Source organism: Syzygium oleosum, unplaced genomic scaffold (assembly GCF_021117445.2).
Source record: "Syzygium oleosum isolate NSW1041296 unplaced genomic scaffold, Sole_v2.1 Sole_v2.19, whole genome shotgun sequence".
NCBI classification, from domain to species: domain Eukaryota; kingdom Viridiplantae; phylum Streptophyta; class Magnoliopsida; order Myrtales; family Myrtaceae; genus Syzygium; species Syzygium oleosum.
In genome coordinates, this window is record NW_026607503.1 from 3542965 (window position 1) to 3604737 (window position 61773).

Consider the following 61773-nt stretch of genomic DNA (forward strand, 5'->3'; position numbering starts at 1 on the left):
GCTCGGCCAAGGTCGGCGAGCTCGCGGCTCGCCTGTGGCCATCGTTGGGCAAGCCTTGAGCTTGCCAGTGGCCGTCGCCGGCCGGTCACGGCGGAGGCAAAAGAAAAAGAAAGAAAAGAAAAAAAGAAAAGAGAAAAATAATATAAAATTTCCAATTTTTTCAAAAAAAGAAAAGAAAAATAAAAATGAGAAATACAAATGTTAAAAAATATTAAAAAATCGATTTTTTAATTGCTTGAAATAAAATCATAAGATTGAAATCATTTTCCAATGATATTCAAACATCAGAAAACGATTTTCATCGTGTATCACCAAACAAAGGAAAACTAAGTGTTTTCCTGAAAAATAATTTTTCGGAAAATATTTTCCTTTATCATTAAGTTTTCCGCGAAACAAATGCACCCTAAATTAGCAAATCGATGACTAAATTGACAATTCGTCAAACATGTTTAAAATTAAATTGACACAATCGAAAGGTTCATGACTACAAAGTTATCAAAAGATTTATGATTAAAATTTACACATTTGAAAGTTTTAGAACTGAATTAGTTGCCGCACAATACATTAAGAATTTTTTGGACAATTTTTTCTCGGAACACAGGGAAGCCAAATCATCTACCCATCTACAGTGGCAATAAGGCATTGTCCATTGCACGACAGGGGAGCTTAAAGCTGAGAGATTCAGTAGCTTCTTCCTACAAAGAGAATGGGCACAGAATAGAACTAGGGGTGAGCGGTTCTCGGTCCGGTTCGATCCAATTCAAGAACTGGGGACTGGACCAGCTAGTCTTAGGACCGTGAATCGGACCGGACCGATGGTCCGGTCCGATTCCAATAAGATCAATATTAAATATTATTTGTGAACCAGGAAGTGATTGCTCCGTTCTTTTCTTTGCAGTTCTGATTTAATCCCATAAAGACATGGAAAAAATTGGAAATATATATAATATATGAAAAATTTGAACGATCGTTCCAATGGGACCAATATTAAATATTTTTCATAAATATATTAAATATTATATATATGAAAAAATTAGAAATATATATATTTATCGGTCCGGTCCAGTTCCCACCTTAAAACCGGTAACCGGACCGCCCGAAACCGGTTCCACTTTGAGGAACTAGGAACTGGATTGATATTTTCGAGAACCGAACTAAACCGGTTGGTCCGGTTCGGTCTCAATTTTGGCGGTCCATCTTGCTCACCCCTACACAAAACAAGCACATAAAGAGATCCTTGTGCATCGAGCCCCCCCGATACACGACGACAGTCGCCCATGCTTTGAAAGCCTAAACCTTTCGTATTGAACTGTGATTTAATTCATGGCGCTCGCTACCATAACCAAAAAAGAAAGGAGAAAAGGGACACCGACTGACTGAGTGACTTGGAGAGTATGCAAAAGACATTTGTCGTGTCGTTCCAAGTGGGGAACTGACTTTTTTTTTTATGTCGTGCATCAGGTCTTGGGAATGCGTGTCTGAGAGCTTTCTCGAGAATTGAGGTTATAAAAAAAGGAGGAGGAAGAACAGTGGCCAAATTGGCTGAAGCATAAGCCAACTGGTTGGTTTTCTGCTGCGGCGGCGGTGCCAGGAGGAGGGCATCAGAACAGAATTTAAGACACAACCCCCCTCCCCGCCGGCTGGAGGTCCGAGGTGTTTATGTTGTACGCGGCAAATTTAGGATTTTTATTGACACGAAAAAAAAGTTAGAAAGTATTCATATCGCAGTTAATATAGTTTTGAGTTTTTTTTTGTAATATCACAGTTGGTATTTGAAGAACGGTATAGCATATAAGAACGACGATTTAAGCCGAAGCTATTGCTCCATACATATAGCTACGATCTAGAGCAGTTTTTGAGCGATCGTGGATATATGACTTTCGAATTCTGAGCCGAAAATTCGATGACTCCCCATCCACTCGCCCCTAACTCTAAGAGGATACCCACACACACATACGCACACTCCCTCTCTACTTTGATTAATGTTTCTGTGGTAAGCTCTTGGGCGAAAAATAGCCGTTTTCATGGCTCCAATATGAATGTCGTGTCGGATTTTTCCTAATGACAAACTCGCCCCGAAACTTAGAATAGATGGATTATTCTTGGTGCACAATGAAACCTTATCCCGGCTTGAGACCATCAATGCTTGCCCACTTTTAGGGGCCTTAGTGGTGCGCGCGTTTCGGCCTATTTTAGACGAGCCAATCATATTTGATGGGGCTTCTAAATTAGGCTAATCTCACATGCAACTCATTAATTATGTCAATGTCACGACCTACCCCAATCCTACTTATCGCCTTCCAAATTTGTAGTGGGGCGCCCACGAGGGATATGATAATCGAAAATCTTTGAAATCAATATGTATATCACATGCCGTAAAAGATGACAACAACCTCGACGAATCATCTACATAAAACAAAATTAAAAGACGATCCAACCAATTTGCTCTTGAACTTGAATATCGGTAATTTTCAAGACATTAGGAGGGAAAAAAAGAAACGCGACATCGATCGACAATAATATCGATTTCGAAAGATATTCAAAATTCACACAATGGTCTAGGTGGAATTAAAATCGAATATTACCCGGACAACAAATAAAAAAACATAAACCCAAATCAATACCGGCTCCAATAATAACAACCCTTAACCAGCTCCATAATAATTCTCTATTTAACTCTCTTTCAAAATTCGGCTTCAACTACCCATCGTAACGTCAATTTAATGGAGGAGGTACCGATGGAATAACAAAATAGAAAATCTAGCTCCCCCACCCCCCCCTCTCCCAAAAAAATAAAAAATAAAAAATAGGATTAATAGTTTAATACCGTGAAAATCCCAAACTGGAATATTTATGATAAATTTCACGAAAAACTCCAAACCGGTACACTCGTGACGAATTTTCCCTCCGTTAAATTGGATTAATACCACGAAAAATCACAAACGGGTAAATTTGTGACAAATAAAAGAGGGGTAAAGCCTTAAACTGGTAGACCTGTTAACTGCCATATGTCATCAAACTTAGCAATTTGATGATATAATTTAACGGAAACTAATGGAGGGTAAATTTGTTACAGGTATATCGGTTTAAGGTTTTTTTGTGGTATTAACTCTAAATAATAATAATAATAAGGCAAAATGACACAAACAGTCCCTGAATTTTGACTCAATGTGCAATTTGGTCCATGAAATTTTAATTTGTTCAATGTAATCCCAGAACTTTAATCCAATGTGTATTGTGGTCCTCAAACTTTTATTTTGTTCAATGTTATTCCTGAACTTTCGGTACATGTTTAATTCAGTCCCTGAACTATATGAAAATGTTCAATGCAATCCTTTCCATTAATTCAAGTTCAGGGACTATATTGAACATTTTCATATAGTTCAGGGACTGAATTGAACACGTACTAAAAGTTCAGAGAAGACATTGAACAAAAAAAAAGTTTGGGGATCACATTGAATATTAGCCTAAAGTTCAGAGATTATATTGAATAAATTAAAAGTTTAGGGATCAAATTGCATATTGAGTCAAAATTTAGAAACCGTTTATGTCATTGCCTCTAATAATAATGATAATAATAATCGTAAGAAAAAGGAAGGGGATTCCAATAGAATCGTAACGGCACCTGAATCTGCGGTCGCATCAAAGATTTCCGGAAGCGCGCCCGAGTCGGGCTCGGTCCCGCGATATTTATTTTCCCTTGGGACTCAGTGAGTGTGAGTCCATCTCCCACCGCGCCCCCGCAACTCGGTTAAAAGAAAAAACAAACGGAAAGAGAGAAAAAATAAAATCAAAATCACCGCCCGCTCACGGCGCGCCACGTCATCCGGGTGGACCCCACCTCGGCTGCTTACGGGAGCGAGCAGGGGGAAAGCCAAAGAGCTGTTAATCCGGGGCTGATTAGGCAAGATAATTAAGGGGTTAAATACCAGCCAGATAAGACAAAATAATACGTTAATTTAAGTAGCTTTCGAATAAATTAAATATGGAATATTATCTAATTAAATGGCGGGCATCGCATATATTCCTCCACTTTCCCACGCAGGATTACTCCCTACGCGACTCCTCCATTGTTTCTTCCTTCCTTCCTTCTTCTTCTTCTTCTTCCTTCGTCGTCGTCGTGCGTCGTCGTCGTCGTCGTCTTCGCCACCCAGGACGGCGGAGCGGAGAAAGGTTACGTGCGCTCGCCGACGATTCCTCCCCGCACGCGACGCGTGCGGAGGGGGGGGGGGATTCCTCCGCCATTCTCTTTCTTTCTGGTTCTGGTTCCGGTTCCGGGCCTTTAGCGCTTCTTCTGCTCCGTTTTCCTTGGTGGGTTTTTCTTTTCCTTTCCTTTCTCTTGGAGGGGAGGGGAGGTGAGGGGGGCGGGCGGGAGGGAGTTAAAAAAGAAGAAGTCTCGTCGCGGGATGGCAGCGCAGTTCCACAACGCGATGGGGGCGTACGAGCGGGTGCGGACGGAGGACGCCAATGGCGACGTCGAGAAGGCTTCTCCCGATCCCAAGGCGGGGCTCCCGCGCGCCGGCGTCGGCTTCGTCGTCGGCGTCGGCGACGTCGAGGCGGCGGGGCGGGTTCCCGGCTCGAGATCGGCCTCTCGCCGCGGCGGCAGGGAATCCGAGCGGCGGCAGCAGCGGCTTGTTTCTCTGGACGTGTTTCGCGGCCTCTCCGTCGTGGTAAATGTCGCCCTCAGCCTTTTTTTTCATCTTGTTAGGAAAGCGACGCGAGTCAACCGTTAAGATATTGGTAGAACTAGGAAACTTTTTGGGGTTGCCCCACAATGCTCATTCTCAGTGGGCATTTGCCGGAATCCCAGGATCGGCGCACCGGAAAGTTGCCGTCGGTTCAACAGATTTATTGCTGTTGGATTGATAAAGTTTGATATTGACGGGGATGTGAAACCTTTTTTAGGAGTAGCGACTATCTTTAATCCGGCATGGTAGAATCGGCACCGGAAGTGTTGAATTTGAGTGCCCGGAGGTCGTGGCCGGTCGGACGTATCTACTATTGTCCAGATAATAGTGGTAGACGCACTGTTATCCTCAGAAACATACGAAAGCTTTATCTTAATTATGGACAAGGTGTTGGTTAATTATCTTAATCATAGTCATTGATAATGCAATTGTTTTGCCTCCTTACTGTAGCTTGGGGAAATGAGCAATGGATTAGGTACTGTTTTCTTCTCATGCAATTCTCCTTAGTTTTGAGGCTTTGGCCGGCTATCAACCTCTCCATTTCTTGTGAACCTGAGAAACAGAGGAAAGAGAAATTATTGGAGAAGGTATTTTTAGTTTTATAACATTTTTATGTTAATAACCTTTGATGAAGCATCTAAGACCCACACCTGGCCCCATCGCATGGACCCTGCATGCCATGGATATTGTTGCTTCTTCTTTACTTAGAGCAAAAGTCAAGACAGAGGAATCTATTATTTATTCTTTGCGTATAAAGTTGCTTTCCATCCTACTCACATTAAGGGAAGAAAGGAGCTTTCTTCTTATTGCCACATTCTGAAGATATAATAATACGGAAAAAAGAACGAGTGTTCTTCCTAGTGCTACACTGTGAAGAAATAATTGTAACCCGGCATACGGTTTTCCTGCAATAGGGGAGGTTTTGGAATGATATGCTTTCAGGTGATGTCACTAGCTCCGGAGAGTCTAGACATGTCGAACTTCACTCCAAAACAGATAGGGCAAAAACTCCCACCCTAATGATGCATTAGTCAAAAGTTCATTTAACTTGGTAAAACTCATTCTGGGAGTGCTCGGGCATGAAATCTGTCCCCGTCAGTTTCCAAATGTATCGGAAGTGAATTACTCCTTTTTAAATATGTTGTAGGGAATTATTAGGTGCGCTAAATGAAGTCTATTTTAGCTCTGCGAGAAATGCAATAGGATGCATTGGCTCTTATCTGGCCATTAATTGCTATAGTTTTGTTGAAGGCAGGGACATTGTGGCTGAATTACGGTGGTAGTTCATATACCATGTTGTCAATATTTCTCTACGTAGAACTTTTACAATCTTGACTGATGTTATGATTCCCTGGATATGAAGTGGTAAGAAAGAAATGAGTTTCAATTCCAGTATTTATGCAACTTTCTCAAGTCAGATTGTTCATGTTTGCTCTGGAGTGGGATTTTTCCTGTTAGTTAAATGATCAATAATTAGCCCATGTACTTGGGAAGCTTTCAATCGTAAAAGGCATGAGAAACATATGATGTAATATTTCAGCCACATGCGATCTTGGAAAAGGTATATTAACGAACCATGAATCACTTAGTGACTGTATCCCTCAGCTTGCAGATTCTTTGATATATTTTTCTGGGTTCTGAAATTGACTTTTACTCTACCTGCTCTTAATTTGCTCTATTCAGCTAATGATTGTGGTGGATCATGCGGGTGGAATCTTCCCTGCCATCAACCATTCACCATGGGATGGTTTAACTCTGGCAGATTATGTAATGCCATTTTTCCTGTTTATTGTTGGTGTCTCACTGGGACTTGGGTACAAGGTACTTGTTGCTGATTTCTTTCTTTACATCTTCAAGCACTCAGTCTGATCTAATATGCTATGCTTTTTTAATCTTGAACCTCAAATCCTAAATCGTAGAGCTAGGTGCCTCCTATGTATGTTGCCTCTTTCTTCTTGACTTCTATTGAGGGAGTTACTTTAATGAACTCAATGATTTGACAGATTTCTTTTGCTTGTAGAAAATGCCGTGCAGAGCTTCTGCAACTCGGAAAGTCCTTCTTCGGGCGCTTAAGCTTTTGCTTTTAGGTCTTTTCCTCCAAGGTACTGTACGTAGTTCTTGGTTATATGTGACAGCCGTAACGTACTCTTTGCAGATTTTGTTGTTTACTTGCTGAATGAGGTTTACGTCACCTTTTCTTTCATCTACGACTGGATTTTTTTTTTTCTGGTCTGTATCATACTAGGATCTTATGCCTTCTTTCTGCCATTTCTTTCCCTTCAGGTGGTTATTTTCATGGCGTTGGTAGTCTTGATTATGGAGTGGACATGGAACAAATGAGATTTATGGGAATACTGCAAGTATGTGCTTTTATAAAGCTCTTCTTTTAGTTGTTTTTTCTTATTGAAGTTTCATATGCTGTCTAATTACTTGGTAAACACCTTTCTGCCCCTCCAGAGAATAGCTATAGCATTTATGGTTGCGGCACTATGTGAGATTTGGCTGAAGGGAGATGATGATGTTAAGTCAGCATTTTCTCTGCTGAAGAAATACCGAAGTCATTGGTATGGTAATTAGATTAAATAGAGTACCTATTCTCACTATTGAATTGTTTTGATTTCCAGAGGCTGGACAAGCCAGTCCCAATGTTTCCAAAACTGGAAATACTGTGAATATCATTGCTCTGCTAGGCCATGCTAGTTGAGTGATTTTCTTCCATATTTAGGGCAAGAAGCCGGCTAGATTTCTCAGCTTGCTCTACAGGGAATTTTAGCGATTGACAAAATAATTACTCAGATAATGACGGTAATAGTTAATGTGGTGGTAGTGTTAATTAAAGAAGGTTTAAAACCACTTCCACTTGAATGGGACTTGTGCGTCTTCATTGATGGGAAGAATTTCGCTCGAGTATTATCAAGTAACTAAAGCAACAAATTTCTGCCTCATTCCCGTGTCTGTGAAAAAACCTCTGGATATCCGACATTCTCTACAAGACATACATGTTTTTTTTTTTCCTAGGGTAATGAATGGCCTTTGACTCAATAACTCTTCAGGGTTGTCAATTTAAAAGTTTTTCGCCTTGGTTGACCACATTTGTGATGATATTCCCTGAGACTGCATTATTCTTGTACCATGTTGACTTCCTTAGCTGATGCCATGTCCATGTCTTCTTCCAGGGCCGTGGTACTTGTGCTTACCACTGTATATATTTCATTATTATATGGCCTGTATGTGCCCGACTGGGAGTATCGGATTCCAACTGAATCTCCCTCCCTTTCACAAGAAAGAATTTTGGTGAACTTTTCTATTCATTGCTCAATCTTTTCCTGGATTGATCACATTGATAGATTTATGATTAACTAGGTGCTAAAAATTGTCCATTTAAAGGTGAAATGTGGAGTGCGAGGAAATACTGGACCAGCTTGTAATGCTGTTGCAATGATTGATCGTGAGGTGTTGGGAATTAGACATTTATACAGAAAGCCAGCATATGCACGGACAAAGGTCTCTTCATCATATTTGCCTTCTATGTCTATGGTTCTCCTATCTCAGATTTGTTTACTTCTTGTTCTGATAATTCATTCTCTTTCACAGCAATGCAGTATTCATTCTCCAGAGTCTGGTCCTTTGCCTGCTAATGCTCCATCATGGTGCCAGGCCCCCTTTGATCCTGAAGGCCTTTTAAGGTGATTTTTGAGAACTACTCATCAGGGAATGGGGGAGGGACTAGGATGGAAGAGTGGAAGGTGGTAAGATAAAGAGAAGAGATGGGTTTTGAAGGGGGGGGGGGGGGGGGTGAAGTTGCAGATTTTGCTATATTAGGTGCTATATCAAAAGTGGTTCTTTCTGTAAAAAGGCCAAAGGCATGTTGTATATTCATTATCTTTCTTGTTTCTGTGTTTAGGTTAGTGATTTAATTACCCAACTTGCCATCAATGATATATGTGGTTGCCTTCTTTGTGGAGAAGGACAATTGTTGATTTTTTACTGATTTCATGTATTCCAACAATGTGTATGCTTTACGTATGCAGTTCAGTGATGGCCGTGGTTACATGCTTGGTTGGCTTGCACTTTGGACATGTGATTGTCCATTTTAAGGTGAGGGAATAGTCTGTTGCCGAGATTTTATCTTACCCAATGGAGATTACCTTTTTGACCTCTTTCTTCTTTTGGCATTTTGCTTCCAGGATCATGGGGATAGAACTTTCCACTGGATGGTCTCATCTTCTTTTCTTGTGGCTCTAGGCCTGGCATTAGATCTTTTTGGTGATTTACTTTCGATCTTGATTATTTATCACAATCAACTATCAGTTCTGAGGACAGTCTTATTAATTATTTATCATTTGCTTTGTCGTTACAGGCATGCATGTGAATAAGGCTCTCTACACATGTAGCTACATGGCTGTCACTGCTGGTGTAGCTGGCATTCTCTTCACCTTAATATACCTGATGGTAATGCATTGTCGATTTCCTCGGTCATGTATTAACTCGTTAACATTTTACACTATAGTGAGGATCTTGTCCTTCTCAAGTCTTATCTTATGTTCCACACATTCTGGTTTTTTCTAATGTGCTTTTTCTCAACAGGTTGATTTCGGTGGACTTAGGCATACTACCACAGTTTTGGAGTGGATAGGGAAGAACGCAATGACTATTTATGTCCTTGCTGCAACAAATGTCTTGCCTGTTTTCCTCCAGGGCTTCTACTGGAGGCGTCCTGAGAATAACATTGTATGTTTGCTTCTCCTTCTATTATTCTATTTCAACTACAAAACATTACTCATTTGTCTGACAATGTCTCAAAATTGATAACTCTTCTTATGGCAGCTGAGTTTAATCGGAATTGGAAGATGATAGGAAGCTTGATATCGATCTCCAACTCTGAAAGGACACTCGATCGCGGAATATTTATTGAAGCAACTAGCCACATTTATTATATTGCGGTTTGTTGCAATTCATACAGAAAATATATGCTCTGTTCAGTGAGGTTAGAGAACTGCAGTTTTCTCCACATTTATGGGCTTTCTGTACATAATTAGCAATTCGCTGTCACTTTATTCGGTATAGTATTTTATAATGGCGTTCTCTAACATTGAATCTCTTTTATAATTTTGTTGACGAAGGATATTGGAAATTTCAATATGATTGATTGCTTGGCGATTGGGATATACATGACTTTGAATTTTGAGGCCAATGGGGATTAGAGATTTTACTTTGAAAGCCATATTTGTTTGTCACTTGAATTCGCTGCAAACTTAACAAGCTTAATCATGAAGAAGATGGTGGTGCAGTGGAAGATTTCATTTGCCTAAAACTTGATCATCCTTCACACTACCTATCCAAATTGGACCAAACATGATGAAGACTGAAACAAGGGAATCTGTCTTTTGTAATTGATAGATTAAAAGCCGAATGTCCGTCATTTGAAGCATTTAAAGAGGGAAAATGAACGTGACTGAAAACAGGAGGAAAATCATTCATAACGACAGTCAACAATAGCGTCAGTCATCAGGAGAAAAATGTATAGAGGCAGGGGGAGCGCTAGCTAGGGCTATTGTTGTAGCTGAACACGGTATATACAGTCTGTATTATAGTGAGCCCGAAGACTGAGAGGAAGATGGAGGCAACGGGAGACGATAAAAGGATTCCTGAAGTGGGTCTGGATGAGATTAGCCCTCCACATGTTCCAGGGCTTCTTGCAGTACTTGTTGACCTTGCACACGGTGTTGAGGCTGCTGTCAGGTTTGAGAGTCACGTCCTTGGACAGCGAGTTGAACAGCTTGGCAACCACCTTGTTGCTCCCGAGGGAATTCTGGATGATGCCCCGGTCATGGAGCAGCGCGACATCCCATCCCTTGTTGATGATGTTGTCTGTGAAGAAGATGTAGGATGTGACCTCGTTCCCGGCCTCGCTGTGGAATCGCTCGAAGGCCATGACGTTGAGGTGCATGAACTGGGTGGTGTCGTCCACCTCGATCACAGGGAGCCTCAGGACCCCGCTGGTAAAGGAGATGTCCTTGCAGCTGGTGATCTTGCTCTTCTTGAACCGGATCCCTGACCTCGTCGAGCTCGGTGACCGACTGGATTATGTCATCGCCGCGCTCATGGCCCATGTCTTTGTCGCGACCTCCCCGAACTGGCCCAGCCGCCTAAGGGGTTTGGCTAATGGATTACTAAGTTAAACCTAGCTCGAGCTCTCCCAAGCCCATACCAATTCGCGACTTAGGTTTAAGTTGTTAACATGCAAATCAGTTTCATCTAGGAGTCGCCACTAATCGATTCTTGGTGGGTCGATTAGACACCCAAGTAAAGCACGGGAGAAATACTTTACTCCTACGAACCAGAGATTCAATGGGTACGGGGACTTGATTACACTAATTGACTAATTAGTGCCCCTTCGGTACCTAATCTTGCTCAATTCACCACCTGACATGTTCACACTAATTGGGAGTCTCAAAAATTCATTCCTAACCAAGCTAGGGGGAACGACGATCACTACATGAACCTAACATGCATAATCGACCACATGCGAGGTTGAATTAAACGCACCGTTCAAAGTGTGTGAACCAAGCAACATGCAATCAAAAATGACATTAATCATGCAAGAGGGGCAAGAAAAGCTAATTCCAAAGTCCAAATAAATTTTCTGGTTTTTCAAATTTTTTTCGAATTTTTTTTAAAAATAATAATAATAATAATAATAAAATAATAAAATAAAAAACAAAAATAAATAAAAATAAGTAAACGAAAAAAAAAAAAAAAATTTCGATTTTTTAAAATAAAATAAAATAAAAAAACACAAAACAGACCGGGTCGGGTCTCCACATCCGACCCGGAAATTCTCTTTTTAATTTTTTTTTTTTAAAAAATAATATATTTTTTTTTCGATTTTTTAAAATAAAAAAAAAAAAAAAAAGCACAAAACAGACCGGGTCGAGTCTCCACATCCGACCCGGAAATTCTCTTTTTAAATTTTTTTTTTAAAAAATAATATTAAAATAATACGAAATGGATCCGGGTCGAATCTCCACATCCGACCCGGATCGGGACTGACCCGGGCGCGCCGGCCCGGGTCCATGAACGGACCGGGTTCATTTATTGAACCCGGTCTGGTGAGTTGAAAGAAAGAAAAAGGGCTCAGCCCGAAATTTTTTCATTAAAAAAAAATAAAGGCCCAAGGCCCACTAAATATGAAAAGGCCAAAAAAAAGACAATTAAGCCCAAACCCTAATACAAACCAATTCGATTTCGACCCACGAACCCGAATCACCGAAACCCTACCCGATTCGCCCGCGCGTCCGACCCGGTTCGCGACCCGACTCGCGGCCGCCTTCGCACGCGTCACCCAGTCGCGCTAGCCCCGCGGCGCGAACGCCGGCGCCTTCGAGCCTCGGCCTTCATGGCCGAGGTCACGCTCAACCAACGCTCACCGCCGCGTCCGTTGCCACCGCCCGACGTGACTCGCCTTCGCCGGCCATTCGAGACGCCGGCTTCTCCGAGCCCCAGCCTTCGTGACTGGGGTTCCCGGTCCGGCGGCCGAGCCCGTGCTCGGCCGTCGGACGACACGCCCCGACCTCCGCGGTCGGGGCTTTTCGACCGTGCGACCGAGCCCTTGCTCGGCCGCCGCTCAGCTCGCGACTGCGTCGCCGCCCCAGCGAGGGGCCGCGGCGTCCTCCGCTCGGGTCACCGCCGTGGCGACCGGCGGCACACCGGGACCGTCCGGCACTCACGCACAAAACAACAAAAAAACACAGCAGAGCAGAGGCAAATCCAACAAGCTTAGTTCAGGCATAACATCAAACAGTTGGCGTGCGTTACAAAGACGAGGGATTTCCGGCACAATCGAGGCTCAAATGCATCCGAAATTCACACACAACAACACGCAGAGTAATAGGACCGAGCCCGAGGTGTCACTGGCCGGGACTCGCTCAAGCCGAACGGCCGCGAGCTCCGGCCAGTGACCCCCCAGAAAAACAGAGTACAAAGGAAAAAACAGGAGCGGCGGCCACAGTCCCTACCCGACTAGGCGGTGGCGAATGGAAGGCGACCGCGGTAGATCGGGCTACGCCCGCGCGCCTTGCACACCCACGAGCCGGGGTCCTCGGGAGACCGACCCCGAATCGAACCAAACCAAAACGAACCCGGCGAGTGCTCGGGACCGGACCTACCGTGAAAGGGGACTCGTCGGCCGCGGCTGAGGCGCGACGGTCACCGACCGGGGACCGTTCGCCTTCGATCTCGCACTCCGGACTCTCTCTCTTGCTAGCTCTCTCTCTCTCGGCTCTCCCCTCTCTCCGGTCCCCCTCTCTCGGCTCTCCCTCTCTCCGGTCCCTCCGTCGATTTCTCTCTCTCTCTCTCGGCTTTAAGGGCGACCGGGGCGCGGAGCCGGCAGGCGCGCATGGCCCCTGCCACCGCCAGCCCGCACTGCCGGCCTGGCCCCGACCCGCGGATCACGCCGGGTGATCGCCTGGACTCCCCCTCCCGCGCCCCTGCTCTGCCTCTGCTTCTCTGTTCCTCTGCCCTGTTCCTCCCCCGTACCCTCTGAAACGTTGACTGGGGAGGGGGAGAATGAACAGACGCGGGCCGGGCCGAAGGAAAGAGGGCCGGCCCACGTGGGAAAATGAAACAGGAGGAAAAGATAAAAAAAGGGCCGCGTAAAAAAGACGAGGAAGAATGGGCCGATTGTAATTTTTTTTTTTTATATGTCCTAATAGACCATATTAATGCAAATGCGCCTAATGTCTATATGCCATGCAATTTAATGAAAATGTTTTTTGTTTAGTGGTTTAAAAATTAAACCCTAAAATTTTTATAGGATAAAACCCTGAATAATTTAAGCAAAATTTAGGTGTCAACGGTCTTCCAACTGTGACGGACCTTCTTGGGCTTCTTCTCATGGGACAGCAGGCTCTTCCTGAAGACGTCCAGGACGTGGATGCATTTGCCCATCGTCGTGAACCCCGTGTCGGGAGAGCAGAACTTGAGGATGAGCCTGTTGATGAATTTGTCCTCCTGCGTTGTTGGAGCAAAGTCAGTGCATTGAATACCAGATTGCTGTCGTATTGATAGTACCTGCGTAAAAGGAAAAGGAAGAATTTCCGGTAGCGGTGATAGATTTGATAACGAAGTTGTCTGTTGATCTCCAATCGGGAATCCAACATTTTTGGAGCATTAGATTTCATTGATCCCAGGTAGGGTCCATTCGAGATCAATTAGCCGAACATGGTACGCAGTTTGCGTGCTTGCAATAACATCTCTTACGGCGGAACGAAATCTCGCTCTCGACGTCGACCAGCTGATCCAACACTAACATCGGCAGCTGATTCTCCAGCATCAGCTTGTCCCACCTTACGTACTGCATTATGTGGAGCTTCCCGTGTTTGCGGAAGATGTGGTCGTTGGGCACGTAGTCGTCCACCTGCGCAGAGGATCTTGAGCATGAAGCGGCCGTCAGTGATCATCAGCTCCAGGAACCGGCTTGCCATGCCATTGCCGTCGCCCTCCTTCCACTTTGGTTCCAGCGTGTCATAGCTCTCCTTGAGTTCTATCGCCACCTCTCTCAGGGACTCGATGGAGGGCTCGAGGGGCTTCCCAGACCGCCTGAGGAAGTGGATGAGTGTGGGGTGCTTGTGGTCGTCCATGGGGCGGAAGTGGTCCTCGCCGTGGTGATAGGGGCTGAAGGAGACAGCCTGTGGCCGGTCCGCTTTGCAGCTGAGGTCAGTCACGCAGGCGGGGAGCCTCTAGATGGACCGCTTCTTCCAGTACTGTTGCTCGCCGGAGGGCATGAGCTTGACGCTCTCGTCGACCTGGACGATCCAATTCGTCTTGGTCGGGTCCGACGGTGGCGGCAAAGGAGCCATGATTTTCCAAGCTCAGAACCACCTTCCGATTAATTATAACTTCTCATTAATTAATTTCGCATGGCACACAAGATCGGTTGTAATCATCTCGTGTGAAATTGATAAGCTTCCATTAGTTTCGTATGGAGAAAATTTAATCCGAGCAAAAATATATATCAGAACTCAAGTCAAAGTCAAACTATACCTGCATAGTCATGTTTCAATCAAACGAACTTGGATCCATTATAACTACTTCTGAGCTCCAACTAAGTACTTGGACTCATTATAATTGCTTTAATTAGTAAACAGTAAACACAAATTTTGCTTGAAAAATGTCGATTTAATTCGAAAGCGACTAATTCCATAAACCAATCAAATCAATACATCATTTCGTGAATTAATTTTCAATATCAGTGATAGTATCCGTGACACGACTTTTATGTCGTACTATTATTTAAGATGCCTTGATTCTTATGTTCTGCAACTTTTTACATCAGCCAACTCTTTGAATTCCCTCCTTTTTAAGATAAATTACACGACATGCATCTTAAGCCCTAAGTTCTAATTAGCTATTGACGATCCCATTTGGGGGCACTTTTGCCCCGTACGACACATGCAATTTTCAATCCCAAGAAAACCACTGTAGAAAATTCCTTTCTTGCTGAAAGAGTATGTGCCTCGGTTTCTCTTTCGAAAACTAATAAACTGATTAAAGGCTCCAATGGAAGAAAAGAGAAGAAGCTGATTAGAGGCTGTTCACTGCTTTTGCTCTTAGAAGAATCCTTGTGAAGCTGGGATGGTATAAGGTTTAAATTAAATTCATCAGCACGAGGGCGCACATATTGTAAGAAAAGCAAGAAAATAAATAAAACAAACGAGGGAACATGGTGGTTTGGATAAAGAAACCATAGCCAATTATCACGATAACCTTCAATTATCAAGTCAATTTTAATTCCGGCGATGGGGCGGCGGCCATGGCGGAGGGAAGAGAGAGAAGAAAATAAACAAAAGGAAAAAAAATAGAGAAAGGAAAAGAGACAAAAATGCCTATGGGCCAAAATATTGTGGGGTAAATATGTCACAAGTGACATAGTTTGGAGTTATCGTGTCACAAAAAAAAGTTCAGCATAAATTTGTCACAAGTGGCATAGTTTGAGGTTTTTCGTGTCACAAAAAAAATTCAAGGTAAATTTGTCACAAGTGACATAATTTGGAGTTTTTGGTGGTATTTTCCCTAATAATTTTGAAGAAACTAATAGCGCTTTTTGACGCGTGGATAAATTTGAAACTAGAGTAAAAATTGGACTTTTTTTTTTAGACAAAAGAATGTTCCGAGCAGAATTGGAATTGAACATAAAATTAGGAGTTTTTAAGAGTAATAGGCCTTCTTCAATTGTCGGTACTATATCAAGACATTGTACACTAAAAAGAAGCGGCACAGATTTTAAGTGACAGATACTGCCTTTTCACTTTTTACCATGGAAACCAAAATTAGCCTCAAATGATGAGCATAGGCGATCTAAGAAAGAAGAGCGATCGTGTGCTAATCCACAAACGGTTTCCATCTTCTGATACTAAAGATGCGGAGGGGTTCTAGGCTCATGTATCTTCGCCTGTCAAACTCTTGACAAGCAACTTCTTCCCCGCAACATTAGGCTGGATTCATCTAAACATATCCTTGTCAAGAATCGTAACCGTGGACCGAATGCAATCACAGCGGTTGATCATGTGAAATACGTATGTGGACACCGTGTGGGAGCCAATTTTCTTCCTTCATTTCTTCATTTGGATTTTGGTTCATGTCTCGGGCATCTCTTTTCTCGCCCTTTCGATTTCTTTCCCTTTTCTTGGAGGGAAGGGTGACCGGTCGGGGTGGGGATAAGCTTGCGAAAGAGAAAGAACTGTGTTGCGGATGGCCCCATGGTTCCACAGTGCGATGGCGTTGTACGAGCGGGTGAAGACGGAGGAGAGAAGGCTTCTCCGGATCCTAAGACGAGGTTTCTATGTGCTGATGATGCCCATGTTATTGGCAATGACGACATTGAGGCGGATTTCCGACTGGAGATCGGCCTAGCCGCCACAATATAGCGGCTAGAGTCGTCAAATGGATGGGTCGAGTAGAAAATGATCTGATTCAAATTGACCTATTTATATATAATACAAACTTGGTGACACATACCCAATCCGACCCATATTACTAAAACATATTTATATTTAACCAAACTTATGAAAACCTCTACATGCTAATTTATATTCCATTAAAACCCATATTTACGATGCGTATACATTCTTAGCTACGTTTTTTTTCCTTATATTTGCTTTACTCTTTCTAATGTTCTATGCAATATGATATTTGTCTTCTTGAAATTAGGAAAAAAAAAATAAAGCTTACACAGTCAAAGTAAATCTAATTTCTATTGTGGCTAGATTATGATTATTTTTCAAAATATAAATCTCAGGAATACCAGGATTATGGTCATCGCATACACACACAGTGGCAATCTCACCAATGGATTCTTTTTTGGCTATAATTTCATGAAGCAATATATCAAGAGCATAGTTCGCAAGCCCATCTTTAATCTCTCGCCCTCTTAAACCATCAAATCCTCCATTTGAGTACCGGAAGGTCGTGGCCAGTGGGGATTAGAGTGACTGTAAAGGTTAAATTCGCTGCAGCTTCTTAGCAAATTTGATCAAGAAGAAAAGGGTGCAACGGAAGATTTCAGTTGCCTATAACTCGATCATCTGTCTACCCAAATTGGACCAACGTGAATTAGACTGAAACAAGAGAATCATCATTTGATAATGATATATAAAAAAGCCAAATGTCCATCATCCAAAACATTCAAAGAGGGAGAATGAACAAGACTGAAAACAAGAGGAAAATCATTCAGAACAAACAATCGACAACCGATCAAGAGATAATGATCGAGCATCAGCGCATCCGGAGAAAAACCCAAAACTGCAAAAAATATATTGCACAGAGGCAAGGGTAGGTTCAACCCTTGTAGCTGATCACCATATATACCGTCTGAATTATGGTGAGCCCGAAGAGGAAGATGGCGGCGATGAGAGCCGATCTAGCCCAAGGATTCCTGAAGTGGGTGTGGATGAGCTTAGCCCTCCACGCGTTCCAGGGCTTCTTGCAGTACCTGCTGACCTCCTTGTGCACGGCGTCGAGGCTGCTCTCGGGATCAAGCGTCACATCCTTGGACAGCGAGTTGAACAGCTTGGCAACCGCCTTGTCGCTTCCGATGGCATTCTGGATGATGCCTCGGGCGTGGAGCAGTGCTACGTCCCGCTCGCTGTCGATGATGTTGTCCATGAAGAAGATGTAGGAAGTGACCTCGTTGCCGGCCCCAACTTGGAAGCGCTCAAACGCTATGAGGTTGAGGAACATGGACTCGGTGGCGTCGTCCACCACGATCACGGGGAGCCTAAGGACCCCGCTGGAAAAGGAGATGTCCTTGAGGCTCTCGTTCTCGCTCTTCTTGAATCGGATCCCGGCCTCGTCGAGCTCGGTGGCCGACCGGATAATCTCCTCACCGCCATCGTGCCCCATCTTGTCCAGCTCAGGCTGGGCCGTCTTGGGCTCCATCAGCATGCTCTTCCTGAAGACGTCCAGGACGTGCAGGCATTTGCCCATCTTTTCGTAGCGCGTGCAGGGGCGGCAGAACTTGAGGATTAGCTTGTTGACGAATTCGCCGTCCTGTGTTGTTGGAGTAAAGTCAGTACATTGAATCCTAGATTGTGATCGTACCGATACTATTTGCGTAAAAGGGGAAAACATGAAGTTTCCGATGGCCGTGAAAGATTTAAGAAAGATATTGTCGGTTGATCTTGAACCAGCATCCAATGCGTTTGGAGCATTAGATTCGGAGGATCCCTCGAAGGGTTCATGTGAGATCATCAAGATGTACTGTTAGGTGCACATAGCAGAGCGGTTAGTGTACATGAAATAGCCTCTTTTACAACGGACCGAAATCTAAGAAGGTAACCTTCTCGACACCGACCAGCCGATCCAGCACTAGCATCGGAAGCTGATTCTCCAGCATCAGCATATCCCGCTTAATGTACGGCATTATGTTGAGCTTCCCGTGTTTGCTGAAGATGGGGTCGTTGGACGCGTAGTCGTTCGATGTCTCTGTCGCGGACTTCAGGATCTCGAGCATGAAGCAGCCGTCAGTGATCATCAGCTGCAGGAATCGGCCCGCCGCGCCCTCGCCGCCACACTCCTTCCACTCCGGGCCCAGCGCGTCATAGCTCTCCTCGAGTTCCTGCGCCACCGCCGTCAGGGACTCGAGGAAGCACTCGAGGGGCTTCCCGGACCGCTTGAGGAAGTGGAGGAGCGCGCGCTGCTTGTGTTCCTCCATGGGGAAGAGGTGTTTTTGGCCGTAGTGGTAGGGGCCAAAGGAGACAGCCTGCGGCTGGTAGGCCTTGCGGTTGAGGTCGGTGACGCAGGCCGGGAGCCTGTAGACACACCGCGTCTTCCAGTTCTGTTGCTCGTCGATGGGCATTTGCTTGAGTTTCTCGTTGATGTAGACGGTCCAGTCGGTCGGGTTCCGGTCCAGCAGTGACGGCAGATCAGGAGCCATGGTTCCGCAAGTTCCACAGGTTCCAAAAGTGTATGCTCTGGAGTGTCTTGTGCTCTCTCTCTCTCTCTCTCTCTTTTTATTTTATGCTGTAAGGAGTGGGAGAAGAGGTGAATTTATGAAGATATGGAGACAGAGAGATGGGAAGAGTGTCGGGGGGATAAAGTTTGAGATTGTCCGAGCCCCAATGCTTCAAGCTGAAGAGGTATTACTGGACAAGCCATGAGGGTGGGACTCACGCGTGCGCACAGTGGTAAAGAGAAAATGTGCCTAGCGTTCCATGGAAGCCGTGGGAATCGTTGCATTTAGGTACCATCTTTGTATATTCGATGTGGCACTAAATTTAAAATAGTATCTCTTTTTGCTTCATTTGGTAACAATTTTTTTATATAGTAGGTTTGGGGTACTCCGGATTTCTTACTTGAGTTCTCATTTTTCGGTGGTTGACGCCCTTCTTCAATGCACACGTCGCATCTATTGCATTCCGATATTACGTGTGCATGGTCAGCTCATGACAATCATATAACTTATCGTTAAATTGACTTCAGATGGCACGCAAGACAAGTTGTAATCATCTTGTACGAAATTCAAACTCTACCATTGGTTTCGTGGGGAGAAAAATTAATTCTAAGGACAAAGATATGTTACAACTCAAATAGAAGTCGAACTATATTAGCAAAGTCAAGTTTCTAAGTTAAACTAAATATAAGTGAGGGTTTTTTTCTTCTTTTGGTTTCAAATCAATAGTGTAATTAGCCACGAGCAATAATGAGCTCCAATGGAGAAGAACTTGGATTCATTATAACTGGACAATCAGTCATAAACCCTATTATACGGATATGAATTCAGTCCCGAACTTTCCAATTTCACTAATTGAATCCTAAACATTTGTGCAACATTCAATGTAATCTTTCCGGTCAATTTTCGTCGAAAATCGCTGACGTAGCGGTCCAGTCATCGCTGGCCATCTCACATGGCACACCGTAAAGGTTTAGGATTCAACTAACAAAATCATCAAAGGGACTGAATTGGCATCCGTAGGATAGGTTTGGGATGCATTAGACGATTTCCCCCATTATAATTGTTTATGTGCTCCAATCGAGAAGTACTCGGAGCCATATCAGTTTTTGCATCCAAACATGACTTTTTACTCCATACTCACTTCTTATATCGTGCAATTCTTTTAATTCACTCTTTCGGGATAAATTACAGCACATACATCTCAGGCCTTTAGCTCTAATTAAGAATATTGATGACCCATTTTGGGTCCCATCTGTCCGTACAACATTTTCAATTTTTAGTCCCGAATGAACCAACTGTAGAACATTCCTTTCTTGCTCCCAGAGAAAAGTGCCCTCGGTTTCTCTTGCAGAAACTGATTAAAGGCTGTTCCCTGCTTTTGCTCTTAGAAGAAAGAATCCTTGTGAACACGGTGGTTTGGATAGAAGAAACCCTCGCCCATTATCATGTATTGTAGATGACTCTATCCGCCAAGTCATTCTTCAAAGAAGAGGCGGACTTTAATAATGGATACACATAGGGCATGTACCATTATACTTTCTAACTTAAAAGCCAAACTAAACCTCAAAATGATTAGTATTGGCTCGCTAAGAAAGAGGAGCGATTATGTACTAATCCACAAAAGTTTTTCATCTTCTGATACCAAGGATACTGAGGAGTTCTAGGCCTCCCGAGCTTAACCTGTCAAACTCTTGACACGGAACTTTCCAACCACGTTAGACCAGGTTAACAATTAATTTACCCACCACTCCCGGCAAAAAATATCCTTGCCTAGAACCGTATCTATTGTCACGCCCCAAACCTCACGAAGCTAAACATCCCACGCAAAGGTCGAATTTGGTGCGACGTCCCAGGATGCGTCGCCGACCCAACGTCCAAGACAAAGATCATTGCACATGCGAAAGCAACGTATATAAATATATATACACCCGTACAATAACAACATAACCAAGGATAGCACATAACGGGAATCCACCAGATAAAAACATATACATTTCATTACTACAAAAATATTTACAACATCCATTTACAAGGAGAACATACAACAGACTCGAAAACTGGTCAACGGCCACTACGGTCAAAAAGGGACAGTGGCCAGGGATTAGACAACTAACTAAGATTGGGCTCTGATAAAAAAGGTACGGCCCGATCTATCTAGGCTGGGACTAACTCAGGGGACCCAGTCCGGGTCAGAACCAGAAGACTCAGAGGATGAAGAACTATCAAGCAGTTCCTCCTCAGAATCTAATGAGTCCAACTCGAACTCAGCCTCCGCGGCCTCCTCATCCACGTCCATTGGCGCTACCGCGTCCTCTAGCTCCATGTCCTGCTCCATGGGTTCCGGTTCTTCCTCAGCTTCCATCGACTCCAGATCGTCTTCCTCCCAGACAACAGGTTCACCTCCAACACTCGTACTCCCATCAGATGAGGCTTCAGGGCTAACTACATCTCCATCAGGACATTGCGGGTCTAACTCACCCTGCCCGTCAACCGGGACATCAAAACTCCTAAGAGGTCCAAATTCTCCATGTTGATCCCTAAAACACCAGGCTACATATTCGTGGTGTTCACTGTACGCCTCTCCCACATCAACCAGTATCATAGTACTATATCTTACATACGCATTCCCATTCCATAAAGGGTGCACAACCGACGTCCGCCCTAACTGGCGCGGAATCCCAAAACGCACTGGTGCATCTGGCATCATCAAGTCCGGGGGTCTGAAAAGTTTGGGTTTATACAACAGCGAGACAAGTCTCAGCGAGTAAAAACCCCTAAACCCTAACTAGGCTAATATGCACCTCCTGACAGGCAACAAACAAACAATATATGATCATTTCAACCAATTGACCTAGGCCCTCAGCCCAGATCGAGCATACAATCGACCCTGCAGGTTAGGCATTTTATATAAATCACGGCACATACGCGACGCACTGGTCACACGTACGCCATACGCATGCTCATGCCTCAAGTGTCTGTCTCACACATGAATCACCGGCACGTATATTAGCCACATACTCTGGCACACATTTGCCATGCTTATGAATTTCCTCAAATCACGCACTCTGGCACACGGCTCATTTTAGCAATTTATAAACCGACCCGAAGGCCACGACCCGAAGGCCACAATTGATAAACCGACCCGAAGGCCACGGCCCGAAGGCTCACAACACTCCGCGGCCCGCGCCAAAGCGCATCTGGCCCAGTGTCTCTAGCCCGCGTAAAACGCCTCAGGCGCAACACCGATCTCCTTAATCTTCCGGACAAATCGGGCATCGTCCCGCGTAAACGCTTCAGGACGGCATCGACCCGAAGGCCACAACCCGAAGGCCAACAGTTATAAAATGACCCGAAGGCCCTTAGTGATCACACGTGCATGCCATGCTTGCACCCTCGCACAATGTTCGTCTCATGCCCATTCTCTGCACACGAAATGCGTAGCCATGCATATTCCCGCACTCGGGTGATCACACGATGCGTAATGAGCACCAATTTCAATCACGGGCATGTACTTCAATAATACCAACATGTTCAATTGTGCCATAACATAATCAATCAGCATTTCATCGGCATGCCTCACTTCAAGTAAACATAAATCAGCACAGCACATAATTCACAACATTAGTGCACACAAGCTTGCACAATCAAGGTCCCAATTAGCCATTGAATCATTCAATTCAGACAATCATTGCGATGATCCAATTTAAATCTCAACTTAGTCAAATTTGGTCAAATTCGGTTCTAGGGAGGGCAGCCACCAAACAGTCCACATTAGGGCCTTATTTCACTTCCTACTCAGTCTATTTACTCCCAAATATACCACATAATCAGCCACTAATCATTGGACCTTAATTAAGCCTAATTCTAACCTAATCAACCCCAAAAACCACATAATCCTATCTAGAGAAGCAAAATCAGTCCTAATTAAGGTTTAGGAATTAATACTCACTTAATCCTACGCTCCGAACTCAGCTAAACCGACAGGGAGCGAGCGGCGAAATCAGCGGCGGCGTCCCGGTGCTTCCGCGGCGGCGGCGGCGGTCGGCGCACGGACGATCAGCTCCCTTGGCCGATCCGCACGACGGCGAGAGGAGGGGATGCTGGTCGGAGAGAGAAGAGAGAGGTCAGGTCGGGTGGTGACGGTGGTGGAACGGCGAGGCGGACGGCGGCTTGGCGTCCCGGCGGTCCGGCGAGTCCTTCACGCCGGCGGTCTCGGCTTGGCTGGTTCGGCGTGTCCTTAGCCGAGAGAGAGAGAGAGAGAGAGAGAGAGAGAGAGAGAGAGAGAGAGAGAGAGAGAGAGAGAGAGAGAGTGATGGGACGGTGACGGTGAGACAGTCGGAGGTAGCTCGGGCGGTGGCACGGCGGCGAATGGCGGCCGGCGGTGCTCCTCCGGCGGCGTGCTCACGGCGAGAGAGAGAAAGAGGGAGAGGTGGCCGGCGTGAGGAGGGAGAGGAGAGAGAAGAACTTGGCTTGTTGATCAAGAAATAATGAAGAGAGAGAGACAAAGGCAATAAATATGTTTGACCAATTTTTCCAAATTCCCAAAACGCCCTTGAACACTTGGCCCACATTAATCTCTATCCAATAATTGAGGGGCACTTTGGTCATTTCCATGGCTGAATTATTGGGCTGATATAACCTTAAATTAATCCCCAAAATTATTTCAAATCTCCCAAAATTCGGAATACCCCAAATTAAGCTTAGGGGCAAAATGGTTTTTTTCCAATTTCGGGCCGAAATTTTATTTTTCGTCCGTACTAACCCCAAATTTATGTGGCCACACTAAATTGACGTCGTCCTCGCAAAATAGTCGCTCATGACCCCGAAATCCGACATCCAAGTCCGGATCTAATTCCGTGACCAAAATCGCTCAATTTAGAATTTTAGGGTCTCTCACCAACGGGCGGCTGTTTAGGGGTTACGCGTATCGACCTAGGGTTATTCGAGTCGTGACGGTCTCGATTACTGGGAGGACGTGATGAATTATCACTAGTTCTAGGGGTCTCGATCGTTCGGTTTAAGTTCGGAATTTGTTCGCCACGCGTACTCTCGATCGTGCGGAATCACTCGCGATCCGATCGTACGTCATTGGCCAAACTAAATCCGTCACTCTCCTAGGATCGGCCCACGTTGGCCCAAAATATTTCCTCTTTGTTTCTCGGAATCGGTGCCCGATTCGCGATCGGGTCCCTGGTCCACGTACCGTTTTCCTAATTAGCCATTCCCTATTGATTAGTATCTCGAGAGAGCTCAATTTCGGGCGAGACTTACTAAAATTAAATGACGAATAATATCAATATTATTGATCCCGAAAATGAATCGAAATTCGGGATGTTACATCTATGATATAAATGTAATCACAGTCGTTGATCAAATGAATTACGTAAGTGGATGCCATCTGGGACCCAACACAACAACGATTGCTATTGATCCGGTCCACGTAGACCCGGGTCCATACATGGAAAATCCCCCCAGAGCATGGCATATTTGATAATTTCTAGGTCAATTGATACATAAATGCCTATCTGTGGTCAAAAGTTTTTAGGCAAAAGAACACTATAAGTGCCATAAGTTGTGTACGGCGCTCACTTTGGTGCCATAAGTTTTTTTTGGATCACTTTAGTGCTAAAATTTTTGAAAAACGATCACTTAAGTGCTAAAATTTTTGAAAAACGATTACTTAAGTGCCAACTCCGATGCCGTACACAATTTTTCGCCGGAAATCCGATGTGGCATTTTTTTTTATTAATTTCTGAAGTTGACGTGGCTCGCCGGATATTAGCACTTAAGTGATCATTTTTCAAAAATCTTAGCACTCAAATGATCGTTTTTCAAAAAGTTTAGCACTTAAGTGATCGTTTTTCAAAAATTTTAGCACTGAAGTGATCCTAAAAAAACTTTTGGCACTTAAGTGATCGTTTTTCCTCCGATTTGGCACTTAAGTGAGCCGGCGAAAACTTTTGGCACTAAAGTAAGCGCCGTACACAACTTATGGCACTTATAGTATCCTTTTGCCAAAGTTTTTATATGGGTAATCTTAAACGATTTCAGATGGGCCAAAAATTCCAAAAGAGGCAAAGATCTTTTATTCCTACACTTACGATGCTTCTCTTGATGTCTCAACAAATTCCAATATAGGCCTCATTTGTTTAAAACGGAAGCACTATATGAGATAGATGATTCGTATCATTTTAAAAGGACTCAACGAGGCTGCCCAAACACGCTTCTTGATTTTCTCCGCAACCCGAGCTAGCTTTTACTGAATCTTGCATTGGGTTGGGCCACTCCATTATAAGTATAAGTCAAACCCTCCGAAAACTTTCAGGCCCATCAGATAGTCCATTTGATTCTATTCCTTATTGTTTTCTAAACAATACTTAAAACGGTGTTCAAGGGCTTTACTAAACTAAACTCCCACTAACATTCTAAAATTAGGTTAAGACTAATTAAGTCTTTTTGCCAGTATTGTTTTTCCAATTCCACTCTTCTAACTTTTTAACGAAATCAAATCCTCTAACATGCTTCATTTGTACAATCAAATTGCCAACCATCAGCATCAAATGAGCTTTAAAGAAAAAACATAATCTTTTCATTGTTACATACTTATTCATCTAGATTTAATATCAAAATATTAATATGTCATCATTAAAACGTTTAAGATTTGGTGACATAAAAATTACTTTATGAAATATAAAGAGAGAGCACATGCCTATCGTCTAGGTTGACATAAAAAATAAGGTCTCTCTCTACATGACGAGAGCGCCTTTGTCGGTAGTGCCGATGATGACTACCGCCTTCATCAACTTCACCTGTGGTGAAAGTGGCAACAACCATCGCCATCTTACCCCTTACATTGTAGTTAGATTTCAAAATGTCTAAATTGTATTAATATTACTGACCTTCTCACATACTCTTGAAAGGGTCAAAACTCACACTATAATGCGCATCAAATGTGTCTCTTAAGAATTATGAATGAGAAATACAAACGCGAATAGAAAAAGGAAAAGAGGCATCACTCTCTCCAAAGTACGTAAGGCACACTATGGAGGTGGTGGTGGATTTTGGCCCTTCAAGATCGGCTACCGTCGCTAATATGTCGAAGCAACTGGTGGAATACTGTTCATCCCGAACATCAATCCTCACACAACACAACTGAACAATGTGGAGTCATATGAGGCCCTCAAATTGTAACCCCCACCGCCATTTCTCTTTTGACCCAGTCCTCCCTCTCGCCCACTCTCTCCTTCTGTCGCACCCATCTCCATAACAAACAGGGTGATGCAGCTGACAGACAATTTGCCACAAGTTTTTCTACGTCAAACAGGATCTACATCACCTGGTTTTCTCTTTTAAAACACCAATTAGATCCTGTGAAAACTATGACTTTGACAAAACTTCGGTTTCATTAATTAGCAGGTTCTATAGGGCCCGTCTGTCTCTATTCTTCAATTGCATGTTGTCCTGTTTGATGGTCCAATGGCAAATTGGGAGTTAGCTCACCCATTGCCAATCAACATCTTTATCACTTTTTTCTTGTAAAGGAAATTATTTTTAGTATTGGGTTTAGGTTTCTTTAATGTCCCTATTCCCCCGTTTTTTTTTTGGGGTCTGTATTTAATGTCCCTATTCAAAGTTAGTTTTTGTCTTTTAGGATTGATGATATCTCGCTTTGTACATTCTTACACGGCCTTTTGTTACTCTTCAAAAGGCTCTGCCTAGGTGTAGCCCTCATCAATAATCAATGATAAGCTGCCATATGACTTAGTATACCATTTTCTATATCAAATTCAGTATACAAAGCATTATTCCATGAAAAAAATTCAGCAAACCAAAATTTTACAAGCGGAACAAGTGAGCCGTCTAATTATACTTTGAACCAGATGTTTTTTGAGAAAGTAGCAAATGAGATAGTCCAACACTAGAGGAGATGGAAAGATTGGATGTTGTGCATACTTCATCATTTCTGGTTGTATCTACCAGCAAAGTGATCTATAGAAGGGGTGACTTGCTGAAAGCAAAGGGTCCTTTCTTTTGCGTTGTGTTTAGATATTATTCTGGATTATTTTACGCACATTTGAATTCATTCCAAGTCCTTGGTGGGGCCAAAGTCAAGCCCTCAACGTTCGGATTACAAAATTCTCACATCTGATAAGAAATTGTTCAAAAGGTCATAGATGTCTTCGACGGCATTTTAATCAGAAACCTCCTTGAGCAACCATGCAGGCCCTTATTTAGAACAAGTTCCACTTGAATGGGACATATGTGTCTTCACCGATGGGAAGAATTTCACTCTAGAATTTCATCAAGTAAATGGAACAAAATTCCGCCTCATTGCCGTGCCGTGTCTATGGAAAACCTTTGGATATTTGACATTCTCTATAAGAAAGACCTTATTTTTTTTTCTAGAGTAATGAATAGCCTCTTACCCTGTAACTGTCCAGTAATCAATTTAAAAGTCTTTCCCATTAGTTGACCGCATTTGTGATTCTTCCAAGGCTGTGGTGTAAGAATTTCCTAACGTAGGCTTTATTAATTGAAATTAACTGAATTAGTTTGGTATAATAAAGGTCAGATATATGGGTTCTTAATAAGTCTAATATGGGGTTGGCTGGTGTGGGCCGAGTACGGCCCGGCCCGTAATGAGAGGGCCCGTGGTCGAAGACTTTATAAATAGCGCCCAAGTCCCTTTCCTAACCTGATGATGCACAATTTGACTCACATACGGATCTAGAAAGAACTTTCTTCTCGTGAGTGACAATCTCATTAGGCCAGTGTTCTAATGAAAGGTATAGGGGAGAAGCACTTGAGTTCGTGTTCGGAAACCGTCGCAAATTCCGCGTCAAGTTCGATGGATTCCAAATCAGGTATGCGAATCGATAATTTCTCCATTAACGTGTTTCGGTTTCTAATTGTGGTGATCCTGGGCGTGCCATTTTCGTGGCCAAAATGTGGTATCAGAGCCTGCCATAGATTAAAATCGAAACATGCGGATTAAGACCGTTTTCGTTATGTCCGAGTGGTTTTTACCCATTTTCGGAATTTTTTGTCGGATGAATGTAAAATTTTATTACATATTCGAAATCTACTCGTTGAGACGAAAAGATTGACGAGTGGCACGTCACCGGATGAGGCCACACGCACCCTCACGCGCCGTGGGCGCGGCGGCGCGTGACGGCCACGCGCAGCCGTGCCGAACCGGCACGCTTTTCACCGGTAACTGCAGGCTAACGTCAGCATGACGTCAGCGAGGGCGCGGATCCGGGTTGACCCGGATCCTGACCCGATCCGGTCGTTGACCCGACCCGATCGTTGACCCGACCCCCGATTGTTGACCCGACCGGTCAATTGGTCGGACTGGTATGTTGACCATTGACCGATCGGACTGGCTGTTCAGACCGGTTTGATCGGCTGAACATGCGCACACGTGCCGAGCCTTCCGACGGCGCGTAAGGGCCCGTCCGACGTCCGTTTTGGATGATCTTGGTACCGACGCGCTCGTATCAAGATTCTCTACATTGTGATGTATTTATTTTACATGTTTGAAGCTTTTACATATGTGAAAATACGTATAGAACCCTATATACGCGTATTTTAGAGTATTTTTGCGTATTTTCTTGTATTTCTCTATGGTTTCGGAAATGCATAAGGTAGCTCACATGTATATCACCACATAAGGACTGTGTAGAGTATAATTCATTGTCTATCAATGAATGAAACAATATAATTAGCATGACATGTAATTTCAGAGATATACGCCCCTGTCTCTACGTCTGGCATTATATGTATATAGTGAATGTGATACATAAAGTTCATATCCATGGTATAAGAGATTTTCAAGGATTCAGTTGGGTAGTGATCGTCAAAGCGGCACATTTGACTGGTTTTGAGAAATATCGGTCTCATATTGTGGTAGGATGTCTCCTGTTTTATTGCGTGATCATACTCCCAAAGGAGGTGATCTTGTATTGGTTCATGGAGGGGTACATGTATAGCACGTGCTTGAGAAATGACTGATCTTAGTGGTTCATACACTCAAAGGTGGTGATTTCACGAAAGATTAGAATATGTTCTCATGGCCGCTGTCATGTGGAGAGTGTACAACTGCATGTCATCTTTTCTGCCCAAAGGTGATTATGTAATGATGTATGTAACTCTCTGGATAAGTACTATCATGATGCTGATTGTATTGTTTATTTGTTTTCCAGTCACCTTTTCTGTAAACGGTAATTCTATTTCCATTGAGGTCCTCACTGGATTGAACTTTAAGAAATGGAAAGAGGATTTTCTATTTGGAATGGAGCTGGTGGATGTTCACATTGCTCTTACAAAGGATAAGCCGGCAGATATCACGGCCACCAGTACTGAAGCTGAGAAAACGGACTATGCTGCCTGGGAAAAAAGCAATCGGATTTGCTTATTGACAATGAAGAAATCCATTCGAGAACACTTGAAAAGTGATTTGCCAGCTGACTGTACTGCTAAGGAAATGATGGCAGCCTTAGAGGCTAGAAACCGTATTTCATCTAATGCTGAGGTTGGTACACTTCTTCAAAAGCTCTTCAATAAGAAGTATAATGGTACTGCTGGGGTTAGAGAGTATGTCCTTAGGATAGCTCTTCAATAAGAAGTATAATGGTACTGCTGGGGTTAGAGAGTATGTCCTTAGGATGGTAGACCTAAAGACGAAGCTTCAAACTCTTAATGTTTCCATTCCTGATGCTTGTATTGTGCATCACGCCCTGAATACCCTTTCACCTAATTTTGGGATTATAAAGACAAATTACAATTCCCAAGATGAGACTTGGTCAGTTAATGACTTGATAGCAAGGGTGGTGGCAGAGGAAGAGAAACTTAAGAAAGAAAAAGGGCATCTAGCCTTATATGTTTCTGGTTCCCACAAAAGGAAGGATATTAAGTCCAGAAATCGTACTCATAAAGGTACTCATGACACTACCGGTCAATCTGACAATATGGGTTCAAAGAAAACATCCTTCAAAAGGGATGGTGACCGCTGCTTCTTTTGTAAGAAGAAAGGTCACATAAAGAAGGACTGTGAAAAGTTCAAAACTTGATTGTCCAAACGTGAGCCTACAGGTAATGATTCTTTGGCACTTGTTTGTGAATCCAACCTATCAGAAGCACCATCCAGTTCTTAGTAGCTCGATAGCGGTGCAACTAATCATGTTACGTTTACCATATAGGGATTCATAAACCGGAGGAAGCCAAATCAGGATGAATCAAGACTCACTGTGGGAAACAACGAGAAAGTCGATGTTGTGTTTGTGGGAGATGTAATCTTGATTCCAGACTCTGGTTTTAGATTAATGTTGAAAGACACCTTTTATGTACCTTCTTTTAGACGGAACTTAGTTTCCGTATCGTGTTTGGACATGTATGGCTACTCTTTTGAAATCAAGAATAATGTTATTTCTTTGTTTCTTAATTCAAATAAGGTTGGGTGCTGTAATATGTCCAACGGATTGTACAGATTGTGTTTGTCTCCCAATGACATATACGTCAATTATACGACTGAAAAGGTTGTTTCCAAGAGACCACTACCTAAGGAACAGTCTTATGCATTGTGGCATAAACGGCTTGGTCATATCTCTAAGGATGGAGTAGAAAGGCTGATAAAGACTAACATCATGCCTGCTCTTAAAAATGACCTAGAGACATGCGTAGACTGTTGTAGAGGTAAAATGACCAAGATAAGGAATAAAACTACAGTCCGAAGTTCTGACCTGTTGGAGGTCATTCACACTGATATAAGTGGACCCTATATGGCAACCTTATGTAGAAATTTTTATTTCATCACATTTATTGATGACTATTCTCAATATGGCTATCTGTATTTGATTAAAGAAAAGTCTGAGTCTCTTGACAAGTTCAAAATTTTTCGGACTGAAGTCGAGAAACAGTTGGGAAAGGTCATAAGCGTTGTTAGATCTGACCGAGGAGGAGAGTATTATGGCAAGCATGGCGATGCCGGACAGCTTAAGGGGCCATTTGCCAAATACTTAGAGGATTCTGGGATAGTGGCTCAGTTTACTATGCTTGGGAGTTCTGAGCAAAATGGTGTAGCCGAAAGGCGCAATCGCACCTTTATGGAAATGGTGAGGAGTATGATTAGTAGGACAAATTTACCTGGTTTTCTGTGGGGTGAAACTTTGAAAACAGTTTTGTACATTCTGAATCGTGTACCTACTAAAGCTGTTCCATTGACTCCTTTTGAGTTATGGACTGGACGTAAGCCTAGCTTAAACCATCTTAAGGTTTGGAGATGTCCTACAGAAGTGAAGTTATATAATCCAACATTAAGTAAGTTGGACTCCAGAACCACTCGGTGTTACTTTGTATCTTACCCGGATCATTCGAAGGGATATCGGTTCTATAATCCCAATGGAGGCACAAGAATTGTGGAATCACAGACAGCCAAGTTTCTGGAGTTTGATGTGGCCGAAGAAAGTAGCTGCTCACAGACTATTGAGGATAATAGTACGGTGGGTAATGTTGTATCTTTATCTCTTCCCATACAGATAATTGTGGAGACTCCTACACCACAGACTGAACCTATTAAGGCTCAGGATCATGTTGTCGAAATAGCTCCTAATGAAGTTCCTCAAGGCTCTCAGGTGCAGGATCGGGCTGTTGCTGCTCCAGTAAGGAGATCCATTAGGGAGAGACAATCAGCTATACCACCGGACTATTTAGTCTTTATAGGATAGCAAGACTACGATATCGATTCTGTGGCTGATCCAGTGACTTATGCGGAAGCTGTTTCTTGTCCTCAGTCGGAACTGTGGTTGGATGCAATGAAAGATGAAATGCAGTTTATGAAGCATAATGGTGTTTGGGAACTTGTTGAATTACATGAAGGTCATAGACCCATTGGCTGTAAATGGGTGTATAAGACTAAAAGGGACTCCAAAGGAAAGATTGAGAAGTTTAAAGCCAGACTGGTAGCCAAAGGTTTCACTCAAAGAGAAGGAGTAGACTATGAAGCAACTTTTTCTCCAGTCTCTTCTAAAGATTCTTTCAGAGTGATCATGGCATTGGTAGCTCATTTCGATATGGAGTTACACCAGATGGATGTTAAAACTGCCTTTCTCAATGAAGACCTTAATGAAGAAGTCTATATGATGCAACCCGAAGGCTTTGCGGCAGATGATTCAAGTACGCTTGTATGTAGATTGAAAAAGTCTATTTATGGTCTCAAGAAAGCTCCTAGACAATGGTACTTGAAGTTTCATAGTGTTGTCGCTTCATTTGGTTTTGTTGAGAACAAAGTAGATCAATATATATACTGCAAGGTCAGTGGGAGGAAATTCATTTTCCTTATACTCTATGTGGATGATATCCTGCTTGCGAGCAGTGACCTTGGTTTACTGCATGAGACAAAGCGAATGTTGTCAAAGAACTTTGATATGAAGGATCTTGGTGAGGCGTCTTTTGTCCTTGGCATTGAGATTCATAGAAATTGTTCTCGCCGACTATTGGGTTTATCTCAGAGGGTATATGTTGATCGTATCTTAGAAAGATTCAACATACAGCAATGCAAGCCAGGAATTACTTCTATCATTAAGGGTGATAAGTTGAGTCTGTCAGAATGTCCTCATTCAGATTTTGAGAAAGCCCAAATGAAGAATGTACCTTATGCTAGTGCACTTGGGAGTATTATGTATGCTCAAGTATGTACTAGACCAGATATTGCCTTTGCAACAGGACTTCTAGGTAGATATAAGTCAAATCCAGGACACGATCATTGGGTTGCTGCCAAGAAGGTTTTAAGGTACTTAAAGAGGACAAAAGACTATATGCTGATTTACAAATATGTTCAGGACCTACAGCAGGTCGGGTATTCGGATTCAGACTTTGCTGGCTGTCAAGATGAAAAGAAGTCGACAACGGGTTACATCTTTAAATTAGCAGGAGGTGCAGTATCATGGAAAAGTGAGAAACAGAAATCAATGACATCCTCTACGATGCAAGCGGAGTTTGTAGCATGCTTTTCGGTCGCTACTCAGGTAATTTGGCTCCGGAACCTCATTAAGGAGTTGACCGTATGTGATTTTGTGGATAGGCCCATAAATTGTATTGTGACAATAACTCTGCAATGTTATTTGTTAACAACAACAGAGGTCTCAAGGGATCTAAGCATATGGAGGTCAAGTACCTAACTATAAAGGAAAAATTTCAGACTGGTGACATTGCTGTAGAGCACATTTCAACAGATAATATGATTGCAGATCCGCTAACTAAAGGCCTTCGCCCTTGTGTATTTGATCGACATGTCATGAACATGGGCTTAGGAGTATCATGGGATACTGTTAATTAGTGGGAGCTGTTTAGTTTTATGTTGCTCTTATGAAGTTTGTATTTGATTTTGTTACATTTTGTAATATTTGAATATGTATCAACTCTTTTGCATTCAATGAGGTATTTGTGAATATAGATTTATCAAGTTGAGTACACATATTTGATGAAAATCTCGAGGCATTGTGTAAACCTTGAGTACAGGCTATGAGACATTCTTGATATTAGCCTTAACGATGTGTCTTGTTACATATAAAGTACAGTTAACTATCAAGGTAAGACATATGCAGGTTCATTGGAACCATGAAGGATATTCTCTGGTGACACACTAGGTTTTGTGACACTTAAGGAGAGAGAATTTGGACTAACAAAATGGACAACACATGAAGTATCACTCATTATGAGGTATTGTCCATTTGACACACTACCATATTGAATCCATATCAGTAAAGTTGAAAACACTCGTGACCATGAAAGGCTCTGCGTGAGTACATGTAGTTACCGCCATGATTCGATGTTCGAGACTTTATGGGATCGGATTGACTATTAAGAATAATCTCTAGACCAATATAAGGGTGCGCACACAGTTCTGTTTTAATTAATATCGCCCAAGTGGGAGAATGTAAGAATTTCCTAATGTGGGCTTCATTAATTGAAATTAACTGAATTAGTTTGGTATAATAAAGGTAAGATATATGGGTTCTTAATAAGTCTAATATGGGGCTGGCTGGTGTGGCCCGAGTACGGCCCGGACCGTAATGAGAGGGCCTGTTATCGAAGACTCTATAAATAGCGCTCAAGTCCCTCCCCTAACCTGATGATGCACAATTTGACTCACATACGGATCTAGAGAGAACTTTCTTCTCGTGAGTGGCAATCTCATTAGGCCAGTGTTCTAACGAAGGGTATAGGGGAGAAGCACTTGCGTTCGTGTTCGGAAACCGTCACAAATTCCGCGTCAAGTTCGATGGATTCCAAATCAGGTATGCGAATCGATAATTTCTCCATTAATGTGTTTCGGTTTCTGATTGTGGTGATCCTGGACGTGCCATTTTCGTGGCCAAAATGTGGTACCCGTGCTTCCCACTGTACATGTTTCGTTATTATATGGTTGATACGTGCCTGACAGAGAGTATTGGACTCCAACTGAATCTCCCCCTCCCTTTCTCAAGGAAGAAATTTTCTTTAACTTTTCGAGTCATTGCTCAATCTTTTCCTGGATTGATCACATTGGCAAGCGTTGTGATTAACTAGGTGAAACGTGGAGTGCGAGAATAATACTGGATGCCGTAATGATTGATCGTGAAGTGTAAGGGGAATTCGACATTTATACAGAATCAGCCATGAGCATTTATGAGCTCCAATCTGGAAGAGCTTGAATTCATTATAATTGCTATAAACATTAAACACAAATATCTCATGAAAAATGTTGATCTAATATAAGAGCAACTAATTCCATAAACCGAACACATTAATACATCGTTTCGGGAATCAATTTTTCATTTCAGTTTTAGTATCCCTAACATGACTTTGACTTCATACTCTTTTTAAACTATCTGAATTGTTACATTCCATAACTTTTTATACTAGCCATTTTTATTCACTCTTTGAGATATGTTACACAACATCCATCTTAAGCCTCAAGTTCTAATTACGAATATTGATGACCCATTTCGAGTCCTTATCGCCCGTACAACACATTCAATTCTCTTTCATAAACGATTGAAGGCTCTAGTGGGAGGACAAAAACAAAAATACTAATTAAAGGTTGTTCGCTACTTTTGCTCATGGACTCGGGTCAGACAAAAATTTCTTCTCAGAGCAAGGCATATCCGAAAGCCTCTAGGCTCGTAGATACAAACTGCATGTGCAATCAAAAGTTTTATACAGGAAATTGTCATGATTTTAGACGGGCCAAAGAATTTCAAAAGAGGCAAATATCTTTTATTCCAACGGTGTTTCTTTTGGTGTATCGGCGAATCTCAACCGTTGATATATGCCTTATCTACATAAATCAGTTGTTGAGATTTGTTGAAGCATTGAGAGGAGTATCGTACGAGATAGATAATTCATGTCAATTCAAAAGGACTAGACAAGCTAGCTCAAACCTGCTCTTGATTACTTCCACAACCCAACCCTGCTTTTATTGAATTTTAAATTGGGTTGGACCACTTTTCACTCTTCACTTTTCACTCCGTTACCAGATTTCTCTCTTTGACCTATGATCTCCGTCATATTTATTTTTTAGGAGAGTGAGGAGATTCTAGTCCAAATTCTAAAGTTAATAAGACGTATTCATATATAAAAACAAAGTATGACAGTTTGAAACTTTTTCTCAAACTAACTGTTCCTCCATTTTCTTTTCTTCTTTTAATTTTCCTTTTCTCTTTCAACAAAAATCTCTCTTTTCTCCTATCTTCATTTTCTTCAATTTTGGACTTGAGCAAGTCCTTAGAAAGCTCAAGGCGAGACAGGGAAAATGATTCCCCAATATGTTGGGAGGATATTCCCTGTAAGTTCTCTGCGTATTCCTACTCTCTCAAGAAGAAAAACAACAGGAGGGAACTTAGGAAACATGGGAAGGGACTCTCAGTATTCCCTATTCCTCCATTTTATTTTCTTCTTTTAATTGTCCTTTTCTCTTTCAACCAAAATCTCTCTTTTCTCCTATCTTCCTTTTCTCCAATTTACATCCTTATGTTCTTTCCCCCCAACTTCTTTTTCCCAAATACAAAAGGACAAAGAAAGTGCGGACTCGGGAGATCACATTGAAATCATGCACAATTCAAAACATAATAGAATATTTGCACTAAACTCAATTTAAAACGATATGTCTCTCATTCATATTTAATATTACTTTGAAGTTTTCAGGAAGGATGTTGGAAGTTTCAAAAATATTTGTTTCTCAGGAGTAAAGTATGTTGGTGGTTTGTCGTTGATGATTGATTGTTTGGCAATTGGGAAATATATAGATTCCTTTAAATTTTGAAGCCAATGGGATTAGAGATGAGTTTTCTTTTTGGTCAAAATTAGAGATGACTTTGAAGGCCACATTTGTTTTCCATTTAATTTTGCTGCACTTCTTTACAAATTAATCAAGAAGAAAATATTGCAACGGAAGATTTCATTTGCCTAAACTTGATTATCCTTCAGACTACCTATCCAAATTGGACCAACATGAAGAAGACTGAAAAAAGAGAATCATCACTTGGTAATGATAAATAAACAGCCAAATGTCCATCATTCAAAACATTTAAAGGGGGAAATGAGCACGTCTGAAAACAGGAGGAAAATCATCAATAACAACAATCAACAACCAATCAAAAGACAATTATCGAGCATCAGCCATCAAGAGAAAAACCACAAAATGGAAAAGAAGAATTATTGAGAGGGGAGGCAATGGGAGGGTTCATTTGTAGTTGCCGAGCACGGAATATACGGTCTGAATTATGGTGAGGGCGAAAAGGAAGAGGGCGGCGATGAGGGACAATATAGACCAAGGATTCCTAAAGTAGGTGTGCATGAGATTAGCCCTCCACATGTTGCAGGACTTCTCGCAGTGTTCGGTGATCTTCTTTTGCACAGATTCGTCACCTTCGTCGAGAAAGACCGTCATGTCCTTGGTCAGCGAGTTGAAAAGGTCGGCGACCTCCTTGTTGCTCCCGAGGAAATTCTGGATGATGCCCTGCGTACGGAGTAGCGCGATGTCCTGCTCGGTGTCGATGATGTTGTCCATGAAGAAGATGTAGGCCGTGACCTTGTTCCCGGCCCCAAAATGGAAGCGCTCGAACGTCATTAGGTTGAGGAACATGGGCCCGGTGCAATCGTCCACCATGATAACAGGAAGCCTCAGGACCCCATCGGCAAAGGAGATGTCCTTGACGCAGCGAGTCTCGCTCTTCTTCAGTTGGATCCCAGCCTCCTTCAGCTCAGTGGCCGACCGGATTATCTCCTGACCCTTCTCACGCCTCACGCAGTCCAGGTCGAGCAGGTCCCTGTTGGGCATTGTCTCGAGGAGCAGAAGGTTCTTCCTGAGGACGTCCAAGACGTGTAGGCATTTGCCCATCGTCGCGATATGCGTGCTGTGGGGATAAAATTGGAGGATGAGCCTGTTGACGTAATCTTGCTCCTGCATTGTTGGAGTAAATTTAGTGTGTTGAATATTTTGAAAATGTGTCTTGAGTTTGAGCCCATAAAGTTATTGGCTTATAATTGAGGGCTGGAAAACAATATAAGTGTTTCAGTGACTTGAGTGTGGTTGTAATTTTCAATATATCATTGTATGTATAGTGGAATTACGTGTTACTCTCCCCGTGAAATTGGTCACACTGATCAAATCATGTAAATCCAATATTCGATTTATTTTCTTATTCTGCTTATGGTTGTGTACAATCCCATTGTTTTTGCAACAATTAGTATTAGGCCCAAGCTTAGCTGAGTTGAGCGAATCGATGGCAACAGAAGAAGGAAAAATGAAAATTGATAGATTTGATGGGAGGATTCGGATTATAGAATATGCAAATTGAGAATTACCTGTATCAAAGGAATTTGTACATACCCCTATTTGAGGAGAAGCCAAAGTGGATGAAGTAAGATAATTGGGTTCTAAAAGCTAGATAGGTGATGGGTATCATTCGACTATCGTTGACCTGTAAGGTCGCGTTTAACATCGTGAAAGAGAAGATGACTGCAAGATCGATGAATGCCTTATCGAACAAGTATGAGAAGCCATAGGCGAAGAAGCAAGCTGATTGGAATTTACTGGATAGATAGGTGTTGGGTGTTATCCGGCTGACGTTGGCTAGTAATTTCGCAATTAACATCGTGAAAGAGAAGACCGCTACGAGATTGATGAATGATTTGTCGAACATGTACAAGAAGCCCTCTATGATTAACAAGGTTTACTTGATGCAAGTTTATTTCATTTATAGATGGGCGCAGGTGCGTCGGATGCTAAGCATATCGATGAATTCAATTTGGTCATTAGTCAATTGAGTTCGACCGAGATTGACTTTAATGATAAGGTACGTACTTTGATTATATTATTCTCATTACTTGATGTTGAAATACTACTATTACTGCTGTTAATAATACCTTTTTCTCTAGAAGCTTGATATGTGATAAGGTTAGCGATTTGATTCTAAGTGAGGCATCCGTAGAAAAGAATTTAGTAAACCAATGACTGTTGATTTAGTAGGTGAAGGTGGAGGAAGATCTAGTACTTTGTTAGCAAGATTAGTGTGAACCCAAACAAACAAAGTTAGTCTAGGATGTGTGGTGTTATCTTTTGAAATTGTTATAAAAGGGGGCATCTCAAAACAGATTGCCTTAAGTTGATAAATGAGAAAGGTAAAAGAATTAGATTGAGTCTACTTATGATATTACTGCAATAGCTGAAAGTGTCACGAAAAGTGATTATTATATCTTTTCTACCACTAAGAGTTCACTATTTGACGGATGGTTATAGATTATGGATGTTCGTTTCACGCTATACTAAAAAAGTACCGGTTTTACTACTTATTAGTGAACAAATAGTGGTAGTGGTAAAGTGCAGTTGGGGAATAATGTAGAGTACGATAGTGTTATGGGTGTTTTTAGAATTAGAATGCACGATGGTATCGTGAGGACATTGACTTGAGTGAAGTATGTTCCAAAGTTGAAGGAGAACCCCTTTTCCTTGAGTGCCCTAGAATCATCTAAGTGTCGATATGCTTTCGAAAGGTGGAGTTTTAAAGCCGTTCCAGATGTCTTGGTGATAGTAAAAGGGATCAAGCACAGTGACTAGTATGTGCTTCAATAGGTGATGGTGATCGGTTTTGCCGTGCAGACGTCAAATAAATCTGCTTGAGAGTTTCAATTGTGGCATATATGTATGGAACAAATTAAAAAGAGAAGCCAAAAGATGTTGACGAAAGAATCTGCTATGTAGTTATGTGGCTAAGGAGCTGAATATATGCAAGTGCTGCAACTTAGACAAACGGTAGATAGTGCAGTTCAGTATGACTATTAGAAAACCACGAAGATTATAGAGTTGACTCATTAAGATATTTGCAGGGTGTCGCGATTATCTTCGAGGAAGAGTGTTAGATTTATGCTAAGAGTGATGGATGACTACTCGAGGAGCACCCGAGTCTTTGTGATGAAGCATAAGTTTGATGCTATTGTCAGAATCAAGCAATTGAGAGCTTTAATAAAATGGAGATTCATAAGAAGATCAAACATATTCGAACTAACAGTAGTATAGAGTTTTGTTCGAAGCTGTTAAATAAATTTTGCATGAAGAAAAGCATAATGAGACACAGCATTAGTGACAGTGAACCACAACAACTTACAGAGTTGATCAACAGAACATTGCTAGGACCCATAAAATACTCTCTAATGATGATATGGCTAGGAAATTTCTGGCGAATGCACTTAGTATGGGAAGTTACCTGATGAATGGATTCCTATCGACTGCGATTGGAGGTCAGACTCCCGAAAAAGTGTGGTTAGATGACATTGCTAATTATTTTGTTCTTGAAATGTGTGATTGTCCGTTCATGTTCGAGTGAGTTATGTTAAGCTTGAGAGGGTAAGAAAGTGCATGTTCCTAAGCTTTGTACAAGGTGAGCGGAGTTATTAGTTGTGGTTCTCAAAATTAAATTCACCTATTGCCAATAAAGAAGCTACATTTGATAAATCTCCAATGGTTTTGCATATGAGTGATTGTGGCAGTATTTATAGGGATCTGAACAGTGTTTCAGCTCAAGGTGAAGTTGCAACTAGAAACTCCTAAAATATATGGGTAATGGGAAGATCTCTCTAAGATAATATTTATTTATCTTTATTAATTGATAAACGCAAATATTGTCTATTAAAGGTAATGTTTATATAAAGAACGCTTTGTTGGTATATGAATAATAGTGAAAGACAACTAAAAGCTAGATGAAACTTGCTAGAGGGTGACCAAGTCTAGGAGAACCAGGCGATCGTGAAGACTTGGAGAGACAATGATAAGGTGAACAGCTGAGTGAAGTCTTGCACTAATATAGAAAGACCAATGGATAGCAGTTCGTAAGTCGATCTCTAGCGGGCAACTTAGATTAGACTCACTGGATCGTTCATAAAGATAGTTCTCTCTATATCAACTATATCTATGACATTCATTGTGTTATATGAATACAAAGACCCAAACCTCTTTCCAGTTTAATTCTAATTGGTATATAACGGTTAGTCACAAGTTCTTTAATTCACGAAAGAAGAATCGAAGACTAATCAAATCAATTCATTCCTATATTCCTCACTCAATCATAGGACCGGAAGATTGACAAAATACATATTCAATTTAAAGAAACTTTACATTTTCCAAGAAATTTAATTGTATGGTCGATCAGATTTTCAGTAATTGTATTCATCAAATTCAAATGACTAATTGATCTTCTTGAATATTCTCCAACGGCTAAATTAGAGATTGAAGGTTTATATAAGAGAATCAAAGCAAGCTAAAGGGATCGAAGGAAAAGTGAGAAAGCTACAACACTGATAGTCACGTTCTCTTTGATTACTGCAATCGTGCCTCTATTACTTGTGTTTCACTCTATCATGAGTTCTTTTTTACTATTATCTATGATTAAAAAGTGTATAAGTGTGATAACAGTGCTTGTGTTCTGATTTTGGGATCTATCAGCTGTGGGTAGAAGCAGCACGTGTTATGTTGCAACTACTCACGAGGCTACTAGTGAATTCGAGTCTTGTTGGTAGTTGTTAGTCCGGGAGAGTGAAAAATTAGCTCCACGATCGGTATCAGAGTTTTCATTGCTTGTTAAATTGAAGTGTTTTTCTTATTAGCATAAAGATTTGGATTATGGCTAACATTATTGGTGCAAGTATTGTTGAAGGACAATCCACCACAAGACCTCCATACTTTGATGGGACTATACAGTTACTGGAAATGTAGGATGAGCGGCTACATTCAATCAACGGATTATACCATGTGAAACATCATTGAGAATGGTCCATATGCTGCTCAAATTGTGACAATAGTTATTTCAACAATATCATCTCGAAGTGAAAGCCAAACAGAATAAACAACACCTCCAATGGCTACAATCACTCCAGAAGAACAGAAAACAAACTCTTAATGCCTAAGCTTTACTTGTTTTCTACTGTGCTTTATCTCCGGCTTAATTAAAGCGTGTTTTTTCATGTAGTACAGCCAAAGAAATCTTGGATAGACTTGAAGTTATCTTTGAAGGAATTGATAGAGTTAGAAAGACCAAAATGATAATTTTCTGGGAATATAGGAATGTTCAAGATGAAACCAGACGAGACAATCACACAAATGTGTATGAGGTACACTGAAATCATCAATTGTCTTGCCTGTCAAGGAAAGGTATATACTAGTGTAATGAATGCGAACAAGTTACTAAAGGTACTCCTAAAGAAATTGAGTCACGTGAAGATATCAATTCGTGAAACGTTGAGAATTCAACCACTATCACTGTTATGTTGTAACTGCTTACGAAATTATTAGTGGATTTCAGTCTTGTTGGTGGTTGTTAGTCTGGGAAAGTGGGACGTTAGCCTTAACAATTAGTATCAGAGCTCCAATGCTTGTTGAATTGAAGTGTTCTATCTATGAGCATAAAGATTTGGATTATGGCTAACATCATTGGTCCAGGTGTTGTTGATGGACAATCCACCACAAGACCTCCATACTTTGATGGGACTAATTACAGTTACTGAAAACGCAGGATAAGTATAGATTCAATCAACGGATTATTCAATGTGGAACATCATTGAGAAATGGTCCATACGTTGCTCAAGACAACAGTATTTCCAACAGTATCATCTGGAAGTAACAGCCAAAGAGAGCAAACACCTTCAATAAGTACAATCACTCCAGAAGAATTGACCAGAAGACAAACTCTTAATACTAAAACTTTAATTGTTTTTATCTCCTTTTGAATTTAAGAGCATATCTTCATGTATTACAGCCAAAGATATCGGGGATAGACTTGAAGTTAATTAATAGAGCCAGAGGGACAAAAATGAGCAATCTTTTGGGAATATAGAATACGTTCGACATGAAACCAGATGAGACAATCACACAGATGTAACTGAGGTACACTGAAATCATCAATAGTCTCGCCAGTCAAGGAAAGGTATATACTAGCGCAGAGAATCCGAACAAGTTACTAAGGGCACTCCGAAAGGAATGGAATCATGAAGGCATCAATTTGTGAAACGTTGAGAATTCAACCACTATCATTGGATGAGTTGACAGGAACTGTGATGGAATATGAAGCTGAACTTCAAAATGATGAAAACAACCAGAAAGTTAAGAAATCTTCTGTGTTTAAAGATAACACAATTAATACAGATGACTCAGCATTGTCTGAAGAGGATGATGAAGATGAGGAGATGACCTTATTAACAAGAAAGCACAAGAGCTTCATGAGAAAATTCAGAAACTTCGAAGGCTAAAAGAAAATGAAGGAAACTGAAGAAAGGAAATTTTCCAAGCACAAGGATTAACACAAAGGTAAGGAAGTTAGTTGCTTTGAGTGCAGGAAAACAGGCCATATTAAGCCGAATTGCCCTCTACTCAAGTGAAAAACAAATGAAAATTTGTGAAGAAAACGAAAGCATTGAAAGCCAAGACCCGGAGTGTGAATCAAACGACGAGGAGGATGAAGAGCTAGCAAACTCGCGTGTGAGGAGGTATTTATTTCCAATCTCACTTGCGATGAAATGCAAGGCTTTCTAAAGGAAATGTCAAAAGAGCATCAGAAGGCTTCGAAAAAAAATTTGAATTAAAGAAAGAACTTTCTAAACTAAAACCACAAGATATTTTGCAAAAGGAAGAACTTGATTGTCTAAAGAAAACACTTACCTATTATAAGGGATGAACGAGATCTTTCCCAAAAGTAAAAAGTCTCTATTAGGGAAGAAGTCCAAAAAATCTGCAAGAAATTTCTCTTGGATTGAAAATTCTTGAAAAGATTATATTTATACAAAGTCCTCATTTCCATAAATCTGGATTAGGATTTGAAAAGGAAAGTGAAACTCGGAATCTCTTTCCAAAAGTTAAAAGAAAGATTGAAGAAAAACCCTTTTGTTTATGTTTATAAAAGTCATTATGAAAGGCAATTTTTTAAACCAAGAGGAAAACGATTTTGTAGTTGCCCAAATTGCATAAATCCTAATTATTTCAAACAACATTATCCAAAAGATTGAAAAAGGAAAACATGATTAAGTGGAAATATGACGCGTCATTTAACAGGAAAGGACCCAAATGCATTTGGTTACCCAAAAAAATGATGAAATTGTTTTTCGTTGTAGGGTTCGTAGAAAAAGAACAAATGTTATCTAGACAGTGGTTGCTCAAGGCATATGATAGGGAACTCTACCAAGTTTATAAGCCTTACCTAAGTCAATCGAGGAAATGTCACATTTGGAGGAAGTGGTAAAGGTAAGATTGTTGGCAAAGCGATCACCAAGTTGGGAAATCTTGTCATTGATGACATTCTCTGGTCAAATGACTCAAATATAATTAATTAGCATAAGCCAACTATGTGATAGAGGATTTAAAACAGCTTTGAAGAAGATAAGTGTGTTGGGATAAATAAAGTTAAAACTCAAACATTACGGGAAGACATCATGGTAATATCTATCTACTAGACGTAGAACCTAATTCTATTTAATGCTTTGTATCTATGAAGGATGAAATTAACATTTGGAAAGAAAGCTTGGTAATATCAGTAGGAAACAAATTTTAAAATAGTCCATTAAAGATTTTTATTTTGGTCGGACATTAAAGATTTAGTACGTGGTTTACCTAAAATTAAGTATGAAAAAACTAATCTATGCTTTTTCTTTTTTGGTCTGTTACTAATCTATGCTTTGCATGTTCATTAGGAAAGCAAGTGAGAAGCTCATTTAAATTTGGGAAAATTCCAAAAAAGGGTCCGAAGTTGAGTCATTTTCTCAAATAAGGGCCTGAAGTGGATATTGTCTCAAATAAGAGCCTGGAGTGGCCAAATCGTCTCGAATTAGGGCCTGGAGTGGCCAAATTGTCTCAAATAAAGACTTTTAGCCGGCCGGTGACTATTCCGTCGCTGGAGAAGGGGTATTTTAGTAAAAAAAATTATAAATACATTTTTTTGATTTTTTTTCACTTTCTTTTTCTTTTCCTTTTTCTTTTTTCTTTTCCCTTTTTTCTTCTTCCCTAGCGGTCACTGCGCCTGGCCGCCGACGGCCTCAAGTGAGGGCCGCCCTTGCCGGCGTCGAGCAAGGGTCGCCCTCGTCGGCGTTGAGCGAGGGCCGCTCTTGCTTGGGCTGGCAAGGGCGAGGATTGCCCTCGCCGGATTTGGCAAGGGTCGCCCTCGCCTGGGCTGGCGAGGTCGAGGGTTGCCCTCGCTGGATCTGGCGAGGGCGACCCTCGCTAAGGTAGGCAAGGGCGGCCCTTGCCCTATGCCGACGAGGTCAACCCTCGCCTGCCCAGGTTAGGACGACCTCCGTCGGCCCCAGCGATCGCCGGTGGAGGGAAGAGAGGGAAAAAAAAAAAAGAAAAAGAAAAAAACAGAAAAAGGAAAAAAGAAAGAAAAAAATTCAAGAAAGTAAAAAGACGAAAACACCCTTTAGCCGGTGAAGTCAGGTCCTTATTTGAAACTGATATGACCACCTCAGGGCCTTATTTGAGACAAGATTCACTTGAGGCCCTTATTTGAGAAAATGAGGGCACTTCAGATCCTTATTTGAGACAATGTCTACTTTAGGCCTTTATTTGAGAAAATGACTCCACTTCGAGTCCTTTTTTTAGAATTTTCCCTTTAAATTCATAAACTCTGTATCTACAAACCCAATTCTGTAACTACAACAACTGGACTTTTTTAGACCAACTCGAAACTTGAGTCTCGATGGTAAGAGATGTTGATAGTAGATGATTATTCTAGATTAACTTGGGTTCGCTTTCTAATTCAGAAACATGAAGAATTTCACTCTCATAAAATTTGCCAAAAATGTTCAAATTGAAAATGTTTTAGCATTTCATCTGTCATGGGAGAGAATTTGAAAATCAAAATTTTTCATATTTTTGCGACGAAAATTGTTTAGAACATAATTTTTCATCTCCTCGCACACCACAACAAAATAGAGTTGTAGAGAGAGAATAGATCTCTATAGGACCATGTTGATAGAGCGTGATTTTCCTTTATATTTTTGGGCTGAAACAGTATCTATTGCTTATTACATTATATATCAAGTTTTTCTCAATCCATTTTTGGATAAAACCACCCATGAGTTATTTAAAAATAGAAAACCAAACAATTCATACTTTCATGTTTTTTGTGCAAGTATTACATTCTAAAGAATGCAAATGATAGTGTTGGTAAGTTTGATCAAAAGGTGGACAAAAGTATATTTCTTGGTTTTTTACTAATAGTAAAGCATAGAGAGTGTTAACAAGAACACGCAAGTAGTAGAGGAGTCAATTCACGTCGGGCTTCAAGAAAATCAGAGTTACGAAAGGTTACTGAAGATAAGGAACCTGTTCAGCAGGTAGAAACACTATCAACCAAGATCTGCCTAGGGAAGAACAACAATCCAATCTAATGCATCTATAAAAAGAACTAGAAGAACAAATTAAAGCATCCTAGTCCCCGGTTATAGAGGCAAAGGAGACTGTAGGGAAAACCTCTCTGTAATATTATGAAGTTGACAAAACCTTTTATTTCTCTTATTTATTGCTAAATGCATATGTTGTCTATTTTATAAGATGTTGTCTATTTCAGGTAGACAAAGAACGCTTCGTCGGTATCTAAAGTTTACAGTGAAAGACGACTAAAAGCTAGGTGGACTTGAATAGAGAGGGTCAACAAGTCTAGGAGAATGAGGTTCTTGAAGACTTGGAGAGACCGTGATTAGGTAAACAGCTGAGTAAAGTCTTGATCATTCATATACTCACGAAGATCAATCGATAGCAATTCGTAAGTCAATCTCTAGGGGAAAAGTGCCAAAAAAGTCCTAAACCTTTTGCATTAGTGCCAATTCAGTCCTAAACCTTTTTTTGGTGCCAATTCAGTCCTAAACATTTTGCATTTGTGCCAATTTAGTCCTAAACCTTTTTTTGATGCCAATTCAGTCCTAAACCTTTTAAATTGGTGCCAATTCAGTCCTAAACCTTTTGTTTTTGTGCCAATTTAGTCCTTCCAGCCAATTTTGACCGGAATTTGCCGACGTGGATGCCTGCCGGCCGGCGGCAGGTCACCGGCGCTAACGTGGCACCGACGTGGAAAACTTTAATATTTTTTTAATATTTTTTTGAATTTTTTCCTTTTTTTTCTTTTTGTTTCCATTGTTTTTTTTTTTGGTCTCTCCCTCCTCCCTCTGGCCGGTCGCCCGTCCGGCGACCGGCCAGAGGACGGGCGACCGGCCAGAGGCCAGAGGCCTGCGAGCTCGACCTCTCCGGCCACTGGCGAGGGCGGCCTCGCCCGGCGAGGGCGAGCCTCGCCGGAGGCCGCAGCGAGGCGAGCCTCGCCATGGTCGAGGCGAGGTCGACCATGGCGAGGCTCGCCCTCGCCGCGGCCTCCGGCAAGGGCTCGAGCCTCGCCTTGGTCGGGCGAGGCTCGACCTCGCCGGATCCGGCGAGGGCTCGAGCCTCGCCTTGGTCGGGCGAGGCTCGACCTCGCCAGATCCGGCGAGGTCGGGCCTCGCCCGACCAAGGCGAGGCCCGCCTTCGCCGGGTGAGGCCGCCCTCGCCAGTGGCCGGCGAGGTCGAGCTCACCGGCCTCTGGCCTCTGGCCGGTCGCCGGACCGGCGACCGGCCAGAGGGAGGAGGGAGAGACCAAAAAAAAAGTGAGAAAAAAAAGAAAAAAAAGGAAAAAAAATAAAAATTCAAAAAAATATTAAAAAAATATTAAAGTTGTCCACGTCGGCGCCACGTCAACGCCGGTGACTGGCCGGCAGGCGTCCACGTCGGCAAAATCCGGTCAAAATTGACCGGAAGGACTAAATTGGCACAAAAACAAAAGGTTTAGGATTGAATTGGCACCAATTTAAAAGGTTTAGGACTGAATTAGCACCAAAAAAAGGTTTAGGACTAAATTGGCACCAATGCAAAAGGTTTAGGACTGAATTGGCACCAAAAAAAGATTTAGGACTAAATTGGCACTAATGCAAAAGGTTTAGGACTTTTTTGGCACTTTTCCCCAATCTCTAGAGGGCAGCTTTATCAGACTCATTGGATCGTTGATAAAGGCAGCTCTCTACATCAACTATATATGTATGATACTTATCGTGTTATCTAGATACGAAGACCTAGAACTCTTTCCGATTTAATTCTAAATTGGTATCTAAAGGCTCGTCACTAGCTCTCGAATTCACGAAAGAAGAATCGGAGACTGAATAAAATCAATTCTTTCCTATTTTCCTCACTCAATCAGAGGAATGGATGATTGACAAAATTGCTGACTCTATTTATCGAAACTATACATTTGCTAAGAAAATTTCAGTGTATATGCAACCAGATATCCAGTAGTTGTGTCCATCAAATTCCAATGGCTAATTGATCCGCTTGACGATTATCCAACTGCTAAATTGAGACTGAAGGTTTTTATAAGAGAATCAAAAGCTGACGCGACCAAAGGAATATTGAGAAAGTTACAACACCGATATTGTCACGCTCTCTTTGATTACTGCAATCATGCCTTTATTAACTTATTGTTCAATCTATCAAGAATTCTTATTGATATAACTTGTGATTTGAAAACTGTACAAGCGTGACAGGAATGCTTGTGTATTGATAGTGGGATTTATCAGCTTCGAAAAGAAGCAACACGTGTTACATTATAACTACTAATGAGATTTCTAGTGCATTCCAACCTTGTTAGTGGTTATTAGTCTAGGAGAGTAGACGTAGGCTTGATATAAGCCGAACTACTTTAAATTCTGCGTGTAATATCTTCTATCTCTTTACCTATTTCAATTGTTTATCTGATAGAAGCATCTTGCATATGGTATTGTCAAACCATTCCTCCATCTATCAAACTTAACTCAAGTTATTTCACGAAAAACTGTTAAGTTTTGTAAATTAATCAATTCACCCCCCTCTAGATTACATTGTTAGCCTCGACGATAGGTGCTTATGCAGTAATCGATGCAAACGGTGCTTATGGCAAAATGAAACCTATAAAACCAACGATTGATATAGCTGCTGAGTTTAACAAGGTTCATCTTTGATCTCCTAACAAAAATGGATGCAATGACAGTTTTGCTTTATCTATGGTAAAAGTTTTGTCTTAGAATCCTTGTATAGTGGCTAGAGGTGATAGTTGAGTTGGTGTCTTGATAAAGTCCACAATTATGGCAAAGTTCAAGTGCAGCTTGGTCTTGAAAGATCTTTGTAGCATTTGAGACCATGAGGGGCTCCGAGAGATTAGCAGTGATCAGGCTCACACGAAGCAATTGTGACTTAACTCAAACATCAAATGAAGATGAAGATTGTTGAACATATATCTTGAGTTTGAGCCCGTAAAGGAAACTTGATCCAAGAAGATTTCCTAATTTGAGTAAGTTTCCTAAAAGAGATTTTCTATTTTGGATCCAAACATTATATATTTCTTAAATGGGTGTTGATTTTTTCCTATCAAAGAGCAGATGAGCTTTTGCCATTACAGTTAATAGTGCGATGTGCTCGTGGATTACATCCTAAAGAAATTGCAAGTATTTTGAAGCCAATAAACCTTGTGGTAGGATTTGTGAATTCATTTGTAAAGTTGCGACATTGTTTCACAAGAAATTGTGAGGGTTAAATATTATGTGAGTTATTAGGTGTACTTGGGATTGGGAAACATTAATAATATTTGAATGACTCGAGTGTTGTTGTAATTTCCATTATATCACTTGATCTATAGGGGAATCATATGCTATTCTCTCCGTGGAGTAAATTACATCGACAGAACCACATAAATCCAATGTTCGATTTATTTTCTTGTTTTGTTTATTGTTGTGTTCGATTGCTTGTTTTTTGCAGCATAATACAGCATTGTTGGCACATAGATAGTACTTGAATGATTTTTTTTTTTTTGGGGGGGGGGAGGGGAGAGCAATAGTGGTGATAGAATTAATAGTGAAATTGTGGTTGATCTCGAAATGTGCATGCAACACGTTTGGAGCATTAGATTCAATGGATTCCATATGGGTTCCATCTAGATCACCAAGATATTCAGTGAGGTGAACATAGCATGGTGGTCTGCGTGCGTGCAATAATTCTCTTATGACACAACGAAAGCTAAGGAACTAACCTCTTCGCCATCACTCTCGACGGCGACCAGCCGTTCCAGCACTAGCATCGGCAGCTGATTCTCCAGCATCAACATGTCCCGCTTTATGTATGGCAGTACGTAGAAATGCCCCTGTTCACTAAAGATGGGGTCGTTCAGTGGGTAGTCTTGCGGCGGGAGCATCCAGCTCCTTAGGATCTCAAGCATGAAGCAGCCGTCAGTGATCATCAACTGCAGGAACGGGCCCGCCGCACCCTCGCTGCCACTCTCCTCCCACTTCGGGTCAAGCTTGTGGTAGCTGTCCTTGAGGTCCTGCTCCACCTCTCTCAGAGACTCGAGGAAGGGCTCGACTTGCTTCCTAGACCGCCAAAGAAAGTGGACGAGCGCGCGGTGCTTGTGCTCTTCCATGGGGAGGAGGTCGTCCTTGCCGTGGTGGTAAGGACCAAAGGAGACAGCCTGCGGCCAGTAGGCCTTGCGGTTGAGGTCGGTGATGCAGGCGGGGACCCTGTAGATGGACCGCTTCTCCCAGTACCGTCCCTCGTCGGATTTGGTGGGCATGCGCCTGACGCTCTCATTGACTTGGACGATCCAATCGGTCTCGTTCAGGTCCGGTGGTGGCTGTGAAGGAATCATAGTTCTGCAAGTTTCACAGGTTCCCCAAATTTCTGTTGTGGAGCGTCTTGTGTTCTTTTTTTCAAGCTTAAAGGAGTCAGAGAAGAGGCGAATCTATATATATAGGAAGAGGGGATAAAGTATGTGAGTCACTTTTTGTGCCTAGGGTAAAGAGAAAAAGTTGTTTGAGCATGTCTCACGAAAACCGAAGGAATCGAATTGCGTGCCCACGATTCACGTGATCTCCCGACGATGGATGAGCCTTTGAGTTCAACGAATCTTTCGAGTGTCTGCCTAAAATTAAAAAAGCTCGTATGAATTGAGTACATATAATGTCCGTATGGATATGGAGTTAGCACATACGGGGTGACACTAGATTTAAAATAGTAATTTTTATTTATTTCACTTGATGGTAATTTTTACCTCGTATGTTTGGAATATTCCAAATTTCTTACTTGAGGACGTTTTTTAGTGTGGGCTTTTCCTTTCCTCTCTTTCTTTATTTTTTTATTTCAATCACATAAGCATAATCGGCCACGAGCTTTTATGAGCTCCAATCGGAAAGAACTTGGATCCATTATAATTGCTATAAATAGTAAACATTAAACACAAATATCTCATGAAAAATGACTAATTCCCTAAACCAATCACATTAATACATTATTTCGGGAATCAATTTTTCATATCAGTTTTAGTATCCCTAGCATGACTCTTTTTTTTTTGGTCCAACCCTAACATGAGTTTGACTTCATACTCATTTTTAAAATGCCCCAACTGATACATTCCTTAACTTTTTATACCAAGCATTATTATTCACTCTTTGAGATATATTACATGACATCCATCTTAAGCCTCAAGTTCTAATTACGAATATTGATGACTCATTTCGAGTCCTTGTTGCCCGTACACCACGTTCAATTTTCTTTCATAAACGATTGAAGGCTCTGCGGAAGGACAAAAACAAAAGTACTTGACTAAAGGCATCCATTGCTTCTGCTGTTGTACTCGAGTTCGGATAATAATTTCTCCTCGTAGCCTATGTTGCACTGACACCGATAACAACATGCAATACGACACGACATGACATGCCGACATATCATTTTTCAAAAAATAAAAAATTTCGACACATTAGGATACATTATATATTAAATATATATTTTATATATACATGAAAAATTATCATTTTTCAATTATTAAATATTTTCGTTTTTATTTTCTGCCCGTCCTTTTTATTATTCCTCTTTCCCCATGAATTTTTTTAAGCTTTTAGGAAGCCATCTTCGTCCATTTTATTGAGGACGGGCAGAAAGCTTTTATTATTTCTTCTTCTCCGTCAAGCACTCTCTCAAGAGAGTACTTGACGGAGAAACAGGAATAATAAAAAGGACAGGTAGAAAATAATACCGAATATGGACACATCTTTTAAGAAAAAAGATAAAAGCTATTGCCAACAGGTATTCGGTCAAGAATTCTGATCCGCTTCATTCAATTCGGGTCGAGTCTCGTACATGGACACATCTTTTAAGAGAGCTCTGATTGAAGCTCATAAATGCTCGCAGTCAACCACGCTTAGGTAAGGGTGTCAAAATCAAACACAATACTCGAATCGAAACACGAATCGATCTGATCCGAACATGAAATTTTCTTATTAGGTCGGGTTGGATCTCAACTTATTTGGGTAACAATAAAAAAAATTAGATATTATTTGGATCTATTAGGCTTGGGTACCCAAACCCAACCCAAACAAGAAAACTCAAACAAGAAACCCTTACATCTCTCTTCCACATCTCTCTCCCTCTCTCACCTCTTCTGCGATCTCTTTTGCAATCTCTCTTTCGCGTCTCTCTCCGCCGCGATGGAGCCGCCGCCGCCGCGACCCTCCGCCTCCTTGAAGCTCCGCCTCATGTGCAGCTACAGCGTAGGCGTGGCCCCACGCCCCCATTCCAAGTCCCTCTTCTACCACGGCGGCGAGACCCGCATCGTCACCGTCGACCGCGCCTCCACAGCCGCCTCCCCCGTCTCCCCCACCCTCGCCGTCGCGCCCCCCTTCGCCTTCAAGTACCAGCTCCCCGACTCCGACCTCGACGCCCTCATCTCCCGCTGCATCGACGATGACCTCGCCATCATGATGGACGAGCTTGACCGCCTCTCCTCGTCGTCGCCCTCATCTCCGCCGTGGGCCTCTCTCCGTCGCCGCCAGCACCGGCTGTCTCTGCCTCCTCGTGCTCCAATCTTCTCGTCGGTCGGTCGCTCGCTCTTCTTTGCCTCGCCTCATTCGCTCTCCGCGTCCGTCTTGTGCTGCTCGTCGGCGCTCTGCCTCCGATCTATTCTGCTCTCGCGGCTGCTCGTCCGCCCTGCTTCGTCGCCTCTCCGTCGTCGTCGCGGCCTTTGTCGTCGTGATCTGCTCCGTTGCCTCTGCTCGCTGAATCTCGTCGCAATCTGGTTCGTCCTATCCGTTCCTGTTTTTTTCTCCTTTCTTTAGGTAGGATTTGGTTGTTGATCACGGAATTGAATCGATATATGCACTAGCTCGTACACTGAGTGGCATTTGGAGGCGTGTGTTCTTAGCTTCAGTCGTTAATTTTTCTCTTTGCTTCGTAGGATTTGTGTTCATGATGCTTAAATTTTCTTCCCTCGATAAGAAAACGATCTCATAGTTCGAAGCTCCAAAATGTGGAAGGAGCAAGTCCACAACGATCCCTCATACAGATTCTCTTTGCATATGTCTCATCGATTCTGAACGAATCATCTATAAGCCCTCTATAGATGTCCCCAACAAAACAATGAAAAGATCGATGTCTCCAAACAATGAAAATTGATGTCTGATCAGCAACAATGTACATCTCCAAATCTAGGATTTTTCGGTTCCTTCTGGCCAAATCGGCAAGGGATCCTCCGATTATGACACAGCTCAGCAACCTCTGTAGATATCAACCTGCAACCATCTTGGAGTGAGGGATTCAAAGGAAATCCTCACCGGAAAAAGAACACTGGTAATGACTCTACTTTCAAGAGGATCAGATTCCTCATGTATTTGTTTCTTTCATTCCACTCCACTTCACGCCAACTTTAAGAGTGTATCCTTCATACTTTGCCTTAATGCACTGCAGAGCCTGAGGCAATTCATCCTCCCGGACTCCAATTCATACTCCCCTCTTTCCAAAACACGAACCCGACCCAACCCGAACATGACCCGAACCGACCCGATTGTGTGGCTATATCATGTTCGGGTCTTGTTTCGGGTCGGGCCAAGCACACATATTCGTTATTTCGGGTCGGGTCGGGTATCATGAAAATCCGACCCGACCCATTGACACCCCTACGCTTAGGTATCTGAAGCTAAAAAAACAAAACTCGTATTAATAATTAGTTGAACTTAGAAACCTGACTTTACTTTTTTTTTAATTTGAGTTAAAATATATCTTTTTGCTTAAACTAATTTTTCTCCATACCAAACCAGGTGGAGATTTTTGAATTTCACAATCAATGATTGCAACCCATCTTTGTGTTCCATCATAAGTTAATTTATGAGAAGTTACATAATTGTCATGAGCTAATTGTGCATAAATATTACCGGATTATTTTTCATTGTGCATTTTTTTTTGGGAAAATTTCAATTTTGTACTCAAAATAGGGTCATTTTCTTAAAAAGGGATCCAAAGTGGACAAAGTGTCAAATAAGGGCCTGAAGTGCTCAATCAATCTCAAATAGGGGCCCGAAATGCCCAATTAGTCTCAATTAAGGGCTTGGGTTCGCCGGCCGGTCAAATACTCACCAGCCAAGAGGGAAAAGAGAAAAAAAAAAGAAGAAAAGGAAAAGAGAAAAAAAATAAAAGAAGAAATTGCCCCGCCGGAACAATGACGTACTCGCCGGCCGGTGAGCATTTGACCGGCCGGCGAACCCAGGCCCTTAATTGAGACTAATTGGGCATTTCGGGGCCCTATTTGAGACTGATTGGGCACTTCAGGCCCTTATTTAACACTTTGTCCATTTTGGACCCTTTTTTGAGAAAATGACCCCTTTAAGTACCAAATTGAAATTTTCCCTTTTTTTTTTTTCCATACAAGCGTTGTATAAATAGGAAAAGGGTGTCGAGTACTAAAAGTGACACCTCAAATAAAAATCGGACATATCCCAAATAGACGAGGTAAAAATTATTACCATATAAAATGAAGAAAAATACTATTATAAATCTAGTGTCACATCAGATATCAAATATGCGAGTTCATACCTCAATCAGCATTACATGTATTCAATTGAAATGACCCTTTAGATTTAACCAGACACTTGTGAGGTTTATTGAATCCAAATGCTCGTACACGGTCACCAGATGTTGTGCTCCACGTGCATGCAATTCACTTCCTACGGCTGCCATGAAACGTTCTTAAACACTTTTTCTATTTACCTCATGCACAAAATGTGACTTATACATAAGCCCATCAAATGGCTAAGTCGGATCCGATCCAAATTGACTCATTTAATTCGTTAAGATCAATTTTTATACATTACAATTTTAACAACTTATATTCGATCCAACATGTACTCGGCCCCACCCGAAATCCGTGTTAGCAATTTTTTTCGCCATAAATTGTTGTATTTGAATAATGCGCCGGCTCTATGAACCTATACCCAGCCCGATGCATAAATTATTGATTTCAAAATCAATCGTGCTCATAGAATACGGCGGTAACATTGTGTGAAAAATCTGAACAAGAACAGAGGATCCGATTGATTGGTGCCCAATCATTCGGCATTGATTGATAAACATCAAATTGATTCAATTCTATGGCATTTCGAGACCCTCGATTGGCCTACTTTTTAAGGAGTATACATGCATGTCGATTAGGCGTACATCAAATTCCCAGAGTATTGGCAACGAAAATTCCTATAATATGTTCACGGTTACAACTTTTGGCTCGAAACTTTGTCCGGATAATTCGCGAAAGAGTTATCTATCATCTACATTGGGGTTGTTCCTAATAGGAAATGAGAATAAACAACAATTTTGTCCCGAAGATTCGTAGACTTTGCACACGTGGGAGGAGGGCCCACCGAGACTTGTAACGTTCTCAAATCAACTGCCCCTTTCTTTTATGGAAAATTTCAAATAAGAATGCTTTCAGTTTTTTGGATCTAAAATGAATTTTATGTTAAATAAAAATTTAAAATATCATTATTTTTTTAAATAAAAATTTAAAGTGAATCTTATCTCGCACAAGTAAGGTTTTTTCAACAACGAGGCGATCATCTCGCACACCACCACTTTAGAAATCTCTCGGAAACAGGGGGTCGCCTGTAGAGTTCTGGTTTTCGACGGAGCGTCACATCACACACGCACATCGCCAACGCGCATGCACGGGGCGCACGCTTCGGCTCGTCCATCCACACCGCCACCGCCACGCACGAATCGCGCAGCAGACCTGAACGCGATCAGTCCGCGGAATGCTCTCGGTGGCTCGGTCAAACCATTGTTTATACAGCACGCGAGACAGCGAGAGAGACAGAGAGATCAGCCCACGTAGCCTTTTTGCCTTAGCCGTACTAATGAGCTGCAAAAGCGAATGCATCTGCCGCACGAGCCTCGATGTTTTTCTTCTTTACTTAGTCTTCTCGCCCCCACAGCTCAGGCTCATCACGCTCGTTAATCCCCACAGCTCAGCCCCCACAGCTCAGACTCCATCGACGGGACAGCAATGGTGAGCTGTCGCTAACCATGTCGGCCAAAGGGAAAGCAACACGATCCACAGCTATACGACACGACATCGCAGGGCTTCGCGTGGGACGAGGATTGCAAGCTGTGTGGTTGGAGTTAGAAAAATCGTTAAAGTAATCGTTCGCGTGGCCGTTTGAGTTTTGAGTTCACAAAAACTTGAAACAGCTGGGGTGGGGGGGGTTGGGGTTGTTCGACGGTCTAAAAGAGCGGCTGAAAGTGACGATCATCATGATTCCGGCTTAATACATGTGAGCACGTACAGTAAGCAAACTGCCGAAATTTCCTTTTCATGTGGGGTCGGAACATGGAAACTCGTTTCGTTCGAAAGACCGTGAAACACGGGTCTGCTCGGGATTTGCGTCGTGATCCGATGAATGAGACGAAGCGAGCTCAAATGAATCGATGCATGTGGTACTTAATTTAAAAAGTTAAGACCTCATGAACATCGCCATTGGAACATAAGGTGATTTCCTTTTGAGAAAAAAGATAAAAGTCGGGTCGAGTATGCTTCTGTGCATTTGAAGGCAAACCCCTCCCCGTTTCCATTCTGTTTCCACCCATTTGAATTCCTTCCATACATGTGTGCTCACATATGCTTCTCCGAGAAAGCTGCGCCGTGACATATGCCGGTTTTCGGGGCTTTTTCGAAGGTCCTCATCGAGCTTTGCTGCTGATTCTACGGTTCGGTCGGTCGGTCGACAGAGCTCTAGCTTTGGCCACAACTGAGAGGGTATATTTCGCAAAGGTGAGTCATTTTCCTGGGAACCTTCGCAGCATAACTTTCGGCTCTGTAGAGAAACTTTTAGAACAGCGAAAGTCTACCAGGCAACGCGCTTATCCCAAATAAAAAACCATAAAAGACAACCAGAAATAGTAGTTTATTGCGTCACTTGCTATGCAAATGTCTTTGTTTTTTTTCCAGTGTACACACAAGCATCACCATAGAGAATGATATGCTGCACAAATTTACTGTAAGGTAGAGAGAGTGGTTCACTGCACGATGAGGACGACTTTTATTCGATGTTGAAGAGTTTCGGAAGAGTTTGGATAGATCCCCAATAGGTTTTCGGTCAAGAATTCTGATCCGCTTCAGGCAATTCGGGTCGAGTCTCGTACATGGACACATCTTTTAAGAGAGCTCTGATTGGAGCTCATAAATGCTCGCAGTCAATTATGCTTAGGTGATCTGAAGCTAAAAAAAATAAACTCGCATTAATATTTAGTTGAACTTAGAAACCTGACTTTGCTTCTTTTTTTTTAATTTGAGTTAAAATATATCTTTTTGCTTAAACTAATTTCTCTCCATACCAAACCAGGTGGAGATTTTTGAATTTCACAATCAATGATTGCAAACCATCTTGTGTTCCATCATAAGTTAATTTATGAGAAGTTATATAATTGTCATGAGCTAATTATGCATAGATATTACCGGATTATTTTTCATTGTGCATTTTTTTCCGTACAAGTGTTGTATAAACAGGAAAAGGGTATCGAGTACTAAAAGTGACACCTCAAATAAAAATTTGACATATCCTAAATAGACGAGGTAAAAATTATTACCAAATAAAATGAAGAAAAATACTATTATAAATCTAGTGTCACATCAAATATCAAATATGCGAGTTCATACCTTAATCAGCATTACTTGTATTCAATTGAAACGACCTTGCAGATTTAAGCAGACACTTGTGAGGTTTATCAAATCCAAACGCTCGTACACAGTCACAGGATGTCGCGCTTCGCGTGCATGCAATTCATTTCCTACGGCTACCATGAAACATGCTTAAACACTTCTTCTCTCTACCTCATGCACAAAAAGTGAATTATACATAAGCCCGTCAAACGGCTGAGTCGGATTCGATCTAAATTAACTCATTTAACTCGTTAAGATCAATTTTTATACATTACAAATTTAATGACTTATATTCGATCCAACATGTACCTGATTCATACTCGGCCCCACCCGAAATTCATGTTAGCAATTTTTTTTGCCATAAATTGTTGTATTTGAATAATGCACCGGCTCTATGAACCTATACCCAACCTGATGCATAAATTATTGATTTCAAAATCAATTGTGCTCATAGAATACGACGGTAACATTTCGTGTAAAATATGAACAAGAGCAGATGATCCAATTGATTTGGTGCTCAATCGTCCGTCATTGATTGATAAACATCAAATTGATTTGATTCTATGGCATTTCGAGATCCTCGATTGGCCTACTTTTTAAGGACTATACATGCATGTCGATTAAGCGTACATCAAATTCACAGAGTATTGGCAACGAAAATTCCTATAATATATGTTCACGGTTACAACTTTTGGCTCGAAACTTTGTCCGGATAATTCGCGAAATAGCTATCTATCATCTATATTGGGGTTGTTCCTAAAAGCGAGAAAATATTAGGTACCCCAAGCGATACCAAGTCAGTAAAAAAATAAGTCCATTCTTCGTGCGTCACGTGTGCCTCGCGGGCCCACCTGCCAGAAAAAACACTCTCTTCTGCTCTTTCTCCTCGCCTCTCTCTTCTGCACTTGCTTTTTTTCTCTCTTTTTTGCCGCCACCATGGCCATGGATCTTGAGCTTGAGCCCAACATCTCGGCCTCCATAGCCACATAGCTCAATCTCGCGGTTGCGAGCATGTTCGAGCTTCAAGCTCGCGGCCATGGCTAGTCATGGTCGCTCGAGTTTCGAATCCCGTCGATAGCCGCTAGATCTAGAGACTTATGGTCAAGGATACTTAATCCGGAGTCTCGTCGTCGCCATAGCCGCAGAGCTCGGGTTTGAGCATAGAACGCGAGCTCGAGCATAACCGTTTGACCATGGCTGCCATCTGTTGAGCTGGCGGCCATGGCGGCCCGAGTTGCAACGACTCGCGGCCATGGATGCTCATGCTGAAGCTCACAGAAGCCGTGTAGATGGAGCTTCGAGCTTGCGGCTACGGCAATTAGACCCAAAGTCTCGTGGCCGCGGACATTTGATTTGAAAACTTGCAGCAGCCATGGACGGGAGGTCGAACTTGAGCTAATGGCCATGGCCGAGAAGAAACCGCAATGGAGAGAGAGTTTTTTCTGACAGTTGGGCCCGCGAGAGACACGTGGCAGGGCTTTTTTTTGCTGATGTGGCATCACTTGGGTACCCACCCACTATTTGGTTGGTCCTCCAATGACCGACATAGTACAAGAAAGTCTTCTCATAGAGCTTAAACGTGGACTCTTCTTTTATTACAAACATTAACTACTTCCCAAGCGTTTTTCTGCCACAAAAGTCACCAACCATTGAGAGAGAGAGAGAGAGTATTGTAGACAATTCTAGAGAGAGTATTTAACAATCACAAGCCATTAGGAGAAAACCCAAAAAATGGAGAAGAAAAAAATATTGTACAGAGAGAGGCAAAGGGAGGATTCATTTTTTGTAGCTGAGCACGGCATATACGGTCTGAATTGCAGTGAGCCCGAAGAGGACGACGGCCGCGATGAGAGACAATATAACCCAAGGATTCCTGAAGTAGGTGTGCATGAGATTGGCCCACCACATGTGCCTCCTCTTCTTGAAGTACTCTTTGACCTCGTTCATCACGTCACGGAGGCTGCTGTCGGGGTCGAGCTTCACGTCCTTGGCCAGCGAGTTGAACAGCTTGGCTGCCGCCTCATCACTCTCCATGAAATTCTGGATGATGCCCTTGGAGCGGAGCAATGCGACGTCCCGCCCCTTGTCGATGATGTCGTCCATGAAGCAGATGTAGGACGTGACCTCGTTCCCAGCCCCGACGTGGGAGCGCTCGAACGCGATGAGGTCGAGGAATATGGACTCAGTGTCATCGTCCACCGGAAACTTGGGAAGCCTCAGGACTCCGCTGGCAAAGGAGACGTCATTGAGGCTGGTGTTGTCGCTTACTTCAAACTGGACCCCGTGCTCATGGAGCTCGGTGGCTGGCCGGATTAGCTTGTCGCTGTCGTCGTTCTTACCCTTGTCCTTCTTCTTGGTGTCCATCAGCATACTCTTCCTGTAGACGTCCAGGACGTGCAGGCATTTTCCCATCGTTGGATTGTTCGCGCTGGGGAAGTAGAAATTGAGGATGAGCCTGTTGATGTAATTGTCCTCCTGCATTGTTGGAGTAAAGTCAGTGCATTTTCTCTTCCTCCTGCTGTCGTAACTCGTAAGGATTGTCCTCGAGTAAAAGGTAAAAAAAGAAGTTTCCGATAGTGGTCATAGATCTAATAATGTTTTGTCGGTTGATCTCAAACCGTGCATCCAAAACGCTTGGAGCATTAGATTTGATTCCTCTGAGATCGCCAAGATGTACTGTGAACATAGTATGGCGGTTTACATGCGTGTAAGAAACCTCTCTTACGATGGAGCGAAATCTAAGGAACGAACCTTCATGTCACCACAGACGGCGACCAGCCGTTCCAGCACTAGCATCGGCAGCTGATTCTCCAGCAGCAGCATGTCCCGCTTAATGTCCGGAAGTGCGTAGTGCTGACCGTGTTTGCTGAAGATGGGGTCGTTGGACGCGTAGCCGTTCACCTCCTCGGTTGTGGTCCTAAGGATCTCGAGCATGAAGCAGCCATCAGTGATCATCAGCTGCAGGAACTTGCTCGCGATGCCCTTACCGCTGCCCTCCTTCCACTCCGGGGCCAGTGCCTCGTAGCTTGCCATGAGGTCTTCTTCCACCTCCCTCAGGGACTCGAGGAAGCGTTCAGGGGGCTTCCTGGACCGCCTGACGAAGTGGAGGAGCGCGCGGTGCTTGTGTTCCTCCATGGGATAGAGGTGTTTTTGGCCGTAGTGGTAGGGGCCGAAGGAGACAGCCAGAGGCCGGTAGGTCTTGCGGTTGAGGTTGGTGCTGCGGCCGGGGACCTTGTAGATGGACCGCTTCCCCCAGTGTTGTTGATCGTCGGAGGGCATGGGCTCGAGGCTCTCGTTGACTTGGACGATCCAGTCGGTCTCGTTCGAGTGCCGAGGCATGGTTCCGCAAGTTTCTGATCTGGAGTGTCTTATGTCCTTTTTTTTTTTTTTTTTAAGGCTGAAAGGAGTGAGAGGAGGTGAATTTATAGGGAGCAGGGGGGTAAGCCAGAAGAGCTGTTAATCCGGGCTGATTAGGCAAGATAATTAAAGGGTTAATACCAGCCAGATAAGAAAATATAATACGTAATTTAAGTAGCTTTCGAATAAATTCAATAAGGAATATTATCTAATTGAATGGCGCGGGCATCGCATATATTCCTCCTCTTTCCCACGCAGGATCACTCCCTAAGCGACTCCTCCATTGTTTCTTCCTTCCTCCTTCCTTCGTCGTCGTCGTCTTCGCCACCCAGGACGGCGGAGCGGAGAAAGGTTACATGCGCTCGTCGACGATTCCTCCGCGTACGCGACGCGTGTGGAGGAGGAGGATTCCTCCGCCATTCTCTTACTTTCTGGTTCTGGTTCTGGTTCTGGTTCGGGGCCTTTAGCGCTTCTTCTGCTCCTTTTTCCTTGGTGGGTTATTCTTTTCTTTTCCTTTCCTTTCTCTTGGAGGGGAGGGGAGGGGAGGTGAGGGGGCGGGCGGGAGGGAGGGAAAGAAGAAGAAGTCTCGTCGCGGGATGGCAGCGTAGTTCCACAATGCGATGGGGGCGTACGAGCGGGTGCGGACGGAGGACGCCAATGGCGACGTCGAGAAGGCTTCTCCCGATCCCAAGGCGGGGCTCCCGCGCGCCGGCGTCGGCTTCGTCGTCGGCGACGTCGAGGC

At 42.4% G+C, this 61773-nt stretch overlaps 5 protein-coding genes and 1 pseudogene across 5 annotated transcripts; 1 reads left to right on the top strand and 5 right to left on the bottom strand.

Moving 5' to 3' along the window:
* Positions 1 to 4360: 4360 nt before the first annotated feature.
* LOC115663353 (uncharacterized) lies at positions 4361 to 9745 on the top strand. Its single transcript, XM_030585359.2, has 13 exons — positions 4361 to 4670; positions 6372 to 6509; positions 6709 to 6790; positions 6972 to 7048; positions 7146 to 7252; positions 7865 to 7982; positions 8076 to 8192; positions 8283 to 8374; positions 8720 to 8786; positions 8876 to 8954; positions 9049 to 9140; positions 9276 to 9419; positions 9516 to 9745. Exons 1-13 carry the CDS (start codon positions 4407 to 4409, stop codon positions 9540 to 9542), a joined length of 1404 nt encoding a protein of 467 aa, XP_030441219.2. The 5' UTR covers positions 4361 to 4406; the 3' UTR covers positions 9543 to 9745.
* Positions 9746 to 10232: 487 nt separating this feature from the next.
* On the bottom strand, positions 10233 to 14548 carry LOC130140528 (UPF0481 protein At3g47200-like; annotated as a pseudogene).
* A 2752-nt stretch (positions 14549 to 17300) lies between these two features.
* LOC115662272 (UPF0481 protein At3g47200-like) lies at positions 17301 to 19211 on the bottom strand. Its single transcript, XM_030584437.2, has 2 exons — positions 18526 to 19211; positions 17301 to 18236 (listed from the first exon to the last, which is right to left on the bottom strand). Exons 1-2 carry the CDS (start codon positions 19120 to 19122, stop codon positions 17526 to 17528), a joined length of 1308 nt encoding a protein of 435 aa, XP_030440297.1. The 5' UTR covers positions 19123 to 19211; the 3' UTR covers positions 17301 to 17525.
* Positions 19212 to 36806: 17595 nt separating this feature from the next.
* LOC130140519 (putative UPF0481 protein At3g02645) lies at positions 36807 to 37574 on the bottom strand. The gene has a single exon (XM_056320101.1). The coding sequence runs from the start codon at positions 37517 to 37519 to the stop codon at positions 36863 to 36865; it is 657 nt and encodes a 218-aa protein (XP_056176076.1). The 5' UTR covers positions 37520 to 37574; the 3' UTR covers positions 36807 to 36862.
* Positions 37575 to 49706: 12132 nt separating this feature from the next.
* Positions 49707 to 50420, bottom strand: LOC115662275 (UPF0481 protein At3g47200-like). Its single transcript, XM_030584439.2, has one exon. It carries the CDS (start codon positions 50346 to 50348, stop codon positions 49707 to 49709), a length of 642 nt encoding a protein of 213 aa, XP_030440299.1. The 5' UTR covers positions 50349 to 50420.
* An 8978-nt stretch (positions 50421 to 59398) lies between these two features.
* On the bottom strand, positions 59399 to 61087 carry LOC115663354 (UPF0481 protein At3g47200-like). The gene is made up of 2 exons (XM_030585360.2): positions 60426 to 61087; positions 59399 to 60149 (listed from the first exon to the last, which is right to left on the bottom strand). The coding sequence occupies exons 1-2, from the start codon at positions 61011 to 61013 to the stop codon at positions 59451 to 59453; spliced, it is 1287 nt and encodes a 428-aa protein (XP_030441220.1). The 5' UTR covers positions 61014 to 61087; the 3' UTR covers positions 59399 to 59450.
* Positions 61088 to 61773: the final 686 nt, after the last annotated feature.

Coding starts and splice junctions, on each gene's coding strand:
- LOC115663353 (XM_030585359.2), top strand. CDS start 4,407: ATGGCAGCGCAGTTCCACAACGCGATGGGGGCGTACGAGCGGGTGCGG. Junction 7,253..7,864: donor AAGAAATACCGAAGTCATTG/GTATGGTAATTA, acceptor GTCTTCTTCCAG/GGCCGTGGTACTTGTGCTTA. Junction 9,420..9,515: donor GGCGTCCTGAGAATAACATT/GTATGTTTGCTT, acceptor TTCTTATGGCAG/CTGAGTTTAATCGGAATTGG.
- LOC115662272 (XM_030584437.2), bottom strand. CDS start 19,122: ATGGCTCCTGATCTGCCGTCACTGCTGGACCGGAACCCGACCGACTGG. Junction 18,237..18,525: donor GGCTGGTCGGTGTCGAGAAG/GTTACCTTCTTA, acceptor CCAACAACACAG/GACGGCGAATTCGTCAACAA.
- LOC130140519 (XM_056320101.1), bottom strand. CDS start 37,519: ATGGGCAAATGCCTACACGTCTTGGACGTCCTCAGGAAGAACCTTCTG.
- LOC115662275 (XM_030584439.2), bottom strand. CDS start 50,348: ATGATTCCTTCACAGCCACCACCGGACCTGAACGAGACCGATTGGATC.
- LOC115663354 (XM_030585360.2), bottom strand. CDS start 61,013: ATGCCTCGGCACTCGAACGAGACCGACTGGATCGTCCAAGTCAACGAG. Junction 60,150..60,425: donor CCGTCTGTGGTGACATGAAG/GTTCGTTCCTTA, acceptor CCAACAATGCAG/GAGGACAATTACATCAACAG.